The sequence below is a fragment of the Schistocerca gregaria genome, chromosome 9, assembly GCF_023897955.1.
Source record: "Schistocerca gregaria isolate iqSchGreg1 chromosome 9, iqSchGreg1.2, whole genome shotgun sequence".
NCBI classification, from domain to species: Eukaryota; Metazoa; Arthropoda; class Insecta; order Orthoptera; family Acrididae; genus Schistocerca; species Schistocerca gregaria.
Genome location: NC_064928.1, coordinates 191,609,925 through 191,682,013, shown reverse-complemented (window position 1 = coordinate 191,682,013; position 72,089 = coordinate 191,609,925). Strand labels below are relative to the sequence as shown.

Genomic DNA, 72,089 nt, shown 5'->3' with positions numbered 1-72,089 from the left:
ACGTAACCTTTGGCTCGCCTTCCCCACAATATTATCTATGTGGTCTTTCCAACTGAAGTTGTTCGTAATGTTTACACTCTGGTACTTAGTTGAATTGTCAGCCTTGAGGATTGTACTATTTGTAGAGTAATCGAATTCCAACAGATTTCGTTTGGAACTCATGTGGATCACCAAGTGTCCTGCCAATAAAACGTAACCTTTTGCTCGCCTTCCCCACAATATTATCTATGTGGTCTTTCCAACTGAAGTTGTTCGTAATGTTTACACTCTGGTACTTAGTTGAATTGTCAGCCTTGAGGATTGTACTATTTGTCGAGTAATCGAATTCCAACAGATTTCGTTTGGAACTCATGTGGATCACCTCACACTTTCGTTATTTAGCGTCAACTCCCACCTGCCACACCATACAGCAATCTTTTCTAAATCTCTTTGCAACTGATACTGGTCTTCGGATGACCTTACTAGACGGTAAATTACAGCATCACCTGCGAACAACCTAAGAGAACTGCTCAGATTGTCACCTAGGTCATTTATATAGATCAGGAACAGCAGAGGTCCCAGGACGCTTCCCTTCAGTTTTACTCGATGATTTGCCGTCTATTACTACGAACTGCAACTTTCCTGACAGGAAATCATGAATCCAGTCGCACAACTGAGGCGATACCCCATAGGCCCGCAGCTTGATTAGAAGTCGCTTGTGAGGAACGGTGTCAAAAGCTTTCCGGAAATCTAGAAATACGGAATAAACTTGAGATCCCCTGTCGATAGCGGCCATTACTTCGTGCGAATAAAGAGCTAGCTCCGTTGCACAAGAACGATGTTTTCTGAAACCATGCTGATTACGTGTCAATAGATCGATCCCTTTGAGGTGATTCATAATGTTTGAATACAGTATATGCTCCAAAACCCTACTGCAAACCGACGTCAATGATATAGGTCTGTAGTTCGATGGATTACCCCTACTACCCTTGTTAAACACTGGTGCGACCTGTGCAATTTTCCAATCTGTAGGTACAGATCTATCGGTGAGCGAGCGGTTGTATATTAGTGCTAAGTATGGAGCTATTGTATGAGCATAATCTGAAATCTTTGAACAGTTTTGAAAAGTAAATGTGTGAAGCTTGTTTACTTGAAATGAGAATTAGTCAGATACAAGGCACAGACTACAACGAGATTTGTGCTCCTGTTTCAAATTTTTGAAATAACTCGTTTATTGGTAGCAGCGAGTGTTGAGAAAAATTGGCTTAATGATCAGTATGATGGGAAGAATGGAGCGTATATTTGCATAGAAAATACTCTAGCCAGATGGTTTCATCAAGAAGGGCCAACACAGTGAGATTTGATAGTAATACAAGTTAACACATGGTCTCAAGGAAAGTGGTAGATGCTGGAATGGAATGATCATCTAAATAACTTGCTAGGGAGACTGTGATTTTTCCTAAATGACATAGATACATATGTTCTGTGTCGTCCGAGCAAGAGACAGCCAGGGCGAAAGCAGCCCAGTGTTATAGAGACTCGCCACTTGCGCGAATTCCGCAAGCGCCACGGGCGGCCCTAAGGATGAAGATATCGACTTCGCCTCGGCCAATTTCCGGGCGAGTACAATGTGCCAATGACTGGACGACAACAAAGCCTACTCTGAAGACAGAAGAGCAGCTCTCGTCCACTTGGTTATACTAGATCATCACCCAGGGCTGTCCGTCCCGATAGCTCAGTGGTCATATGGGCCTGGGTTCGATTCCCGACTGGGTAGGGGATTTTCTGGGTGTTGTCTTCATCATCATTTCATCCCCACCCGGCGCGCAGGTCGCCCAATGTGGCGTCGAATGTAATAAGACCTGCACCAAGACGGCCGCATCTGCCCTGTAAGGGGCCTCCCGGCCAACGACGCCAAGCGCTCATTTCCATTTCCATCGTCCAGGGCTGACTTGGACAGGGAACATCGTTTAGTGCTTAGAATGGAACAGAGTTGTTCAAATGGCTCTGAGCACTATGGGACTCAACAGCTGTGATCATCAGTCCACTAGAACTTAGAACTACTTAAACCTAACTAACCTAAGGACATCACACACATCCATGCCCGAGGCAGGATTCGAACCTGCGACCGTAGCAGTCGCACGGTTCCGGACTGCGCGCCTAGAACCGCGAGACCACCGCGGCCGGCGAACAGAGTTGTTGTAAATTCCAATTTCTATGTACTGTGAAGCTTACCTGCGATTATTTGCGCTTAGCCATTAGGGCCTTTTTTGTGTTATATTACATGCAGTGTTGCAGACTCGGTTAGTCGAGACGTCATAAAGATATTTAAACCTTTTTAACTCATTTGTGTGACTGTTACTAATTTGTTGGAGTGTTGTAGAGCCTCCATTTCCCTACCGTGTTACCTGACCCTAAGGTATAGCTGTGTACTGCACCAGGACCCGTTTGACGAACTCACCAACTCGCCTTCCGTAAGAACAGAGGCAACTCGGCCTACCGTTACAGCAATAGCGACGAGGCCTTTACAAGACTGACGACGAGGCTTCACAAAATAGTTGCACATATTAAGTGCAAAGGGAAAGATATTCTGGCACTGTTAAGGATGTCGTGATTACATTCGGACAGGATGAAGAGATGAGGTAAAAGGTGAAGGTTACCCAAGAAAGTTACTTTCAAATCAAGCACCTGTGCATTGTGTCGCACACGTTAGGACTGAATTCTGAAAACAGAAAAGATGGAAAAATTAGTGTTTCACAGACAGAACTTCTTGACATATTCTTCCTTGATGGGAAGTACCATGATGAAGTCAAAAATTTTTGATATCATGAGTTTATTGGGGGACTCCTATATATATATATATATATATATATATATATATATATATATATATATATATATATATATATATATATATATATGGTATCTGTTCTTTCGAACATTTCCGAAAGAACAGATACCATCTTCATTTATATGTAGTTAAGGCTCAGTGGCCATTTGACCATCTTCTTCTGTGTGGATACACAAACAGTACCGGAACTCTTGCGAGAATCGGCAGTAAAGCCATGAGTAATGAGTCTAATGGGAAGGGGCACCATGAGTATAGTGCGGGACATTAAGTTGGGAATGTGGGTCTCACGGGAGGCGTGCCAGAGATAAGTCCCTGCAGTCGCACTATCTTCTGTGCTCTCGGTGGCTCAGACGGATAGAGCGTCTGCCATGTAAGCAAGAGATCCAGGGTTCGAGTCGCGGTCGGAGCACACATTTTCAACTGTCCCCGTTATATCGACGCCTGTATGGAGCTGTTGTTATTGTTGTGGTCTTCAGTCCAGAGACTGGTTTGATGCAGCTCTCAATGCTACTCTATCCTGTACAAGCTTCTTCATCTCCCAGTACCTACTGCAACCTACGTCCTTCTGAATCTGCTTAGTGTATTCATCTCTTGGTCTCCCTCTATGATTTTTACTCTCCACACTGCCCTCCAATGCTAAATTTATGATCCCTTGATGCCTCAGAACATGTCCCACCAACCGATCCCTTCTTCTTGTCACGCTGTGCCACAAACTCCTCTTCTCCCCAATTCTATTCAATACCTCCTCATTAGTTATGTGATCTACCCATCTATTCTTCAGAATTCTTCTGTAGCACCACATTTCGAAAGATTCTATTCTCGTATGCAGCTAGGGGTATTCATTTCATTGTAATTCCTTTACCTCTCACGGAGGATTTGACGAGACACAGCATTTTCTATGACAACGTTATCACGGTGTTGTTTAAAACTGAATATGAACAACTGGAATGCTGTAAAACGGATACATGAAGGAAATAGCACATCACTCAGATATTACCCCTCTGGCGAAAAATCTGAAGAATGTGCTGACGCTCATAGAGCTACTTGTATAAGTGATAGCAGACGCATTATTGCATGTGTGTGAATAATAATACTGGGAAGGTCGGCGGTGTACTGGAAGACTACCAAACAAACTGCAGTTGCACTGAGTGCAGTGGAAGCAGAATTCCAGTCAGTGGCACCCTGAGCAAGGGAGCTGGCGTGGGTGAGAAAGCTACTCAGGGGCCGCGACCTGAAGGAACCGACTGGAGAGGGAACGCCCCCGTGCTGCGACAATCAGGCGCGAATTACTCTCTCCAAGAATCATATAGGTAAGTCAAGAACAAAGCACACCAGCACAAAACACAATTTCATCAGGCAGAAAGTAATGAACGGAACAAACTGACCTCCAGTACATTTCGACAGGTGAAAATCAAGCAGACTTGGTAAAAAAAGCCACTTAATCAGAATGTTGGTCAGCGTCACTGTGAGAAAATTTTACATTCGAAGTGATATATATAGTCGACTCGCGATAATTTGAAATTTTAGTGACCCAGGCAGAAAGTTCATATTTCCGGGAGTTCAACATAATATGAGTTCAAGCAATGGAGAGGAACGGAGGAAAAAGCTCAAACAAACCAATGTTTGAAAGTACACTGCGCAACAGAAGTAAAGGATCACTTTTCTTCGAATCCCTTAATTGAGACCCAATGTGACACATGAGTTTGGAATTTGGCCCAATGGTTCCTATAGCTTAACTTGTAACGGAGAAACAGCGTGGCCCCCTGCGATGTCATCCTCGGGCTCTATGACACTTCAACAAGAAGGTGTTGACACGTGTGAAAAAAAAGGCCACAGCTCGGAAGTTCGTGTCACGTGTAAAGTGGGTCAATGACGGGCACCAATTTTCGCCACAATTCTTCCCAATACGATGGGAAAGTCGTAACACTCCGTCCTACCCACACTTCACCGTCGTCTTTTGACGCCTCTGCGATGGAGGTCAGAACTGCAACACCCAGCGCTGAAATCACTCAGATTTCTTACGAGCGGACGACGGCGACATTTCAGACACATCGTCGGTCAGAGTCGACACGAAAAGGCCTCAGCGGTTGGCCGTCGAAAAAAGACAGCAGCAGGAAGACGCTCTTGACACTCTTTTATAGTGCTGTCATCTCCCTGGTGCTTCAACTCTCCTCTGCGGACATCGTGGTCTAGCAACCCCATTGGACGTGGTATCACCCCTTTGGAGTGCAATGTGGCCGTAATTTTTGCTCTGGTGAAAAGGGTGGAATCTCTTGGGACCGTCCAAAACAATTCGACGAAATATGAATGTGATCTGAAGCTCCAAAATGTTCATGCGCTTTTTCAGTACTACAGGTTTACTCCCTCCTGTGGCCTGATCACCGAAAGGTTCTGACGCGACAACATGATTTATTATTTTTTTACACAAATTATGGATTGATAATAATGGAGTATTGTCGTCGTAACGTGGTGGGCTTTGCTCAAAGTCAAAGTTAAGCTTTAGCAAAAATTTTTGTCATGTTACTTACTGTAAGACACGCTGATCTTAGAACATGGACGTATACGTCAAAAAATGAAATAAATTTTTTAGATTATTGCCTCGGCTAGTTAGGATTTTTTAATCAAGTATCATATCTTTAAATATTATTTGCAGTTTGCCCACACACGCGCAAGAGAATTACTTCTTAGCACTTTCAGAGTTTGCATTGTATTCTGGGTCGGGGCTCTGGATCTCGCCTATTGAACTGAAAAATAGAAATCTTAAAACTACCTGCTTTGCTGCAACGTCTGGCGGCTGTGAAAAAAAATTTTATTATAATTGTAGCGGGCGAGTTTTTCGCTTCCGCTAATTTTATAAGTTAAGACTGCCACGTAATGGCGTCGTTGGCTGCAACAGCCGCCGCAATTGTTGCGCTGTGAATTACTTAAAATGCAGGTTATTTCAAGGAAGCGAACATGAGATAGGGCTTATCTCTTACAAATTAAAAGTTAATACTAACATGAAACTAATATATTATCTGACTAAAGATACAGTATTGCTTACATTTCAACGGCACTCGCCAAGATGTCCGTCTACTCGCAACGAAGACAAGAGAAGAAGTGACAACAGCTAAAATAAGACAAATGATAGATCCTTTTCCAGCTATCTGGTCCATTCTTTCAGAATGAGATTTTCACTCTGCAGCGGAGTGTGCGCTCATACGACACTTCCTGGCAGATTAAAACTGTGTGCCGTACCGAGACTCGAACTCGGGACCTTTGCCTTTCGCGGGCAAGTGTTCTACCGAATGAGCTACGCAAACACAACTCACGCCCAGTCCTCACAGCTTCATTTCTGCCAGTACCTCGTCTCCTACCTTCCAAACTCTACAGAAGCTCTCCTGCGAACCTTGCAGAACTAGCACTCCTGAAAGAAAGGATATGACGGAGACATGGCTTAGCCACAGCCCGGAGGATGTTTCCAGAATGAGATTTTCACTCAGCAGCGGAGTGTGCATTGGTCAATTCTTGTTCCGAGAGCATCTTTTTATTCTCCGCACTCGAAAATGATGCACAGAATTTTATATAATAATAATAATACACATGAGAGAAAATTGTATCTCGCCTGAGCGGTTAGTATTCACTTATAATCTAATATTAAAATGTTTTTTTTTCTTCCACTCTCGTTTCCGAGTTATTTGTAATATTTCACTGGGGACGGTACAGGGTGTGACATAGACAAATGAATAAAACGGCACAGGATCTGTCTAAAGCTCTCCAGTTCGGCAATAACCTCGATGATACCTGCCTCCACATTTATTGAGAATTAAAAAAAAATACATTTATAGAGAAAACCTTCAAAGTAGCGCTGAGCGCCAGCGGGGTAGGCAACCACCTGATACACCTCTATCGCCAGTTGCCTTCCTGCTTTGAAGATTTTTCTCTCCACAGGCACATTTTTAAAATTATCCCAACTATATCTGGTTCGAACTTGTTAGATCTGTCTATGTAACGGGTTAGGACAGTTATTCTGTTCTTCATTTTCCACCATGATGCTTTTCGTCTCTGAACGCTAGGGTTCAAACAGGAAGACATTTATAAAAAAATCCCAGTTTAATGTGTTGTGTGGCTCGTAGCCATTTAAAAGTTGGTTTACTTCATCAGTCCGTTCAATACTTTCACACTGTGAACCGTCCACGCTGCCACCTGATGGTGGGATGTTTTTTAGAGATTATAAGGCACCTCTCACTTGCTGAAAATCCTTCAATCCTGAGACACTGAGTAAAACACTTTGCTTTTTCCTTGAACATGAAACTAGCCATAGGAACATTTCGTTTTCTACACTGGTTTATTCATTTGAACAAGCACTCCTCAAGTGGCGGAATTCATCTCACTTTCTTCATATGGCTGAAACAGTTCCGTTGAAATGATCTTTAGTTTTTGAAATTATCAGTAATGCAGATGGTAAATTAGCGAATAGTCCTGTAACACCATTTTTCTAAAATTCACTTTCCACACCTTCATTTTTCATAAATTCAGAGATACTTGTTGTTTGCAGCAATGATGGCATTTCACAGTTTCAAAAAACACATATTAACTGCAGCACATATGGAAGAAGGCTGTAGACTGAATGGAATATAGGTCGCAGTAACAAATGACAGATGGTCAGAGTCTGTACTGGGAATCGCAGAATTTTAAGGGAACTTCAGTTCTGATCACAGAAGTATGGAACTTGAAATTATAGTGTGTGTTGGAGGGCTGAGTAGTGGGGATAATATCGTTCTGGCACAGTCTGCATTGTTGCCAAATTTATCAAGATGCCAGCTCTTTCTGGATGGTCCCCCACCTCCTCTTCGACGTGGGGTAGATGTGTTATCGTCATGTTGTGGATATCCTCAGCTCCACTCCTCCGCTCCCCCACTTCCCCTTCCCTCCCTCACTTTCCTGTCTCATCCCTCACTTTCTCCTCCTGTCCCCTCATTCGTCTCCCTTCCTCCACTTGAGAACTGACTGGAAAATGTTTCAGTTTCTGCTCACCTGCTGGGGGAGTATGTAAGGTACTGTCTTGGGAATTGTATTCATTTATTTATACGTGTATTATCTTGCTGGAAAAATTTCCTAAGTTTTGGAAGGGAAACCAAACTGACAATTCCCCTACAGCTTTACTACTTAAAATTCAAATAAACAAAGATACTTAAAATTGGCAGGATGATATATAAATGCTCTCATGAAGTAACTGTCATCATTCACACATAGAAAAATGTTCCAATATCGGTAACTGAAAAAAACCATAATTGTGGCTACACATCGAATAACGCTTGGTAACTCTTGTAATGGAAAACTTCGAACTATACAAACTTCCGTGAGAAAAACACCTGTTCTAACAGCACATTGCATGCTACAGATGTAGGAACTTCGTCTCCATAGGTATAAAACCATGTGTAAAAAAAGCTCTTAAAACTCTTGCCCATGCTCTAATGCAACAGGAAGCAATAAAAACGAATCTAAACGTTTCAAAACTTGCCCTCTTCTTCTGATCACATGTGTAGAAAAATCATACTTATCGCGAAATTCACAAAAAAAAAAAAAAAAAAATGGTTCAAATGGCTCTGAGCACTATGGGACTCAACTGTTGTGGTCATTAGTCCCCTAGAACTTAGAACTACTTAAACCTAACTAACCTAAGGACATCACACACATCCACGACCGAGGCAGGATTCGAACCTGCGATCTTAGCAGTCGCACGGTTCCGGACTGCGCGCCTAGAACCGCGAGACCACCGCGGCCGGCAATCGCGAAATTCTCGCCTATGTCCTCATGTACTACACACTGTTAAAACCGAAAGTAAACATCGCAAAACTAGACTTTTCCTTCCGACTGCATTCATTGAAAATCATACTTACCGTATTAGACAATACTACAGATTCAAAACCACATTTTTGCAATGTTGCACTGGACATGGATTGTACTGGCAGGAAATATATCCACTGACTGGTCAGTTCTGTAAAAGTTAGTAGGGTCCTCCTTCAAAACCTGTCTTTTTGTGAAACCTAGTAGTCGTCCTATTGAACCTTTCTGGTTAAAGTCAGTCGTTGCATTCGTTGGCTTTATTCCAGATTTAATTGTATTGATATTTACGTGTAGCGCAATCCCTTTCCCATAATGTTTTAAAACATCGTTTAAATCGTCAGTATCGTATGCTCTAGGTTCTATTTCCACAATTTCTTTTCCACCATTATTTTCCAGATGAAGTTTATTGTTAGCCTCGGTGATATTCGTAACGCTGTTGTAGGTCTCCAGCCCTAACAGCACAATACTCTTACTCTCCACTGCTGAAATCAATCGGTGGGAAGTCATTCGCGTGTAATACTAACGATTGTTCTTTTAAAGTGAGGGTATACGACATGGCATGTGAATCTCGACTGACGATTTGATGCATAATGCATTGCCATATATGCTTCTTCGTAAGTATTAGGGAGAACATGATGCACAGATGCCCACACAAGTGAGTATGAAGGTCTTGGTAGCGATGAAAATTGTGAAACATACATCTTCTGTGTGTGAAGAATCTTTGTAACTCTTCTGGTGGTTGCAGGTCTCGAAATGAGATGAAATAGTAGATGTAATTTTTAATTTGCTTAACATACGCCACCCAGTGGGTTCCTGGTCCCACAGCAACATCTAAATTCAAAATTCCACTTTCTCTGGATTTCCACATAGTAATGTGTCCCACATAAAGACACCACAGAAATTTGGAATGCTGAATTTTTTCCTAACAAACTTGAGCAGATCTGTATCCAGTTGGACAGCTATATTCCCTTTTTTTTATTTATGCAGAGAGCTAATGCTTTCTTGTATGGTTTCAGTGATAGTCCTTTCCGATGGCAGCTGCTTCCATCATGCACTTACGTTACCTTGCCTCCTCTAGCTGCTTCTGGGAGTTTTGTGTGTTCTTGACTGTTCACTCAGTAGCCGTAGCACCACCAGTTAGTGAACTCATCGCCAAGAGACCTGCAAGGGCAGTAAGGTGAAAGGGGATAATTCCGCATGACGTCTTGGGTATCCGTAGAACCCTAAGATGTGAGATGTCCGTTATGTGACTGCGAATTTTGTCTTTTAATGTATATTAATTCTGCTGGATATATTGTCTAGAAAGAAACCGAAAGCCGAAACTGGAATATGATGACAAGGTCTGATAGCGTGAATACAAGCGAACTGAACGGTAGAAAAGATAGTGATAATTTCTAACAGTTTTATGTGGCAGCCTAAAATGTGTGTTATATTACCCCACAACCATATTTTATTACATATGAGTGTTGGCGATGGTGGACGAAGAGACTTCTGTCTGAAGGAATAAACGGGCTGTCAACTGAATGTTTGCAACAGTTCTCAGACTGATCGAGACAGCGCAGAATTGAGCAGAGCTGCGTCTTGTTGCAGACACGTGGAGCCCACCCAGAGAGGGGGGTGTTCGAATCACCGGCGGCCAGCCGGCTGGGGTGGGCCAGTTCCCGTACCAGGCCCTCATCGTCTCCGACGACGTCGAGATGTGGGGCGGCTCGCTCATCACCAGGAAGGCCGTCCTCACCTCCTCGGGGTGCACCATTGGGTGAGTTGGAGCAGCGGCTGGCGGGGTGTTGACAAAGTGACACAGCCTTGTGGGGGAACGAGTGAGTGCTGCAGCCGTATAATCGTTTGTGTGTATCATGTCACATGTTACACTTTAACAAATTCTATCCAGTATTTGCAGCTGTGATTTTAATAAATTTGGTCTCTCAGTATTCCCTGTATTCGTCGTGGGAAACGGAAGTGCAGAGTAGACTGTGCTTCGGGGACAGGGTGAGAACGCTGACTGAACAGTTTGTGGTGCGAAATTTAGCTTTGGGTGCAAAGGACGGCCAGACATTCTAACTGTGGAGGCTTAAAACTAATAACCATCTCTAAGTGCAACCAATTACAGACACATAAAAACTATTTGCCGCTCACGAAGCTACACATACGTACAACAACGAGATGCGGAGCCATCCATCTGCATTTAAATCTACGTCTATACTCCGCAAACAACCGAGAGATGCATGGCAGAGGGCACGTCCCACTGTAACAGTTATTAGGATTTCTTCCTGTTCTATTCGCGCATGGAGCCCGGAAATAATGATTGTTTGAATGCCTCTGTGGTGTGCAGTAATTATTCTAATATTATCCTCACGATACCTATGTGAGCGATACGCAGGGAGTTGTAGTATACTCCTAGAGTCATCGTTTAAAGTCGGTTCTTGAAACTTTGTTAGTAGACTTTTTCGAGATGTATGTACTGAACCGGGCACCGAGAAATGACGGAGAGGCTTCGTCCCCGCCTTAGCCCTCAGTGATTCACAACCACACAACAGGCCACAGCAGTCCACCCAACCCATTGCTGCCTCACACCGAAACCAGGGTTAATATGCGGTTCAGCTCCCAGTGGACCCCCGAGATCGTCTCATACCAGACGAGTGTAACCCCAGATGTTTGCGTGGTGGAGTAATGATGGTGTACGCGTACGTGGAAATGGTGTTTGCGCAGCATTCGCCAACACAATGTAACCGAGGCGGAATAAGGGGAACCACCCCACATTCGCCGAGGTAGATGGAAAACCGCCTAAAAACTGTCAACAGGCTGGCCGGCACACCGGTCCTCCACACTAATCCACCGGCCGGATTCGTACCTGGGACCGGCACTCCTTCCCGCTCGGGAAGCAGCGGTTCTTGGGATAGTTTACGTCTATCTTCAAGGGTCCGGCAGTTCAGTTCCTTCAGTATCTCTGTGACACTCTCCCACGGATTAAACAAACCTGTGACCATTCGTGTTGCCATTTTCTGTATACGTTCAATATCCCCTGTTTGACCTACCTCGTACGGGTCCCACACACGTCAGGAACATCCAAGGATATGTCGAATGAGTGATTTGTAAGCATCTCTTTTGTAGACTGATAGCATTTTTCCCAGTATTCTACGAATAAACCAAAGTCTATCACCGGCTTCACCCACGCATTCCATTTCGTATCCCTACAAAGTGATACACCAGGTATTTGTATGAGTTGGCCGATTCCAACAGTGCGTCATTGATACTATAGTCATACGATACTACATTCTTTTCGTTTTGTGAAGTGTGCAGTTTTACATTTTTCAACATTTCAAGCAAATTACCAATCTTTGCACCACTTTGAAATCTTATCAATACACAGAATATTTGTGCAGCTTCTTTCAGAAAGTACTTGGTTACAGATAACCGCATCATCTGCAAAATGCCTGATTTTACTTTTAGTATTTTCTGCAAGGTCATTAATATACCAGATGAACAGCAAGGGTCCCAACATACTTTCCTGGAGCACACACGAAGTTACTTCTACATATGACTCTCCACCCAAGATAACATATTGCCTCCTACCTAGCAAAATGTTCTCATTCCAGACACAAATTTCACTTGGCACCCCGTATGATCGTACTTTTGGCAATAAGCGCAGGTGCGGTACTGAATCAAATGCTTTTCGAAAATCAAGAAACACTGCATATACCTGTTTGCCTCGATCCAAAGCTTTCAGTTATCATGTGAGAAAAGTGCGAGTCGGGTTTCACATGATCGACGTCTGCGAAATCAATGCTGGCCGGCATTGAGATCATTTTGTTAAAGATACCTCATTATGTTTGAGCTCAGAATATGTTATTAGATTCTTTGACGTTGATATGGTTCAAATGGCTCTGAGGTCATCAGTCTCCTAGAACTTAGAACTACTTAAACCTAACTAACCTAAAGACATCACACATATCCATGACCGAGGCAGGATTCGAACCTGTGACGGTAGCGGTCGCGCGGTTCCACACTGTAGCGCCTAGAACCGCTCGGCCACCCTGGCCGGCTGTCAATTGCTCGGCCACCCCGGCCGGCTGTCGTTGATATATTGCACCACAGATATACTGAAAACACTCTTGAGTCGTAAGTGGTCATGATCTCAAACTGACATGTATTCAACTATCACGTGACTACTGCACCATTTGCTACGGAACAAATAATTAATGCCCTTATACCACATTTGATTTCAGTAATTATTGATTTTGGCGCCACATAATTTACGAGATGGTTCCTTTAGTTGTTGTTTACAAACATACTGTTGTCACAGTTCTTATCACAAACCTACTACCCAAATTTTAGTTAAAAACTGGTAGCCATTGTACACTAGTTGCCATTAAAATTGCTACACCGCGAAGATGACGTGCTACAGAAGCGAAATTTAACCTACAGGAAGAAGATGCTGTGATATGCAAATGATTTGCTTTTCAGAGCAGACACACAAGGTTGGCGCCGGTGGCGACACCTACAACGTGCTCACATGAGCAAAGTTTCTAACCGATTTCTCATACACAAACAGCAGTTGACGGGCGCTGCCTGGTGAAACGTTGTTGTAATGCCTCGTGTAAGGAGGAGAAATGCGTACCATCACGTTTCCGCCTTTGATAAAGGTCGGATTGTAGCCTATCGCGATTGCGGTTTATCGTATCGCGACATTGCTGCTCGCGTTGGTCGAGATCCAATGACTGTTAGCAGAATATGGAATCGGTGGGTTCAGGAGGGTAATACAGAACGCATTCTTGGATCCCAACGGCCTCGTATCACTAGCAGTCGAAATGACAGACATCAGCATGGCTGTAACGGATCGTGCAGCCACGTCTCTATCCCTGGGTCAACATATGGGGACGTTTGCAAGACAACAACGATCTGCACGAACAGTTCGACGACGTTTGCAGCAGCATGGACTATCAGCTCGGAGACCATGGATGCGGTTATCCTTGACGCTGCATCACAGGTAGGAGTGCCTGCGATGGTGTACTCAACGACGAACCTGGATGCACGAATGGCAAAACGTCAGTTTTTCGGATGAATCCAGGTTCTGTTTACAGCTTCATGATGGTCGCATCCGTGTCTGGCGACATCGCGGTGAACGCACATTGGAAGCGTGTATTCGTCATCGCCATACTGGCGTACCACCCGGCGTGATGGTATGGGGTGCCATCGGTTACCAGTCTCGGTCACCTCTTGTTCGCATTGACGGCACTTTGAACAGTTGACGTTACATTTCAGATGTGTTACTACCCGTGCCTCTACCCTCCATTCGATCCCTGTGAAATCCTACATTTCAGCAGGATAATGCACGACCGAATGTTGCAGGTCGTGTACGGGCCTTTCTGGATACAGAAAATGTTCGACTGCTGCCCTGGCCAGCACATTCTCCAGATCTCTCACCAATTGAAAACGTCTAGTGAATGGTGGCCGAGCAAGTGGCTCTTCACAATACGCCAGTCACTACTCTTGATGAACTATGGTATCGTGTTGAAGCTTCATGGGCAGCTGTACCTATACACAGCATACAAGCTCTGTTTGACTCAATGGCCAGGCGTATCAAGGCAGTTATTTTGTCCAGAGGTGGTTGTTCTGGGTACTGATTTCTCAGGATCTATGCACCCAAATTGCGTGAAAATATAATCACGTCAGTTCTAGTAGAATATATTTCTTCTTGGTGTAGCAATTTTAATGGGCAGTAGTGTATTTAAGTTGCAAACGCAATTACGGCATCAGTCTCCTCAATGGGCCTTATAAACTAGTACTAAGAGCTTAAGAAGATTCAGTCAAGTGCTAATTTTTTTCACTTGTTCTCGACCTTTTGTGCATCATCGTAAGAAGAATATGCGATGCATTATTATCCGTCGTCGTTTATCGACACCGAACTCGCATTTGATCCACAGTTAAGGTCTGTCCACTTCTGTTAACATTCCGTGCGTAGCAGAGACACGCATAGCGCTGCCTGTGTTGCTGATGGTTGAGCCTATTAATACGCTATGAATTTGTTATCGTACTTCACATCGCTAAGATGTTGATGCGAAGTGTTAATTAACAGTAATCGTAGAGAGTACAGAATAATCTCAGACTCTATGCCCATTTCTTTCAAGATTTCAGTCTATGTATCCCCTAATATTGACTTTATCTTTGAATCATCTGTATGAACATATCACAAGCATATGCAGATTAGAAGGCAGAATCGCAATGTTATACAAATCACACCCAAGTGGGTTTATACTGAACCTGCACAAGGCTTGTAACGCAGTATTATAATGACCTTGATGTAACTCCTACGTGGGGTAGCTAGGCTCTCATATAATTTATTCATTAAAGTCATTGATCAAAATTCCCCTCCAAGGTGACTGTTTAAAAGATAAATGCCGTCAAACATTTATCCTCTAATATTGACTTTGAATCGTCTGTATGAACAAATCACAAGCATATATCAACACATCATTAATTTGAAAAAATAAAATAAAATCAGAGTGTTCATCTGCAAGCAACTGGAAAGTAGCTGAGTGTTTGCTATCTTGGGTCCCTTAACTCATATGCACCCAAGGTTGTTTATACTGCAGCTGCACAAGGCGTGTAACGAAGTATTATAATGACTCTTATCTAATGCCTGTAATCTACTACTTTTCTACTTAGAGTGTCTGCATTTGCAGCTTTACTCAGAGCCTGTGACCCATTTCACTATCAGTTTGTTTCAGTGGGAGTGCCCATCTTATTTGAACTGACCTGAAGGGTCTCTGAGGCCTAAAAACCACTTCAGTGTTGTATGATCTGTTATCACTGTAAATATCTGACCATGCAGATGTCAACAGAAATAAGAAATCCCGTATATTACTGCCAACACTCTTCTTTGGTAGTTGAGCCATTACGTTCAGTCTTGTTCACTTGTCTAAATTTATACGCCACAGCGTGTTCGTTTCCATTGCAATTCTGATTCCGAAAGCAGCCTAACACACTGTTACCAGCAATACAGGAAAGTATGAATTCCTTGTCGAAATCAGGGAATACTAACGCAGGATCTGATATAATTTTATCCTTAGATTTCTGAAAAACTTCCTGCCACTCTGTTGCCCATCGAAACCTAACTGCCTAGTGAAGTAACTGAGTTAATGGTTGTGAAGTTTCAGAAAATCCATTTACAAAATTATAATGGAAGCCAACAAATGATTGCAATTGATATTGCGCTTTCAAATGACCTTTCTTCCCACACCGATGAAATTCTTTTTCGGAAGCAAAGATTCGTCGATCGCTGCGTATGTTCGTGGCAATGTCGATTTCCTGCAGGGTTCATGGCGATTAACCATCGTACAATATGCGTTAGATGAGTATGTGCCAACCAAGATCGTAAGAGATGGAAAAGAGTCACCGTGATACAACAACCGAGTTAGAAAACTGCTGCGGAAGCAAAGGGAACTTCACAGCAAACATAAACATAGCCAAAGCCTTGCAGACAAACAAAAATTACGCGAAGCGAAATGTAGTGTAAGGAGGGCTATGCGAGAGGCGTTCAATGAATCCGAAAGTAAAGTTCTATGTACTGACTTGGCAGAAAATCCTAAGAAATTCTGGTCCTATGTCAAAGCGGTAGGTGGATCAAAACAAAATGTCCAGACACTCTGTGACCAAAATGGTACTGAAACAGAGGATGACAGACTAAAGGCCGAAATACTAAATGTCTTCTTCCAAAGCTGTTTCACAGAGGAAGACTGCTCTGTAGTTCCTTCTCTAGATTGTCGCACATATGACAAAATGGTAGATATCGAAATAGACGACAGAGGGATAGAGAAACAATTAAAACCTCTCAAAATGGGGAAAGGCCGCAGGACCTGATGGGATACCAGTTTGATTTTACACAGAGTACGCGAAGGAACTTGCCCCCCTTCTTGCAGCGGTGTACCGTAGGTCTCTAGAAGAGCGTAGCGTTCCAAAGGATTGGAAAAGGGCACAGGTCATCCCCGTTTTCAAGAAGGGACGTCGAACAGATGTGCAGAACTATAGACCTATATCTCTAACGTCGATCAGTTGTAGAATTTTGGAACACCTATTATGTTTGTATATAGTGACTTTTCTGGAGAGTAGAAATCTGCTCTGTAGGAATCAGCACGAGTTTCGAAAAAGACGGTCGTGTGAAACCCAGCTCGCGCTATTCGTCCACGAGAGTCAGAGGGCCATAGACACGGGTTCTCAAGTAGACGCCGTGTTTCTTGACCTCCGCAAGGCGTTCGATACAGTTCCCCACAGTCGTTTAATGAACAAAGTAAGACCATATGGACTATCATATAAATGGAATGATCATATAAAGTTGATCGTCGGTAAAGCAGATGAGAGACTGAGATTCATTGGAAGAATCCTAAGGAAATGCAATCCGAAAACAAAGGAAGTAGGTTACGATACGCTTGTTCACCCACTGCTTGAATACTGCTCAACAGTGTGGGATCCGTACCAGATAGGGTTGATAGAAGAGATAGAGAAGCTCCAACGGAGAGCAGCGCTCTTCGTTACAGGATCATTTAGTAACCGCGAAAGCGTTACCGAGATGATAGATAAACTCCAGTGGAAGACTCTGCAGGAGAGACGCTCAGTAGCCCGGTACGGGCTTTTGTTAAAGTTTCGAGAACATACCTTCACCGAAGAGTCAAGCAGTATATTGCTCCCTCCTACGTATATCTCGCGAAGCGACCAAGAGGATAAAATCAGAGAGATTAGAGCCCACACAGAAGCATACTGACAACCCTTCTTTCCACGAACAATACGAGACTGGAATAGAAGGGAAAACCGATAGAGGTACTCAAGGTACCCTCCGCCACACGCCGTCAGGTGGTTTGCGGAGTATGGATGTAGATGTAGATGTGAAGCGCTGCAGCTACATCATTCAATTTTCCATAAGGATTCTGCACGAAAATTCCGCGGGACTTCCCCGTAGAAGATGTCTTGAGCTTTATTTTCCGCTTCTTTGGACATTAGTCGACCCACTTCTGGATTTTGTGTCAACTCATAAGGCTGCACGTTCAGTTTTCGCATTCCGTCAGAAGAGAGTACAACAGTTTCGTTATATTTCTTCACGAATCCACTCAACAACTCTCTAAAAAAAATCTAGCGCTGTCTGTTTCATGGTACCTATATTGTAAACCCTCTCCTTTACTCATTACTCATAGACTGGCCTTCCGCATACTCGTTTCATGTGAACAATTGTTTAGTTCGGCTGTGACTATTTATGAATAATGTCACGTCATGTGTTGTATATAAGGGTGTTGTTAGGTTAGCTGCTGAAGGATCTACAGGAGAAGGAAGGAAGATTGCGTTTAGCGTCCCAACACAAGCTCGGATTCTGTGATTTGAACCGTCGTCCTCCCACATGTGAATACATTGTGCTAACCACTGTGCCACCTCACTCGGTGATTTTTGGGGGAGGGGGTTACATTAGCTACTGTCTTAAGCTTATCTGAATCCGACTGTGACTGTTTCACAGATCGCAAATTTTCTTGTTTTTCACTTAACTCCACTTCGATACCTCCTCCATCAGGTTGGCTACTGCATCACTGGGATTAGCCTGTCGTGTTTATAGAATCTTTGTGCTATTTATTACCACTTTTATATTTACAAGACTAAAGAAACGATACACTTTCTCTTTCAAAAGCAACAGAAAAACTCAACATTGGAAATCGTACGCAAAACTTAGATAAGTAATCTTAACTAATCTTTATGTGTAATCATTGCCCAGCGACACTCGACACAATCGTGTGCTGCATCACCATACAGAGCCGGCCGCTGTGGCCGAGCTGTTCTAGGCGCTACAGTCTGGAACCGCACGACCGCTACGATCGCAGGTTCGAATCCTGCCTCGGGCATGGATGTGTGTGATGTCCTTAGGTTAGTTAGGCTTAAGTAGTTCTAAGTTCTAGGGTACTGATGACCTCAGATGTAAAGTCCCATTGTGCTCAGAGCCATTTGAAACATTATTTACCAAAAAGCCTACAAGTTGTAGAAGTTACTGGTGCCATACTATGCCCAGTTAAATTACAGTTCTTACACCTCACAGGTACCAAATAAGTTTCCTTACAATTCCCTCTAAATTGTGACAAACCTACAGGTTATTCGGGTTTGACAAAACTGATTTCCGTGTTGTAACCCGATTTCTACGACCAGATCTGGCCATAACAAAACAGAAAAAAACGAAAAGGCCAGTAGGAAATGAGAGTGGGACTAACCGCGCTGTGGTCATGCCTCAGCCGTGTGGACTCCGATCGAGGCATCAGAAGGCTATTGTTGATACGTTGATCACTATATAAAATTAATGCCATATTAATATCGACAAAGATCCACTTCTGGCGCAAGCTGCAATGATGCCAAGAGAGGACACCTCTATCTTGTCACGATAGTGCTGTGAAACCAGTTGAGTGTCTTTTGGCGATAATAAAGGAAGATTAGCAAGTTAGTACTTATTCATTCAGATTTACAGTTATATGTCTTCTCGGCAGACTCGGATGACGCAGCGTGTTGGTGACAGGCAGAAATTCCACTGATTCCTGTCGTTGGTTCACCTTGCTGAGTGAAATTAGTGAAATCAATGTGGAGTGAAGTAGACATTAGAAAATAAATGAAAAACTTAGTTTAGTTTGGAAGAATTACACACTGGCAAACAGCTGGCAGAGCAGCAGTGACAGAAGAGCCAATGGCCATGAAGTCAGCATGTCAAGAGAAGCCATCGCCCTCCCCATAAGCGGACGCTGTCGATTCAGCCGTCATGGCATCGCCCGACCAGGTCACGTGTTTCTCAGGTGTCACATGTGAGCAAAGGCCCTCGCCTACATTCCAAGAGCCAATGATCGAAGTTAAGAAGATTCTTCGAGAAGCTTTTCAACGTGACAGAAGAAGCAATGACCGTGAAGTCGTTCACCTCCAGTGAACTTACGTGACGCAGTGGACCCGGCATGGAGGAGTAGTTTTCAGTTCAGTTTCGGAACTGAAGACCGTCATGCAGGAAGAGACTACATGGTACACAGAAGCACCAAGTCTGCCGCTGTAATGGAATAGCAAGCAGCAGCGTCGTCGCCAGAAGACAGAAGTTAGAAGGTATTTGAAGACTGATTTTTACGTACCCGAGTGACTCGTGAGGACGGGAAGGAGACTGCCTCACATCAGCAGTCACCTGTGAGCTGGGATGAAGATCTGACAGCCGAAGACTGGCAAGCGGGAGTCCGTTGTTCGAGTCCGGGACACTGGCCTTCCCCCGCAGCGCCGCTCCGCTGGTCGACGCACAACACACGCGGCCGCTTAGAGAAGAGAAACACCGGGACGCCACATCCAAGGTATTACCATCCGATTCACGACTTCGTCCTCAATAATTAAACGGGCCACCTCGCGCTGCGCATCTCCAGTCAACTGGGCGAGACGGCGACACGAGAGACACACTGCCAGCGGTAATCAGACCCCGCCGCTGCCGCAGCAGAAGGCTTCGCAAACGACACAGCTGCCGTTCTCCCAGCCACAACATCCAGTGAAGAAACAGTTTGAAACGTCCCCTTAGAAAAACTATACACGACTGTGCTTAAACTGACACACAATATTTTTAGCGCAACGCAATCTGACTTTCAAAAATCCCTACAAAAGAATGGCTCTGACTAACATTAACCTATACCTTTCACAAATCACTTACCTCACAAAAATCTTCGTTACTCGAACTACAGCAATACAGCGAGCGCCACTACTGCCAGCTAAATAAAAGATTCAAACTACGGAAGGCACTAACTACTGATAGGTATAGTTAGCAAATGAAAGATTTTAATAGAGAACAAACAGTGTATTTACCTTTATGGTCATAATATATATATCAGTTCATGACACCAATTCTTACAAATTTCAAAACTCCGCCATCTCTCTCCCCACGTCCACCACTGCTGGCGACTTACCTCCAACTGCCCAACGCTACGCGCTGTTAGCATCCAGCTGCCGCTGCCCAACACTACAATGGCGAGTATTACAACAATGCCAACCAGCTACAGACTGCACACGGTACAGCCAGTGATTTTCATACAGAGCGCTACGTGGCGGCGGCGTTACCAATAAAAAAACCTAAACAGCCTACTTACAAGTTGTACAAAACTTTCAATAAAAGTTATGTAAAAATACTGTTTCATTCTACCTCATACCCGAGTCATGGAAGAACCCAGCCTGCCCACATGTTGTTAAGAGAGAAAAAGTAATTTATTTAGTGTTTTTCACCCTGACATAAAGCCTTAGAATCAAAAGCCCCTTACAGTAATGCTAATCCTGACAAATGACTAGCATCAAAAACAGAAAACCCAGTTACAATCTTTACTAGTAGCCAAGGTTGCTACAACTGCTGTCTGGTCCAAGTGTTGCTGGCTGCTGTCCGGCAGGTGAAGCCGTAATGTGACATTATGAACCCACTCCACAAGATGGCAGTGAACCACTGTTACCCATTGGGATGTACAGTGCTGTCGGGAATCAGGCAGTCACTGATCTTGGCCCCACGGGAAACGTAGGCCTTGGCACCCAGAAGTGCCTGCAGCCATGACCAGGAACAGGGGCACTGGGTGGCCCACTCACCCAGTAGTGACGATGATGTTAATGCAACAAGCAATATGAGATATGCTGGTGTTGGAAGATGCTCAATCTATCATCATTGTAGTAGGTACTCAATGGGATCTCCCACGAGCGATGAGTGCTGGCTACTTGGGTGTTGTCATCTCTGGAATGGCAAGCAGCATATTCACGAGAAGTGCTACAGGATCTAATACACAGATGTCACTACATCGTGATAATCACTGTATCGGGTGTATCGGTATGAACGCCGTCGATCCAGTTGTCCAAGTGAACTCAAGAGCTGAACAACTACGGTATTTATGGAGATGGGCAGGAGGCAATGGCCCGAGGCTCTGTTCATTATGCGTAAGTATGGCCTGCTTCTTTGCTGTTGGTCAGCGGTCCTCATTCCTCTGTGTTTGCTTAACAATTTGTTACAGGCTATTAACTGCACTGTCAAGTCCTAGATGTTATTGTATCTGAGGTGACACTCGTTGCTTCACGTAACAAGAGCAAAGGAATATGTCTTCCTCTGTCTGTCTGTCTGTCTCTCTATCTCTCTCTCTCTCTCTCTCTCTCTCTCTCTCTCTCTGTCTGTTTCCCTCTCTGTCTGCTGTCTCTCTCTCTCTCTCTCTCTCTCTCTCTCTCTCTCTCTCTCTCTCTCTCTCTCTTTCTCAGTGGGTGTTCCATTCAATGGACATGTGCCTGGCGATTGGTGCCGAGATAGCAACGTGCGCTCATGTCCATCATTACCTTGCAGTGTTGATTCTTCCTTTCTGCTGCATAGTTAGGTTATCACAACTACCTGAGGTTCCATGTGACTGTGCTGACGCGAAATTAAGGACAATTTTAATTTATGCCCCTTTTCTACATTTTTTTAACATTAAAAAGTCATCAAATAGTCTTAGCATGACACAGACGTTATTGAACAATTGATCAGAGACATTCAGTTATTTATGTATAAAGATTATAAAATTTAATTTAGACACGCAAATAATCCTTAAACTTTAGCATAAAATAGACAACATTAACTATACATTAAATAATTGTCAAATAGACGGAAATGTTGACATTAAGTAAATACACTCCAGGAAATGGAAAAAAGAACACATTGACACCGGTGTGTCAGACCCACCATACCTGCTCCGGACACTGCGAGAGGGCTGTACAAGCAATGATCACACGCACGGCACAGCGGACACACCAGGAACCGCGGTGTTGGCCGTCGAATGGCGCTAGCTGCGCAGCATTTGTGCACCGCCGCCGTCAGTGTCAGCCAGTTTGGCGTGGCATACGGAGCTCCATCGCAGTCTTTAACACTGGTAGCATGCCGCGACAGCGTGGACGTGAACCGTATGTGCAGTTGACGGACTTTGAGCGAGGGCGTATAGTGGGCATGCGGGAGGCCGGGTGAACGTACCACCGAATTGCTCAACACGTGGGGCGTGAGGTCTCCACAGTACATCGATGTTGTCGCCAGTGGTCGGCGGAAGGTGCACGTGCCCGTCGACCTGGGACCGGACCGCAGCGACGCACGGATGCACGCCAAGACCGTAGGATCCTACGCATTGCCGTAGGGGACCGCACCGCCACTTCCCAATAAATTAGGGACACTGTTGCTCCTGGGGTATCGGCGAGGACCATTCGCAACCATCTCCATGAAGCTGGGCTACGGTCCCGCACACCGTTAGGCCGTCTTCCGCTCACGCCCCAACATCGTGCAGCCCGCCTCCAGTGGTGTCGCGACAGGCGTGAATGGAGGGACGAATGGAGACGTGTCGTCTTCAGCGATGAGAGTCGCTTCTGCCTTGGTGCCAATGATGGTCGTATGCGTGTTTGGCGCCGTGCAGGTGAGCGCCACAATCAGGACTGCATACGACCGAGGCACACAGGGCCAACACCCGGCATCATGGTGTGGGGAGCGATCTCATACACTGGCCGTACACCTGTGGTGATCGTCGAGGGGACACTGAATAGTGCACGGTACATCCAAACCGTCATCGAACCCATCGTTCTACCATTCCTAGACCGGCAAGGGAACTTGGTGTTCCAACAGGACAATGCACGTCCGCATGCATCCCGTGTCACCCAACGTGCTCTAGAAGGTGTAAGTCAACTACCCTTGCCAGCAAGATCTCCGGATCTGTCCCCCATTGAGCATGTTTGGGACTGGATGTAGCGTCGTCTCATGCGGTCTGCACGTCCAGCACGAACGCTGGTCCAACTGAGGCGCCAGGTGGAAATGGTATGGCAAGCCGTTCCACAGGACTACATCGAGCATCTCTACGATCGTCTCCATGGGAGAATAGCAGCCTGCATTGCTGCGAAAGGTGGATATACACTGTACTAGTGCCGACATTATGCATGCTCTGTTGCCTGTGTCTATGTGCCTGTGGTTCTGCCAGTGTGATCATGTGGTGTATCTGACCCCAGGAATGTGTCAATAACGTTTCCCCTTCCTGGGACAATGAATTCACGGTGTTCTTATTTCAATTTCCAGGAGTGTAACTCGGAATTCCGTTAGGTGTTCCAAAAGGTTATGTCTTATGGCCCTTAATATTATGTGTATATCGACGACCTCTCATCAGTTACGTTACTGAATGCCAAGTTTGTTTTGTTTTCAGAGATACCAACATTTCAATAAATAGCAAATGAGGCCTGGGAGGCATCCATAAGACAGAGACGGAGAGCACCGCGTGGATCGTGGAGTCCAGCTGGGCCCTGACGCACCCCGACTACAGCCTGTTCGCGTACTACAGCCATAGCGTGGCTGTCGTGTACCTGCCCGAGGAAGCTCCTCTGAACAGTGAGTGCCCCAAAAATCACGCACCGTTCTTGTCTAAGAGAGGGAGAGGGAGAGGGAGAGGGAGAGGGAGAGGGAGAGGGAGAGGGAGAGGGAGAGGGAGAGGGAGAGGGAGAGGGAGAGGGAGAGGGAGAGGGAGAGGGAGAGGGAGAGGGAGAGGGAGAGGGAGAGGGAGAGGGAGAGGGAGAGGGAGAGGGAGAGGGAGAGGGAGAGGGAGAGGGAGAGGGAGAGGGAGAGGGAGAGGGAGAGGGAGAGGGAGAGGGAGAGGGAGAGGGAGAGGGAGAGGGAGAGGGAGAGGGAGAGGGAGAGGGAGAGGGAGAGGGAGAGGGAGAGGGAGAGGGAGAGGGAGAGGGAGAGGGAGAGGGAGAGGGAGAGGGAGAGGGAGAGGGAGAGGGAGAGGGAGAGGGAGAGGGAGAGGGAGAGGGAGAGGGAGAGGGGAGAGGGAGAGGGAGAGGGAGAGGAAGAGGAAGAGGGAGAGGGGGAGAGCGGGAGGGAGAGGGAGAGGGAGAGGGAGAGGGAGAGGGAGAGGGAGAGGGAGAGGGGAGAGGGAGAGGGAGAGGGAGAGGGAGAGGGAGAGGGAGAGGGAGAGGGAGAGGGAGAGCAGTGACAGAGTAGAAGTCACGTGATGGCTGTCTGGGAAGCAACAGTTTGTGAAGATAGTATGCCTCTCACATGGAAGTGAGTCGTTCTTATTCCCAATGATTGCACTGATATTTGTGTACCTGTGTCCTTCCTATACCCTTCTCCTCTTATTTATTCCGCTGCATGTGACTGGAACGAGGGAATGTGAGTTTTCTTAAGAGTAGTCGGTATCTGTTTCGATAGTTGTGGCAGCAGTGGTAGCTATTGCGGAAAGACAAAGAGGTTTAACGTTGCTGTAGGTCAGATATCTGAGCAGGTACACAGTACGCTGACAAGAGGGACCCTGATAATCTGGGGCTATCACTCTTCACTGGAAAATGGAAAACTCTTGGACCTATATTGCACTGCAATAGTTCCTTAATATATGTTTTTTAAAAGCTAGGACCATGCTCTAACTTTTATAAAAGATGTGATAAAAGTACCGTAGTACTTTTATATTTTATGAAACGTATTTTATAAAAGATATTTGACATAAATGTTACTGTTTCTTGCCATGCAGCATTATGCTGCTGTGTGTTGGTAAGAACAATTGTCCATCTGACAGTCTGTAGATAGAGGTATTGGACTGTGCTAGTGAGTAATAATCTACCATTTTTACTTCAGCCTTTGAGTTTTAGGACGAAATCATATTATGGTTGGAGAAATTTTGGAGTTGCATTTATCATTCTTTTTCGGCTTTTGGAAGAAAATAGTAGGTAACCATGTGCTGTGCAGCACAAAAGAACACCATCCCCCTACATACCTAGCTAAGGAAATAACTGTTCTCAGTATCCAAAATAAATGTAATCTGCAAGAAGTGCAGGATTGAATTTCATGTTTTTCATAAGTTTTTGGAGTTGGGAATAGCTTTGTTCAGCTACTGTGTCACGTGGTTAGTGATGGTATCTGAGTCTATTTCCTATTTAGTTTTCAGTAGACACTTGCACAAATGGTGCTCAAGTGAATTTTGGCGAGATTATCAAATTTAAGCTGATTTTTTTCACGAAATGGATGAATTGTCTTCGTATCAGCACGATGTCACTCAAGATATATCAAAGCTTAATTCTCTCTATATCATTTTGTACATGTAAATCTGCATAGTAGAGTGAATACCTGTACAGGTGTATTATTTTTTGTCGTCGTGAAGTTGTGTAACTTATTGGGTTCCTCGAGGTTTGAGGACTTATTGAGATCCCTTAACTAATTACTTGTAAAGTAGCTGCACTTCAGTATTCTCATAATTTATGTGTAGTATTCCAATTTTAAGTTGAATTTTCTTGAGGACGAGACAGGGTTCGCTTTGTATGTGGAGCAGCGTCTTCAACCACATGTCACTCAGAGTGCATCTAAATTCACTTCTTTGGTATTCATTGATTAGATTTGTACTGCAGAATAAAACACTGTGGCGATTATTTTTCTTTATTTTTACGCTGTGGAATGTAATAGATTTTTCGTGTTTTGTCAGTTGCTCAGGGCTGGGGTAGGACTTCTCTGCTTACTGTGCAACAGCGTTCATAGTGGCCCTCAGCAGTGAAAATCTACTTCCACACGTATTTCTTGATGCATGAACGAGAATGTGAATGCGTTTATCCTAAATTACTTGTTCTTTTGTGAACATATCTAAGCTCTCTCTTATCACTTTCAGTGTTGACAACTAATAAATTTAACTTTACTATATGCCGATATAGTACGATGAAAAGTTCATTTTTACTGTGCACATTTTATCTATATTTAGCATTCTTGATCAGTAACCTCATTCTGATCAGGGTCTCAGCTTACATAGTACAACCCCAATGTACATGTGAGGTAATGATATAAACTTACACAAGAATTGAATTGAAAGTTATCTGTTCCGTTTTGGAGAATCTTTATCAGATTTATATCAGTTTTATCAGATTTATATCAATTAACAAATTGAATAAGATTAATGAAATTTAAGTAAGAAATGCATTCATAAACAGACAGGAAAGTAGATGTGCTTAACACCCGACAGTTACCAAAATTATAAGATGACCCTGCAAAGATAAACTTTTGTGTTCTGCTATAGTCTGTGTGCATTAGTTAGTCTCTCAGGAACTACCCTCTTATTTTCCTGTAATTTATCCCTTGTGTCAGCAGATACTATAACTAGCTGATCATCTGCGTTGGTGATGTAGCTTCTAGTGCCTGTTGTACTCTGAAGCTGGTTCAGCTATACCTCTATGGCAGCAGCCCAGAACTTTGGACCACAAACAGAGCCTGTGTGCAGCCTTAGGTAACGTCTTTCACAATTTTCTACACAGGGCATTCTAACTGCGCCGTACAATAATCTCGTAGACTGTTATAGAGGCCACTGTGACAGTCCATCAGTTACAGTCTGTTGAACCACCACAATTATCAAACCCTCCAGCTGTGTCAGTTAGTATGGCTATAACATACTTCTCGTCTGAGATGTTCACAATATTCATCGCGCGGTTTGTTGCATCCTCAGTGGATGTCCCTTTTCTGAAACCGTACTGCAGGGGGCTCCTGTCTAAAACCTGTCTGTGGTCCTTCTGGGGGCGGCACAGAATCTGTTCTGTAGTGGGTGACGAAAAAGTCAGTATAAATTTGAAAAGTGAATAAATCACGGAATAATATAGATAGATAGGTACAAACTGACACACATGCTTGGAATGACATGGGGTTCCATTAGAACCAAAAAAATATAAAAGTTCAAGAAATTTCCGACAGATGGCGCTTCATCTAATCAGAATAGCAATAATTAGCAACAATTTGATGATGGCACAGTGGTTCCGAAACATGCTTGGGTACTGAGAAAAACGGTGTTTTGCATAACTGGCGGACCTCACATCCAAAAATTAATGATATTCTTAACTAGCTCACTGAGGTCCAGTGTGCCTTTTCTTTTAGCCAGTTCTGTTCTTGAATTTGTTTTCCTGACCCGTTTCTAATGTTCGTTGCTTTTAAGACGGACTTATTCTTAAATTACTTTTATAATTCATTTCCTTTCAGGCAACCATATTCACAAAAGACCTGCTTAGGTTCATCATCTCCCGTTCTAAAAGACACAGTCTATAATACATATTCATATTAGAATTTTTCATTATTTGGTGTGATTCTATCAGAGAGTCTGTAAGTGGTATGTACCGTTCCTGGACCGGTAGCTGGGCTCTCTCGGCAAAGATTGTAATCGATTTCTAGACTTTGTTTCCTCTCAGAATTAACGAAAATTACCTCACCTCATCTCATTCATACTAGAAAAAAAGACTACAGACTCTTATTTCGTATGTTAATATTTATTAGTAATCAGTTCTCTTCCTTTGCTACTAACACGGTAAAAGAGTGAGATGAAAAGGGAAGGGAAAGAAATACGTAACAACTGCAGTTGTCAGGTCACAGTATGGCCTGACAGTGAGTGTGGTATTTAGTGGCCGTAGTGTATTCCAGAGTTTATCACTAAATAAAAATGGGTTATTTTCTAGTAGCCTTTCGTGGAACAATTGGCATCTGCTCTGAAGCGACTGCCGCTATTATTCTGGAGCCGCCTGTGTTATACCATCTCACAGCTCCACTGATTAGCGACTGTTCAGTAAAACAGAAATGATATCAGGCGTTCCCCAAGGTAGTGTTCTAGGCCTTTTGCTGTTCCTTATTTATATAAACGATTTTGGAGACAATCTGAGCAGCCGTCTAAGCTTGTTTGCAGATGACGCTGTCGTTTATCGACTAATAAAGACATCAGAAGACTAAAACAAACTGCAAAACGATTTAGAAATGTTATCAGAATGGTGCGAAAAGTGGCAGTTGCACCTAAATAACGAAAAGTGTAAGGTCATCCACATGAGTGCTAAAAGGAACTCGTTAAACTTCAGTTACACGACAAATCAGTCTAATCTAAAAGCCGTAAATTCAACTAAATACCTAGGTATTACAATTACGAACACCTTAAATTGGAAGGAACACATAGAAAATGTTGTGGGGAAGGCTAAACAAAGACTGCGTTTTATTGGCAGGACACTTAGAAAATGTAACAGACCTATCAAGGAGACTGCGTACACTATGCTTGTCCGTCCTCTTTAAGAATACTGCTGTGCTGTGTGGGATCCTTACCAGCTAGGACTGACGGAGTACATCGAAAAAGTTCAAAGAAAGGCAGCACGTTTTGTATTATCGCGAAATATGGGAGAGAGTGTCACAGAAATGATACAGGATTTGGGATGGACATCACTAAAAGTAAGGCGTTTTTCGTAGCGACGGAATCTTCTCACGAAATTCCAGTCACCAACTTTCTACATCTACATCTACATCCATACTCCGCAAGCCACCTGACGGTATGTGGCGGAGGGTATCCTGAGTACCTCTATCGGTTCTCCCTTCTATTCCAGTCTCGTATTGTACGTGGAAAGAAGGATTGTCGGTATGCTTCTGTATGGGCTCTAATCTCTCTGATTTTATCCTCATGGTCTCTTCGCGAGATATACGTAGGAGGGAGCAATATACTGCTTGACTCTTCGGTGAAGGTATGTTCTTGAAACTTTAACAAAAGCCCGTACCGAGCTAATGAGCGTCTCTCCTGCAGTCTTCCACTGGAGTTTATCTATCATCTCCGTAACGCTTTCGCGATTACTAAATGATCCTGTAACGAAGCGCGCTGCTCTCCGTTGGATCTTCTCTATCTCTTCTATCAACCCTATCTGGTGCGGATCCCACACTGCTGAGCAGTATTCAAGCAGTGGGCGAACAAGCGTACTGTAACCTACTTCCTTTGTTGTCGGATTGCATTTCCTTAGGATTCTTCCAATGAATCTCAGTCTGGCATCTGCTTTACCGACGATCAACTTTATATGATCATTCCATTTTAAATCACTCCTAATGCGTACTCCAAGATAATTTATGGAATTAACTGCTTCTAGTTGCTGACCTGCTATTTTGTAGCTAAATGATAAGGGACCTATCTTTCTATGTATTCGCATCACATTACACTTGTCTACATTGAGATTCAATTGCCATTCCGTGCACCATGCGTCAATTCGCTGCAGATCCTCCTGCATTTCAATACAATTTTCCATTGTTGCAACCTCTCGATACATCACAGCATCATCTGCAAAAAGCCTCAGTGAACTTCTGATGTCATCCACAAGGTCATTTATGTATATTGTGAATAGCAACGGTTCTATGACACTCCCCTGCGGCACACCTGAAATCACTCTTACTTCGGAAAACTTCTCCTCCGAATGCGAAAATATTTTGTTGACACCGACTTACATAGGGAGGAACGATCACAAAGATACAATAAGGGAAATCAGAGCTCGTACGGAAAGATATAGGTGTTCATTCTTCCCGCGCGCTAAACGAGATTGGAATAATAGAGAACTATGAAAGTGGTTCGATGAACCCTCTGCCAGGCACTTAAATGTGATTTGCACAGTATCCTTGTAGATGTTAACCTAACATGCTGATTTCATAACTGTAGTATTTCATGTAATGTATTTAGTTAGTGCATTGTACATTAAGAGACTGCAAATATGACGTACCTTCAATGTGATTTGATAGTTTGTGGCATTTTGTCCTCAAGGTTTCATCGGCCTGGTTGCACTACCTTCTGCTCTCGAGGTCAACGACACCTTCGTGGGAGAAAACGCGATCATCGCCGGCTGGGGACGGCCTTCTCAATGTAAGTGCGCAGACCTGATTCACACTGAGGCACAGTGTCGTACATAGAGGACAGTCTACCTAGAAACTTCAGATTTTTTTCTCTCTTCTTTAGAATAGTGAACGACTTCAGGATCAAGGATTGTCACGAGCAGTTTCCGCCTTTTTCTGAAGTTCTTGTTTTTGATAGACACGAGGTTGCGTTTTCTGCAGCATTTGCAAATATTTCGAGCGCTACGTATGTAAATGCTGATGTATTCACTAAAGCTACACTCCCGGAAATTGAAATAAGAACACCATGAATTCATTGTCCCAGGAAGGGGAAACTTTATTGACACATTCCTGGGGTCAGATACATCACATGATCACACTGACAGAACCACAGGCACATAGACACAGGCAACAGAGCATGCACAATGTCGGCACTAGTACAGTGTATATCCACCTTTCGCAGCAATGCAGGCTGCTATTCTCCCATGGAGACGATCGTAGAGATGCTGGATGTAGTCCTGTGGAACGGCTTGCCATGCCATTTCCACCTGGCGCCTCAGTTGGACCAGCGTTCGTGCTGGACGTGCAGACCGCTTGAGACGACGCTTCATCCAGTCCCAAACATGCTCAATGGGGGACAGATCCGGAGATCTTGCTGGCCAGGGTAGTTGACTTACACCTTCTAGAGCACGTTGAATGGCACGGGATACATGCTGACGTGCAATGTCTTGTTGGAACAGCAAGTTCCCTTGCCGGTCTAGGAATGGTAGATCGATGGGTTCGATGACGGTTTGGATGTACCGTGCACTATTCAGTGTCCTCTCGACGATCACCAGAGGTGTACGGCCAGTGTATGAGATCGCTCCCCACACCATGATGCCGGGTGTTGGGCCTGTGTGCCTCGGTCGTATGCAGTCCTGATTGTGGCGCTCACCTGCAGGGCGCCAAACACGCATACGACCATCACTGGCACCAAGGCAGAAGCGACTCTCATCGCTGAAGACGACACATCTCCATTCGTCCCTCCATTCACGCCTGTCGCGACACCACTGGAGGCGGGCTGCACGATGTTGGGGCGTGAGCGGAAGACGGCCTAACGGTGTGCGGGACCGTAGCCCAGCTTCATCGAGACGGTTGCGAATGGTCCTCGCCGATACCCCAGGAGCAACAGTGTCCCTAATTTGCTGGGAAGTGGCGGTGCGGTCCCCTACGGCACTGCGTAGGATCCTACGGTCTTGGCGTGCATCCGTGCGTCGCTGCGGTCCGGTCCTAGGTCGACGGGCACGTGCACTTTCCGCCGACCACTGGCGACAACGTCGATGTTCTGTGGAGACCTCACGCCCCACGTGTTGAGCAATTCGGCGGTACGTCCACCCGGCCTCCCGCATGCCCACTATACGCCCTCGCTCAAAGTCCGTCAACTGCACATACGGTTCACGTCCACGTTGTCGCGGCATGCTACCAGTGTTAAAGACTGCGATGGAGCTCCGTATGCCACGGCAATCTGGCTGACACCGACGGCGGCGGTGCACAAATGCTGCGCAGCTAGCGCAATTCGACGGCCAACACCGCGGTTCCTGGTGTGTCCGCTGTGCTGTGCGTGTGATCATTGCTTGTACAGCCCTCTCGCACTGTCCGGAGCAAGTATGGTGGGTCTGACACACCGGTGTCAATGTGTTCTTTTTTCCATTTCCAGGAGTGTATTTGGAAAGTACCGTTAATTCTCCAGTTACAGAATTTTGTGGCAAGTAAAATACTATGTATTTCAAAAACTACTTATGTAACGTGTGGACGCTTGAGCTAACTTTGTCGTTCGTGCACTGGCTTGCTCCTTGCAACAAAATACGTAATATTTGCAAATTAACGCACTTTCGTTAATGTTTTTACACTTCTACCTCTGTTCCAAATGGAAATTTGCAACACTTTCAAAATAGCTCCAGTTTAAAATGTATTTAATTTGTAACTGACTTCTGAGAATACATTCGCTTAGTTTGATTACACTTACTGATTATAATCAATAATTATTGATATGTAGCAGAGTAATAATGTGGCAGACAGACGACCAAATACAAAACTGACGCCGGCCGGTGTGGCCGAGCGGTTCTAGGCGGTACAGTCTGGAACCGCGCGACCGCTACGGTCGCATGATCGAATCCTGCCTCGGGCATGGATGTGTGTGATGTTCTTAGGTTACTTAGGTTTAAGTAGTTCTAGGTTCTAGGGGACTGATGACCTCAGAAGTTAAGTCCCATAGTGCTCAGAGCAATTTGAACCATTTGAACCATTTGAACAAAATTGACAATAGTTTCTCTATTTCAAAGTTTTTACAATTCAATCGATTTTTTTTTCTAGGCGCATGATCACGATGTATCTGGGAACATGATTCACACCTGGAAAGAAACCCAATTTTGAGTAGTATTCTGTTTTTTTAATTTCACGAAAAGACTGCAGCACAAACGAACTGAATGCCAACACTTAGAAATGGGCAACAAAAATTGTATTCAACTTCTGTATTAGGACTACTTAGTGTGAAAAGTGTAGCGCGCTGCAATAACTCTGCCCTGCATGATTCGTTCTGTTTTCAATGCTTAGAATCACTTGTGTTCCATGCCAGAGTGAAAGTTTTCATTGGGTATCATCACATGCTGGAAGTATGGCACTGGCTTTCATGGCAAAATGTAGCTGGCAAACTCTACAAGTTCAGTAACGACCATCTGCACATCAATAAAAATATTTACACTACTGGCCATTAAAATTGCTATACCAAGAATAAATGCAGATAATAAACTGGTATTCATTGGACAAATATATTATACTGCAACTGACATGTGATGACATTTTCACGCAATTTGGGTGCATAGATCCTGAGAAATCAGTACACAGAACAACCACCTCAGGCCGTAATAACGGCCTTGATACGCGTGAGCATTGAGTCAAACAGAGCTTGGATGGCGTGTACAGGTACAGCTGCCCATGCACCTTCAACAAGATACCACAGTTCATCAAGAGTAGTGACTTGCGTATTGTGACGAGCCAGTTGCTGGAGAATGTGCTGGCCAGGGCAGCAGTTGAACATTTTCTGTATCCACAAAGGCCCGTATAGGGCCTGCATCATGCGGTCGTGCATTATCTTGCTGAAACGTAGGGTTTCGCAGGGATCGAATGAACGGTAGAGCCACCTGTCGTAACACATCTGAAATGTAACGCCCATGTTCAAAGTGCCGTCAATGCGAACAAAAGGTGACCGAGACGTGTAACCAATGACACCCCATACCGTCACGACGGGTGATACGCCAGTATGGCGATAACGAATACACGCTTCCAATGTGCGTTCACCGTGATGTCGCCAAACACGGATGCGACCATCATGATGCTGTAAACAGAACCTGGATTCATCCGAAAAAATGACGTCAAGGGTAACCACAGCCATGGTCTCCGAGCTGATAGTCCATGCTGCTGCAAACGTCGTCAAACTTTTCGTGCAGATGGTTGTTGTCTTCCAAACGTCCCCATCTGTTGACTCAGGGATCGAGAGGTGCCTGTACGATCCGTTACGGCCATGCAGATAAGATGCCTGTCATCTCGACTGCTAGTGATACGAGGCCGTTGGGATCCAGCACGGCATTACGTATTACCCTGCTGAACCCACCTATTCCATATTCTGCTAACAGTCATTGGATCTCGAACAACACGAGGAGCAATGTCGCGATACGATAAACCGCAATCTCAATAGGCTACAATCCGACCTTTATCAAAGTCGGAAACGTGATGGTGCGCATTTCTCCTCGTTACGCGAGGCATCACAACAACGTTTCACCAGGCAACGCCGGTCAGCTGCTGTTTGTGTATGAGAAATCGGCTGGAAACTTTCCTCACGTCAGCACGTTGTAGGTGTTGCCACCGGCACCAACCTTGTGTGAATGCTCTGAAAAAGTAATCATTTGCATATCACAGCATGTTCTTCCTGTCGGTTACATTTCGCGTCTGTAGCACGTCATATTCGTGGTGTAGGATTTTTAATGGCCTGTAGTGTACATTTCGATCTGTAGCTTTATCCAGCATTGTACCCTCTAGAGTTCACTTTTTGTCGAATTACTATGGTTTTGGATGTTATGTAACTTGTGTAATGAAACATTATCGATTTCATAAGTATATAATATTTCATAAAAAAAGCATCGCCTAAATTTACGGCATATTACCGAGCTGAAAATATAGAAAAAAAATCTGCTTGCGCTCGTCTGGTTTCTTTCGAGAGCTTAGAGTTAACTTCCACTACCGTCCAAAACGTTTCTATTTCAAGTTAACGGGGTCTACAAAAATCAGTCAGGAGTCAAAAGTTATTCCGAATAACGTTAATTTTCGCTGAAAATCAGACTCAGACATAAATTTATTAAAAAAATGTTAGTTTTATTACTTTATTATCACTAATGGACTGTTGATAAAATATAGCTATATCGTTATATCGATATTATATCGAAAAACTATCGGTATGCATGGGCGATACTTCTTACGTTGTATATCGATAGAGAAATGGCAGTTTAGAGTGACGTAATTTTTATTTTATATTATATTTCTTCACAATTTTCGGTAAATATTTGAGGTTGTTCATTTGAAATTGTAGTGGAACATAGCTTTACTTTAACTGTGTAAAAGAGTTTTACTAATTTTTGAACTTTCATCAAGTCCAGTCTTTCACTTTTGACTGTGTCAAACAAACATGTTCACTAAAGTAGTAGTCCGACTGCATTGGGTAGGGGGTAGGGGGGGGGGGGGGGTGAACTGAATAACAAGATTTCCGATGTGAAGAAATTGTATACCAATAGCGTTGAAATTTTGTTTTAACACAACTAATGAGCTATTTCTGCAAATCGGCATTTTTCAAAAATAGTCGCTGAAAATAATGAACAAAATCCAAATGACAAGTTGTTCTTTGCAGTGGGCGGACACGTGTGAGAGGAAATGCTGACGTAATCGGCGCTCGGCGCTCCCAACAGAAAGTGCAATGTTAGGTTCACCACGCAGTCTTGATGTTACAATTACTAGGTCATTGGTGTTGGCGGAAATGTAAAAATAAGGAAGTCGACATCAGGTGTTCCGGACAAATCCGATACGTGACGAAACAGAATGACGGATCCAAGGGACACCTTTTTTGTGCCACTTACACACTGTTACCATTTTTACCAAAGTGGTTACCGCCATGTGTGAACGTGCATTATTTTGTTTTAAGTTCTTGTACTAATGGGGATATGCAAGCTGCTAGATTGTTGATGTACAGACTATCTAATAATAAATCGATACTTAAGTATACAGCTGCAGAACTGATAGTATATTTACAATGTGCAGCCTAACTTTTTATGTGTAGGTACGTCAACTTTTTATTCCATGAAATATAGACATATCGATCGTTTCTTTCAATATATTTGGGTTCAAAATGGTTCAAATGGCTCTGAGCACTATGCGACTTACCTTCTGAGGTCATCAGTCGCCTAGAACTTAGAACTAACCTAAGGACATCACACACATCCATGCCCGAGGCAGGCTTCGAACCTGCGACCGTAGCGGTCGCTCGGTTCCAGACTGTAGCGCCTAGAACCGCACGTCCACTCCGGCTAACCATATATTTGGGGCCATAATATTTTTCAAATGTTGATATATCGGATTCCCGATATTTTTAACAATGTCAACACACCTAATCACTATTTACAGAAATGTGATCGAGCCAGCTTGGCAAATTGAAAGTGTGGCGCTTTGTCTCCAGTCCGCGGACTGGTCTGCTATTGCTCTGCAAACCTGCGTGCCCTGTGCAAGTCTGTCCACCTCAGTGTAGCTCCTGCAGCCCACATCCGTTTCATACTGACTACAGTAGTCAAGCTGTGGTGTCTATCTCCAATTCTTACCCCACACTTCCTTAAATAGCCATATTCAAAATTCCTTGATGCCTCAGGACGTTTGCTGCTACCTGATGTCTACGTTCAGTGAAGTTGCGCCATAAAATTCTTTCCTGCCCGAATCGATTTAATACGCCTTCATCAGTTGTCATATCCAATCACCTGACCTTCAGCATTCTTCTGCAGCACTACATTTCAAAAGCTTCTATTCTCATCTTGCCTGAAATGTTTCTCGTGCACATTTCAGTTCCACGTAGGACAACACTCCAGGCTAATGTCTTCAGAATGACCTCCTAATGCTTAAATTCACTCATATTTACGATCAAAAACAGTCTTGATCACAATTTATTTACTACAGTGACCGGTTTCGACTACTACTGTGGTCATTTTCAGATCATTGAATAAAGACATCCTTCTGCTGGATCACTGTTCACTTCAACAATGTATTTAAAAGTGCTTACATTTACATTCAGTGCAAACAGGTGCAAGTAATCTTTAGCATAGGCTGATTTAATTCCATCATATTCCATAACCTTTGTCCAAGGCTTTATGCGATCTGACCATTTCATGTTCTGAGTCCTTCGTCGTACCTCACAGAATTAAAATAAGGTTACGATGTTGATGACAAATATAACAATAACCGCCTTTTCCATAGAACATAGAACTGTGAAAATCATTTTGTGGTACATTCTCAATAATTTTAAGCATAATGATTAATTTCTTTCTGTAAAACCTTCATTGCAATGTCTCTTTGGGGTACTTGATGATTTAATGTTAAGTATTGATAATTTAATATTAATTACAATATAGCTTTACACAAGCATTCTATCGCCTGTACGCGGGTGGTCAGACAATCTGTGATGTCTACACTCGAACAATAACTACGGTATGTGCTGTAATAAAAATTAAGCAAATCATCACATATCAAGTGGGAGGGATTTGTAGAATTAAAATATTTTATGCCACTACGAACTGTGTGTCTTGCAGACTTCCTGTTAGCGATAGAGTGATGTGGTCCATCCGCAAAAGTGAGAACTGGATGTATAAACTGGATTCATTAACCGATATCCATCTACATAAATGCGTTTAATATGTTTCGCACGAAATAAAACAAAAAATTATGATGAAAAGTAAGATTTTATTGTAAGTATTTGTGTGCCATGAAACATAATTGACACGTTACGTGAATTTACCTAATGCCCCAAAGATATTCCAGTATAGAGGAGGCAACCTTTGTACATTGAACTGATCTACTTAATGCGGCAGACAGCAGATAACTGGAATTATATCACATACAAATCATTTTGGACACCCACCGACACTATACTGTCTTGCTTTTCTACAAACGATGAATAAATAACAAAAAATCGTCCATGGTTGACTGAAACGATTTATACTTCGAAACCATCTTATTTTGTAAGCCAATGTGCGCAAATCAGACGCTGATAGCAGCAATACTGCAGTAATATTTATTGGACTTTTCTTGTTGGCTAACAAAAGCTATGGTTTCCTCGTAATGTACTGGTACAGCACATACCCTTTGCACGTCGTATCGAGCATCTACAAAAGTGTAACTGATATGGAATTAAAAAAAACCTCAACTATTCCGTTAACAAGAAGAATAAAGCGTAAGGTCCGAATGGACCTGGAATTGCTTTATCACCCGCATTCTAACTGACATAACACCACTATTTTTACTATACAATGGGCTACCACGTTGCTGAATCGTAAGATGACAGAAAATACTGACACCCAGTGTCTTCCAACTTTTACTGATGTCTACCGATACAAAACTAGGAACCACAGTGGTTAAGAAAACTTTGACAAGTAGTGTCACTCTAAGAATTTTTCCATCACTCATCTGTAATGTACTGACGTGGGATTTTGTTATTGACTAACGTGTAACATACTGATGTAGTTTCTTCATCCTTATGCCACAATATTTAAAAAAGTATTTTCTCCCATCTTTATTCCAAAATATAATTTTTTTCGGCCCCAATACCAATTATTGAATCTAAACACCGTCCTCAAACGTGACAAAAGAGCCATTCCCGCTGCGCAAAAGCGAAGGAAAAAGATTACTGTTTATTGTTCATCGAAATGAGTTTTCTACCCTACTTAGAGTAGAGAGAACACAGTTCCTGATCTTTCGCGGTGGCTGTGTTGCAGAGACTTTTAGAAGTTACAGAGTGAAGGAACGGCTAGCCGGAAGCAAACTCTACAGCAGTGGTTCCCATCAGGTGGTCCGTGGATGCCGGCGTCCGCAAGATGCTATTAGAATAAAAAATATATTAAATATATTTCGTATGGTAACAGATTATTTTGTTGTGGCCGCTTCCTGCTTGAGCAGAGCTTTGCGAACGCTAGCTTCTGCGTCTAGCTTCTTCCTAGAGCAAACTGACACTAGCACACTCTAACGCAAAATCGGAAATAGATAGAGGCAAATAGTTCCGCTATATGCCGTTAGACTGCGCGCGCTGCGTCTTTGCAGCTGACAACTAAGAACTGAAAGTTATAACTAACTGTATACTGATGGAGTACTATGTTGAAACTATATTTTTTCAGATAAATAATTCCTTCCATGAAATTAGTGCTTTCTTATTTTTCACACATGTCTACTCAATGCACTCTCAAGTGTAGCAGACTTGAAAGACCAATACACTCAGTTTTCATTTTTTCCTGTCATTTTCAGTTCATACTCAATTTTTATTTTTTTAAGGAGTTTTTTATACAAAACACCCAGATTTTAAGACAAAGATTGTGTGCCAGAATAAAAAATTTAACAATAACAATGATGGCTAAATTGGAAAAGTTTTAAGCTCAATATTTTTTCGATAGTGAATATTTCAATGTTTTTTCTAAGTACCAAAAATAGAAAAAGTATAGAAAGACCCTTAATTTGGCTTTTTTAGGTACTTGATATTGTGATATGACAACGTACCAATCATGCTCGATGAGGGTGTGCTCGAGAAAATTTTGTTGGGATAACCTGCTCTACAGAATAGCTGGCGTGTCGCAAAAGCCGTAAGCAGCGATGCCACACTGCAACACACCGCTGTCGGGCTGGTTGCCAGCTCAGCCCCTGCGATTACTCGATGTGCCGACTGCGTCACTTGCAGCGCGACGTGTGGCGCGTACACCGGACCAAAGAACAGAGGGCACGTAAATCAATGTCACGGGCAGCCAATGAGGAGGACGGGTACCTCCATCTTGCGGGTATTTAGGACCGCGTCCGCGACGATCACAGTAGCTATGACGCAGGCAGCCAAGAGAGGAACTCTGCTGTGGATCCAGCGCCAAATACCTACGCCGCCGTCGATTCTAAGTGACCTCGGAACCTGCTGACGGGCCTATTGGTATTCTGTCAGACTCACCTGGCAAGACAGTAGAAACTGTAAACTCGTACAGACCATACATCCGCCACATCATAAATAGAAGTTAATAACAAACATATACTTCGTTATGTTGGAAACAAACAGGTAAACATACCAAACAAGATGACAAACGTAATGGAGTCGCAATATTTACGCTGTGAAAAGCAGTGTACGACGAAATAATTGTATCGAGTGACAAAAGAACAATATTCCACCACAAAACAGAGTGAGAAACATGGTGAACAATGAGTGGAAGGCGAGCACACAAAGATGTGATTATACGGCAATGATAAAAGGGGTAGTGCGACCTCCAGACCAGATGTGAGGAGACGCAGATCAGCAAATCATAAGTAATTACTTCTTTTACAAAAAATCGCGAAGTGGTTTGATAATCTGTGACTAAGAAAACTGTATCGTTATAGATCCCACTGATGATACCTTAGAACAGGAGAAGGCGAAACGCGTGCGCGATAAATAAAGTAACTAGCAGCAGGAAAACGCAGTTTTATTTACAAAACAAATATTTATATGCTTGCTGCGGAGGACAGCCACCCAAAAAAACTTGTCATAACTTACTTGTTAATTTGTTCCCATGTGCTCCGCTCACGGAGAGTGTAGAAATAAACATTTGATAGTCTGGTAGAAAAAAACTCTGAATGTGAAAGCTTTCCTTTTGTTGTTCTAAGTACTTTTGTGTAGTTGTGAATTTCTTCCCTGCTAGGGAACAGTTACAAAGTTGAAACTTCCTGGCAGATTAAAACTGTGTGCCGGACCGAGACTCGAACTCGGGACCTTTGCCTTCGCGGGCAAGTGCTCTGCCAACTCAGCTACCAAAGCACAACTCATGTCTCATCCTCACAGCTTTACTTCTTCCAGTAACTCGCCTCCTACCTTCCAAACTTCACACAAGCTCTACTGCGAACCTTGCAGAACTAGCACTCCTGAAAGAACCTGGGTGCACGAATGACAAAACGTCATTTTTTCGGATGAATCCAGGTTCTGTTTACAGCATCATGATAGCCGCATACGTGTTTGGGGACATCGTGGTGATCGCACATTGGAGGCGTGTATTCGTCATCGCCTTACTAGGGTATCACCCGGCGTGATGGTATGAGGTGTCATTGGTTACACGTCTCGGTCACCTCTTGTTGGCATTGACGGAACTTTGAACAGTGGACGTTACATTTCACATGTGTTACGACTCATGACTGTACCCTTAATTCGATCCATGCGAAACCCTACATTTCAGCAGGATAATGCACGACCGCATGTTTCAGGTCCTGTACGGGCCTTGCTGGATACAGAAAACGTTCGACTGCTGCCCTGGCAAGCACATTCTCTAGATCTCTCACCAATTGAAAACGTCCGGTCAATGGTGGCCGAGCAACTGGCTCGTCACAATACGCCAGTCACTACTCTTGATGAACTGTGCTATCTTGTTAAAGCTGCATGGATAGCTGTACCTGTACACGGCATCCAAGCTCTATTTGACTCAATGCCCAGGCGTATCCGGGCCGTTATTACGGCCAGAGGTGGTTGTTCTGGGTACTGATTTCTCAGGATCTATGTACCGAAATTGCGTGAAAATGTAATGACATGTCAGTTCTAGTATAATATATTTGTCCAATCAATACCCGTTTATCATCTGCATTTCTTCTTGGTGTAGCAGTTTTAATGGCCAGTAGTGTACATGCACTCTCGCATGTCTGTGGCTGCGACAGTGCCATCCCCGGGAGCAAGCTGAGTCCGTGGTATGAATCCCGAGTCTCTCTGACCCTCCCTCCGTATTAATACTGAGGCTGGGTGGGGAACCTGAATGGAAAGTAAACCCCCTTTAATAAGCATGTAGGGTGTAAAATGGCCCGGCCTGTGCCAACTTCTGTAGAGGAAATGGAGAGAGGTGCTGGAATCCGTGTCAAAGGCTCCCCACAGCATTTCCTTGCCACGATCGTCCAGGTCGGATGCGGCACTGCCTGAAGTGCGTATTACACGACCATCCGCCACGAAAGGTACTTGTCTAGCACAACAGCCATCTATCGGTAGAAAGGATGAAACTACGGAAATTAGCAGACACATTATTCGCGCGCCAGAGCAGAGAGAAGTTCTAAACTGCCATCAGTCCGTGAATGCACACTAGGAACGATAACTCGGGCATATGCAGAAGGGGGTAGCGCAGAGCTTTCCGCTTATTATTTGGCTATTGTTAGGTGGCTAGTGGCTAATTTAGGATTTTCGCGTTGAGAATTTTTCCACATTTTTTTCAGTAAGCAGGTTTCATAAATGCATAACGAAAATATTATTGCCAGTAGACTCTTTTAGACAAAGCATTTTTTCTATTGTTTGCTTCGAATTCTAGAAATGAAATTGTGGATAGTATATAGCGAGGAAAGGTGTATGTATGACACGTTGTATCATAATAAGATATGTCGGCATTCGTTGCTTTCTGAGTAATATGCAGATAACGTCACACGGTGATTTTCGATTTGTATCGTAATGCCTTATTTATGAAAATTCAAGTTTGACCTGATTGCATCTCTTGCGTTATTTCAGCATGGCAGAAAAGAGAAACGGGCAGCGAAGGGGAAAAAAGTCGGCAGGAAACATAATGTCAGAACCAGCCTGCAACATAACAGGGCTTTTACCGGTACTTTATTCGTGACCTGGGCTGGTATGAGCACAAAACCTATAAACATATGATTCAATTCTTCCTTCCGAGAATGTGAGACAGTCTCTTGCATGACTGTATCACACCTGTTACTTCCATCTTCTATCATAGACAGCAGATTCTCGAAACAGGTCATCTCCATCCTCACGAAGTTTCGAAATTCTTGCGGATCTAAGAGCCTCTGTTCTTTCATAAGGCGCGAATATAATCCCTTCCCTTCATCCCTCTTTTTCAGCCATGGTCGAACTCAGCAAAATCAAGCTTTTCGTCGTCAGTGTCCCCTAAACTAAATTTTTACTGCCACTGCCAGGGCAATAGGTCCAAAAAAAAGTGGGTCCTCGATGTGCAAAATTCTGTATAAATACATGTACCTTAAAACTAACTGTTGAGTCTGTAATTAAGAACAGTGGTAAACGTCATACGCACTCCGTCTTCAGGCCACGAATGGCCTACCGGGACCATCCGACCACCGTGTCACCCTCAGTGGAGGATGCAGATAGGAGGGGCGTGTGGTCAGCACACCGCTTTCATGGTCGTTATGATAGTATTCTTGGCCGAAGCCGCTACTATTCGGTCGTTTAGCTCCTCAATTGGCGCCCCGAAAAATGGCAACAGCGCATAGCAGCCTGGCTGGTCAACCATCCAAGTGCCTACCACGCCCGATAGCGCTTACCTTCGGTGATCTCTCGGGAACTGGTGTATCCACTGCGGCATGACCGTTGCCCAACCTACATAAGATGATAAGTAATGATAAAAAAAATTCCTTATTGAATAGGAACTTTGAGCTCACATAAATAATTTGAACGAATGACGTTCCAATATGTCACCCAGTCCCTCTTACGTTTTGCGCGATGAAACGAACGACTTTAGAAGTGACAGTTCTATCTGCGTTTCGCGCGTTTGCGCCAGGTATATCCCGCGATGATGGTGTAATACGTCCTCGTGAACCAGCCTGTAGTTACAGATATGCACGCTTGGAGCGCTGGTGCATAGGTGTACGGTTTAGGCGCATCGTGTAGGTTGGGGCTTAGAGAATTGGTGGCCGATCGATGGTTTCTAGGTTGCTATACGGTCCTGCCTGCAGGGCACTGCATTCTGCCTGCAGCACAGTTGTGGGCAATGATTCAATCTCCATTGGCGGCTCAGGAGATTATTTGATGAGGGGACGCTAGTGTTGGTGAGAGCTGAAAGTGGCAGAGGTTGGAAGTGATTCCACATCGGTTGGCTTGCACTGCTGGACAATTTTGATCCCACGATACCACCTGCAATGGTGGCAGAAGTTGTAGCGATGGCCGGCTGGCGGGCAAGTCTGGCATGGGCATCAGCTACGCCAAATCGTCTGCTGCAGGGAAGGGGGAACGTCATTTAAGAATGTTAACAAACGTTTGCGTACACTCGAAACTGTCCTAAACAGAAACTTCGCTTTTCCTATTCAGACGCAAATAAAAACTGAAAACTTCAATTGATCAAGTCTGTCTGACACTAATGCACGTAAATACCATAGAACATACAGCAAAAACAATTAAATTACTAGCTAAATTACTTATCGAGTAACACAGCAAGCGAGAAGCGCTCGTAGCCGGCGTCAGGGCAGCCAACGTGTTACGATGATAGTGGAACAAACGGCAACAGCTTTATCCTCTATTGGCCCTGAAACTAATCATACACTGCTCTGCTCTTATAGATGGGGCTATGGTTCCGTAAATAAATTAATATCTCGTTTATATTTAAATAACGTATTTCTGATAAGCACACTGTATTAGTATTTTACATAGTGTTTAAAAATTCACGCCCTGTCATAGAGAAGTGATCTAGATTCAGCAGTCCGGTTAGGAATGTGGTTTACCGAAACTATCAAATGATGAGAGTCGTAGTCGGAAATCCACAGTAAGACTGACTAGCTGAGTCCGATTACAACGATCTGGTATCGAACTGAAAATGCAGAAATCTGATGATTTGAAAGTCTGTATCACAAAAATGCTGCACACGTAAATTCCCTTGATGGAGTAACGGTTAGCAACTATCTAAGAAAAAGTGAGGAATGTGTCTACTTGCAGCAATTTAACGTAATTATTATCTATATTTATGTGATACAAATACTTAACAGAACATCACACATTCATTTCAGTGGTGGCAAGATACACCATATCGTATTTTATGATGACATAATGGAACCCGTGTAGGCCCGGAAAAGAATAGGCCTCCGGTAGGTTCTGCCAGTCGTAAAAGACGACGAAAAGAACAAACCAGTAATAGGGCTAACCCCGCTTTTAGTGTGATTAGTTGGTTCAGGACAGAACTAATGAAGCCTCGGACAAGCGCTGTCATGGTGGGGGACGACGCTTGAACCCTATGCCCGTCCACAAAGGTAACGGCAGTGCTAGCCACACGGAAAATGATTTAAATCGAAATAGAGGTGTTTTGCAGGATATGCTTACTGCAACCACTCTAGAAAGGAAACAAAGACAGAGGATGAGATGGTCAGATGAAGTTTACCGACACCTCATGTTCTGTTATTACCAAGCAACAAACATAGGAACCAACACAACTGGATACAGATCACAAGTATACACAACAGTTATTATCAGATACCCAGAATTAAAATTTTTAACAGAACAACGAGTAGATGATCAGTTCTGTGTAATAATCAAAAATAACGGGATACCCCAGTCAGAATTAGAAAACATCAAACAACAAGTACAACAAATACTGGAATAAAATAATGTGCAATCAGAAGAAGAAGCTGGTTTTGATGCCTGAGTATGATCTCCTGGCTGAAGGTAACCTTAAACATTTTCCACCACCTTCTGCCGACGACGGCACCTTGTGTTCAGTTGGGGTTGCGAGACAACATCCCAAAGATGTTCGGGCTATCAGGTGATTCCTCTTCATCGAAATGTCATGTTGCTTCTGGAGCAACTCAAGCCGAACCCTAGCAAAACATAAGTTTGCGCCTTCCAACTCTATAACAAGCAGGCATCCCGTAAGCTGTGTGTCTTCTGGAAGGACACACTCCTCGAACAATGTGTTAACCCCAAATACCTAGGAGTAACCCTAGACAGGGCTCTGACGTATAAACAGCACTGTATTAACACCAAAATGAAGGTGAGCGGCAGAAATAATATTCTTCGGAAAATTACGAACTCCTCCTGGGGCGTAAAGCCAGAGGTAGTGAGGACCACAGCACTAGCAGTTTGCTTCCCAGCAGGCGAATATGCAAGCAGTGTCTGGTACAACTCTACCCAAACTAAACAGGTCGACATTGCTCTGAACGAGACCTGCAGGCTCGTCACTGGATGTCTGAAACCGACGCCAACAGACAAGCTCTACCATCATGCTGGGATTGCACCTTCTGCAGTGCGAAGAGAAGCTGCAGCCTATAGTGAAAGAGCGAGGGCTGAGATGGCAGAGAGCCACCTCCTCCACAAAACTCAGCCAGCCACCAAACGCTTGAAATCTAGACGCAGTTTTCTCAGAGCAACCGAAGATTTTAGCGACCAACCTGGATCTAGGGTGGAGAGATGGAAGCGGTCGGGAGAAGGGCACTGGATGGAACCAAAGGAAGAATTGGCACCAGGTTACGATGAGGACTGGGTGGCATGGAGATCACTAAACAGGCTACGCACCAACACTGCACGGTCAAGAGATAACCTTCTGAGGTGGGGAGATTCTACTACATCTAATCTCTGCGACTGTGGAGAGGTGCAGACGACCCAGCACATGTATAACTGCCCTGAATGTCCTTCACACTGCACTTTAGAGGATCTGATGTTGGCAACCCCAAATGCTGTCGACGTAGCCCGCTTATGGGCCAAATGCCTAAAACATTTTGTTTCTGTGCACACATATTTGTATATATACACTCCTGGAAATGGAAAAAAGAAAACATTGACACCGGTATGTCAGACCCACCATACTTGCTCAGGACACTGCGAGAGGGCTGTACAAGTAATGATCACACGCACGGCACAGCGGACCCACCAGGAACCGCAGTGTTGGCCGTCGAATGGCGCTAGCTGCGCAGCATTTGTGCACCGCCGCCGTCGGTGTCAGCCAGTTTGCCGTGGCGTACGGAGCTCCATCGCAGTCTTTAACACTGGTAGCATGCCGCGACAGCGTGGACGTGAACCGTATGTGCAGTTGACGGACTTTGAGCGAGGGCGTATAGTGGGCATGCAGGAGGCCGGGTGGACGTACCGCCGAATTGCTCAACACGTGGGGCGTGAGGTCTCCACAGTACATCGATGTTGTCGCCAGTGGTCGGCGGAAGGTGCACGTGCCCGTCGACCTGGGACCGAACCGCAGCGACGCACGGATGCACGCCAAGACCGTAAGATCCTACGCAGTGCCGTAGGGGACCGCACCGCCACTTCCCAGCAAATTAGGGACACTGTTGCTCCTGGGGTATCGGCGAGGACCATTCGCAACCGTCCCCATGAAGCTGGGCTACGGTCTCGCACACCGTTATGCCGTCTTCCGCTCACGCCCCAACATCGTGCAGCCCGCCTCCAGTGGTGTCGCGACAGGCGTGAATGGAGGGACGAATGGAGACGTGTCGTCTTCAGCGATGAGAGTCGCTTCTGCCTTGGTGCCAATGATGGTCGTATGCGTGTTTGGCGCCGTGCAGGTGAGCGCCACAATCAGGACTGCATACGACCGAGGCACACAGGGCCAACACCCGGCATCATGGTATGGGGAGCGATCTCCTGCACTGGCCGTACACCTCTGGTGATCGTCGAAGGGACATTGAAATAGTACACGGTACATCCAAACCGTCATCGAAGCCATCGTTCTACCATTCCTAGACCGGCAAGGGAACTTGCTGTTCCAACAGGACAATGCACGTCCGCATGTATCCCGTGCCACCCTACGTGCTCTAGAAGGTGTAAGTCAACTATCCTGGCCAGCAAGCTATCCGGATCTGTCCCCCATTGAGCATGTTTGGGACTGGATGAAGCGTCTTCTCACGCGGTCTGTACGTCTAGCACGAACGCTGGTCCAACTGAGGCGCCAGGTGGAAATGGCATGGTAACCGTTCCACAGGACTACATCCAGCATCTCTACGATCGTCTCCATGGGAGAATAGCAGCCTGCATTGCTGCGAAAGGTGGATATACACTGTACTAGTGCCGACATTGTGCATTCTCTGTTGCCTGTGTCTATGTGCCTGTGGTTCTGTCAGTGTGATCATGCGATGTATCTGACCCCAGGAATGTGTCAATAAAGTTTCCCCTTCCTAGGACAATGAATTCACGGTGTTCTTATTTCAATTTCCAGGAGTGTATTATAGATATGTTCAATACTCAAGCTGTATTGGGATCACCATGACAATTTATGGAGAATGGCAGACTAAAATGACTGCGGCTTGATTCTCCTCCATTACTACGGAATTACATCTACATTTATATCTGCATCTACATGGGTACTCTGGAAATCACATTTGAGTGCCTGGCAGAAGGTTCATCGAACCACTTTCACAGTTCTCTATTATTCCAATCTCGTATAGCGCGCGGAAAGAATGAACACCTGTATCTTTCCTTAGGAGCTCTGATTTCACTTATTTTATTGTGGTGATCTTTTCTCCCTCTGTAGGTCGGTGTCAGCAAAAGATTTTCGCATTCGGAGGAGAAAGTTGGTGAGGGGAATTTCGTGACAAGATTCCGTCGCAACGAAAAAAGCCTTTCTTTTAATGATGTCCATCCCAAATCCTGTATCATTTCTGTGACACTCTCTCCCATATTTCGCGATAATACAAAAGTGCTGCTTTTCTTTGAACTTTTTAGATGTACTCCATCAGTCATATCTGATAAGGATCCGACACCGCGCAGTAGTATTCAAAAAGAGGATGGACAAGAGTAGTGTAGGCAGTCTCCTTAGCAGGTCTGTTACATTTTTTAAGTGTCCTGCCAATAAAACGCAGTCTTTGGATAGCATTCTCCACAACATTTTCTATGTGTTCCTTCCAATTTAAGTCGTTCGTTACTGTAACACCTAGGTATTTAGTTGAATTTACGGCTTTTAGATTAGACTGATTTATCGTGTAACTGAAGTTTAACGAGTTCCTTTTAGCACTCATGTGGATGACCTTACACTTTTCGTTATTTAGGTGCAACTGCCACTTTTCGCACCATTCTGATAACATTTCTAAATCGTTTTGCAGTTTGTTTTAGTCTTCTGATGACTTTATTAGTCGATAAACGACAGCGTCATCTGCAAACAACCGAAGACGGCTGCCCAGATTGTCCCCAAAATCGTTTATATAGATAAGGAACAACAAAGGGCCTATAACGCTACCTTGGGGAAAGCCAGAAATCACTTCTGTTTTACTCGATAACTTTCCGTCAATTACTAAAAACTGTGACCTCTCTGACACGAAGTCACACATCCAGTCACATAACTGAGACGATATTCCATAAGCGCACAATTTCACAACGAGCCGCTTGTGTGGTACAGTGTCAAAAGCCTTCCGGAAATGCAGGAATACGGAATCGATCTGAAATCCCTTGTCAGTAGCACTCAACACTTCATGCGAATAAAGAGGTAGTTGTGTTTCACAAGAACGATGTTTTCTAAACCCATGTTGACTGTGTGTTAATGGACCGTTTTCTTTGAGGTAATTCATAATGTTAGAACGTAATATATGTTCTAAAATCCGGCTGTATATCGACGTTAACGATTTGGGCCTGTAATTTAGTGGATTACTCCTACTACCTTTCTTTAATACTGATGCGAGCTGCGCAACTTTCCAGTCTTTGGGTATGGATCTTTCGTCGAGCGAACGGTTGTGTATGATTGTTAAGTATGGAGATAATGCATCAGCATACTCCGAACCTAGAACTACTTAAACCTAACTAACCTAAGAACATCACACACATCCATGCCCGAGGCAGGATTCCAACCTGCGACCGCAACGGTCGCGCAGTTCCAGACTGAAGCGCCTAGAACCGCTCCGCCACCGCGGCCGGCTGTTTCACTACTCCTAGGATATTTACTTCCGCGATACTCATGTTGGTACTTGTTCTCGTTTTGAATTCTTGAATATTTACTTCGTCTTGTGTTGCCTCCTTTTGTGAAGGCATTTCGAAAGGCTATGTTTAGTAACTCTGCTTTGGCAGTACTGTCTTCGATAGTATGTGCATTGCTATTGTGCAATTAAATAGTTTTCATAAATGTCTCCCTTCATGGCAGACCTTAGGTCCACCATATTTTAACACTGCTACGTCTCCTTGGCCACAAAAGCCTTCCACTGTGTTTCCCTATGACGTAGGTTCTCGTCTCTCTCTCTCGCACATTATAGCGCTTAGGCCTCAATAGGCAATAGACGCCTGTGAGTTTCCCCATCTCGTGGTGAATCTGCGCCGTTTGTGGCATCCCGTCCTGGAGGACAGGATTTCGGCCATATACTTAAATGAGAGCGAAATGCTCGGTAACTCACAGAGTACTGTCAATACGTCAAGCCCATACATGGGAAACCGCTGTGTGATAAGTGTACGTGTGTGTGGGAAGAGGACTTGCTGAGTCGGTGCAGCATGTGGAAACGTTTGCGTGGTGTAAACTCGTGTAAACTTTCCGCCGGCTGGAAGACAGTGTCGGAAGTTCCATGCGGCTTTTCGCGGATGATCCTGTAGTATACAGAGAAGTTGCAGCATTAGAAAATTGCAGCGAAATGCAGGAAGATCTGCAGCGGATAGGCACTTGGTGCAGGGAGTGGCAACTGACCCTTAACATAGGCAAATGTAATGTATTGCGAATACATAGAAAGAAGGATTCTTTATTGTATGATTATATGATAGCGGAACTACCACTGGCAGCAGTAACTTCTGTAAAATACCTGGGAGTATGCGTGCGGAACGATTTGAAATGGAATGATCATATAAAATTAATTGTTGGTAAGGCGGGTACCAGGTTGAGATTTATTATGAGAGTCCTTATAAAATGTAGATCATCAACAAAGGAGGTGTCTTACAAAACACTCGTCCGACCTATACTTGAGTATTGCTCGTCAGTGTGGGATCCGTACCAGGTCGGGGTGACGGAGGAGATAGAAAAGATCCAAAGAAGAGCGGCACGTTTCGTCACAGGGTTATTTGGTAAACGTAATAGTGTTACGGAGATGTTTAGCAAACTCGAGTGGTAAAGTCTGCAAGAGAGGCGCTCTGCATCGCGGTGTAGCTTGCTCGCCAGGTTTCGAGAGGGTGCGTTTCTGCGTGAGGTATCGAATATATTGCTTCCCCCTACTTATACCTCCCGAGGAGACCACGAATGTAAAATTAGAGAGATTCGAGCGCGCACGGAGGCTTTCCAGCAGTCTTTCTTCCCGCGAACCATATGCGACTGGAACCAGAAGAGGGAGGTAATGACAGTGGCACGTTAAGTACCCTCCGCCACACACCTTTTGGGGGTATAAATGTAGATGTAGATGTAGAAGGAAGCTGGCGATTGCTTGCATAGTGTCCGCTGCCATCGTTATCTTGCCCAACTGCATTTTGAAGGTCCTGACTACCAACTCGGCTTCCGAACTGGACACTGTATGGAAAGGAATGGTGATCGAGTGATGAGATTATTGGACTTGTCGCTCAAACGAAGTAGGCGAGTGTCAGCAGTATGTCTCGTGGTCTTATCGTGACGTGTTTATCTTCTGCCGTTAGGTCAGACGATAGAAATGCCACTTGCACGCTCAGAGTAGCAGATTGACGGTGACCAACTTTAAACAGAACTTGATAAATTTTCACACAAATTTATTAAAATAATAACAAGCATAAAAATTACTTAACTTGGTTCTGGATGCTATTTACAATTGACAATCTGAAGTTCCTTTGGTATTGGTACGTTAATCTTATTCTCACATATCTCTGATACTTGACAAAGTGTCTATTCATTTATCTTCATGGCTATGTACAGGAATATGGTAATCTTATTAGGTGCAGACTTAAACTTGACTACAGACTAATGCAGACTGATGCAGACTAATGAAGACTGACTAATTGGAGGTCTGTACACCCGTTATAATACCACGAGCGTTCAGGTATCACTGCGCGAGTGTGATCCGCGAGGAGAAAAGATTCTACATTAGCAGCAATCTCATTGGCTGCGTTACATATTAATACGCGGATCGGCGGAAGCAGAATTTGGTCCGTCTCTATGGCAGCGCCATCTCGTAGTGCGGAGACAGATGAGCGCTGCCCCTGCGCTGTTGTGCTTAGTGGGGCGCGCTCTATTGGGAAAGTTGTGTACGCGCTGACTACACGGAATTATGTACACAACAAGTGGTCAATACCACTGAATCACAGATGCTGTGGATTAAGAACTGTTGGCGAAAACTGGGCGGAAGTTCCTCCCTCTATTTGAAGCGTGATGGAGAAGGCGAAGATTCAATGGTGGTAGCTGCTGTAATGGTGGTGGCCACCTGTGCCACATGTGGAAATTTAGAAGGGGCACCAGCATCTAGCAACCGTCTTGTTCCTCTGAATGGTCCGGCTAAATCAACATGCACTCTTTCTCAGAGGTGGTCAGAGCACAGCCAAGAGCTAAAACGCTACAGCATGGCTGGTTGACTGTGGTCACAGGCCTGCCAGTTGTGGACAGTGTGTTCTGTGGTGTCAACGTGAGGCTAGGACACATGACTCCGCGCTATTGTCTTTATTCAGCATATCCGTCAGTGTGCATTGTAGAGGAGCTCCAGTATGACAGGCTGGAGCGCAGGTGCAATCACCACTCGCGTTAACATTCGTCCGTGGCTAACCACAAGGCAGCATCGGATGTGTAAAGCTGGAGTCGTAACGAAAAACCTGTGCGCCACGCCGGGTTTGCACCTAAGAGCAGGTGCTCTAGCCAGTCCCGTCACACGGCAGACAGCGCTGCATTGCGTGGTGTTCCTGCTGCTCCTGCAACTGCCTTAATTGGCAGTTCGTGCAGTCGCTGATTCATGTAAGACGCAAGGCACAGTACATTGTGACCATCAAACTTAGCATCTGGGCTGCAAGGAAACTGATTCTAAACTGTTACAAAGCGGTCTCTACTCTGATATCTTGAAAAGACTGGAATAGTCTCATAATACTTTTGATTCCAAATTTAGTAATACTCTCGTAGTTATGAACCAGCTAACTGATTGTCATCACGTATTTTCTTTCAGAAGGATGTTCACAATAAAAATGTAAAATGTAGTCCCATTCATGCACTACTGGCCATTAAAATTGCTACACCATGAAGATGACGTGCTACAGACGCGAAATTTAACCGACACGAAGAAGATTCTGTGATATGCAAGTGATTAGCTTTTCACAGCATTTACACAAGGTTCGCACCGGTGGCGACACCTACAAAGTTCTCCCATGAGGAAAGTTTCGAACCGATTTCTCATACACAAACAGCACTTGACCGGCGTTGCCTGGCAAAACGCTGTTGTGATGCCTCGTGTAAGGAGGCGAAATGCGTACCATCACGTTTCCGACTTTGATAAGCGTCGGATTGTAGACTATCGCGATTGCGGTTTATCGTATCGCGACATTGCTGCTCGCGTTTGTCGAATCCAATGATTGTTAGCAGAATATGGAATCGGTGGGTCCAGGAGGCTAATACGGAAAGCCGTGCTGGATCCCAACGGCCTCGTATCACTAGCAGTCGAGATGACAGGCATCTTATCCGCATTGCTGTAACGGATCGTGCAGCCCCATCTCGATCCCTGTGTCAACAGATGGGGACGTCTGCAAGACAACAACCATCTGCACGAACAGTTCGACGACGTTTGCAGCAGCGTAGACTATCAGCTGGGAGACCATGGCTGCGGTTACCCTGGACGCTGCATCAGAGACAGGAGCGCCTGCGATGGTGTACTCAACGACGAACCTGGGTGCACGAATGACAAAACGTCATTTTTTTGGATGAATCCAGGTTCTGTTTACAGCATCATGATGGTCGCATCCGTGTTTGGCGACATCGCGGTGAACGCACATTGGAGGCTTGCCTTTGTCATCACCATACTGGCGTATCATCCGGCGTGATGGTATGGGGTACCATTGGTTACACGTCTCGGTCACCTCTTGTTCGTATTGCCGGCACTTTGAACAATGGACATGACATTTTAGATGTGTTACAATCCGCGGCTCTACCCTTTATTCGACCCCTGCGAAACCCTACATTTCAGTAGGGAAATCCACGACCGCATGTTGCAGCTCCTGTACGGGCATTTCTTGATCCAGAAAATGTTCGACTGCTGCCCTGGCCAGCACATTCCCCTCTCACCAACTGAAAACGTCTAGTCAATGGTGGGCGAGCAACTGGCTCGTCATAATACGCCAGTCACTAATCTTGACGAACTGTGGTATCGTGTTAAAGCTCCATGGGCAGCTGAACCTGTACACGCCATCCAAGCTCTGTTTGACTCAATGCCGAGCTGTATCAAGGTTGTTATTACGGCGAGAGTGGTTGTTCTGGGTACTGATTTCTCAGGATGTATACACCGAAATGGCGTGAAAATGTAATCACATGTCAGTTCTAGCATAATATATTTGTCCAATGAATTCCCGTTTGTCATCTGCATTTCTTCTTGGTGTAGTAATTTTTTGATTCCAAATTTAGTAATACTCTCATAGTTATGACTATGAAGCAGCTAACTGATTCTCGTCACATATTTTCTTTCAGAAGGGAGTTCACAATAAAAATGTAAAATGTAGTCCCATTTATATTTTGACGTGCAGTGCCAACTATACTCAAGTATATCTGTTAGGAATAATAAGGAATCTATTAATCAACGATACAGTTGTGTGAAGAGTTGACCCCCGCCCGCAAAATTAATGTCTCTCACAAAAAGAAACAGCGAGAATAGTTTGATAAATCACTGATAGTCCTTGTATAGTTACCACCATGATTAGGCAACAGTTTTTACCAAATTTTAATAAGTTGATATTGCACAAGATCAGTTAGGATCTTTACCAGATAGGACTGACGGAGTACATAGACAAAGTTCAAAGAAAGGCAGCACCTTTTGAATTATCGCGAAGTACGGGAGTGTGTGTCACAGAAATGATACAGGACTTGGGCTGGACATCATTAAAAGAAAGGCGTTTTTCGCTGCGACGGAATCTTCTGACGAAATTCCAATCACCAACTTTCTCCTCCGAATGCGAAAATATTTTGTTGACATCGACCTACATAGGGAGGAACGATCACCACGATAAAATAAGGGAAATGAGAGCACGTACGGAAAGATATAGGTGTTCATTCATTCCGTGCGCTATACGAGATTGGAATAATAGAGAATTGTGAAGGTGGTTCGATGAACCCTCTGCCAGGCACTTAAATCTCATTTGCAGAGTATCCATGTAGTTGTAGATGTAGATGTAGAATTATGTGCCAAGAAGTATCCATTCGAACATTTCATACACAGCACCCAGAAATAGAGCGGTAAGCTTCATTCAACCCTAAAAGGAACATTAGCAATAAAACTCGGAATAACATGTTGTTGTGGTCTTCAGTCTTGAGACTGGTTTGATGCAGCTCTCCATGCTACTCTGTTCTTAGCAAGCTTCGTCATCTCCCAGTACCTACTGCTGCCTACTTTCTTCTGAATCTGCTTAGTGTATTCATCTCTTGGCCTCCTTCTACGAATTTTACCCTCCACGCTGCCCTCCAATACTAAATTGGTGATTCCTTGATGCCTCAGAACATGTCCTACCAACCGATCCCTTCTTCTAGTCAAGTTGTGCCACAAACTCCTATTCTCCCCAATTCTATTCAGTACCTCCTCATTAGTTATGTGATCTACCCATCTAATCTTCAGCATTCTTCTGTACCACCACATTTCGAAAGATTCTATTCTCTTCTTGTCCAAACTATTTATCGTCCATGCTTCACTTCCATACATGGCTACACTCCATACAAATCCTTTCAGAAACGACCTTCTGACACTTAAATCTACTCTGAATGTTAACAAATTTCTCTTCTTCAGAAACGCTTACCTTGCCATTGCCAGTCTACATTTTATATCTCTCTACTTCGACTATCATCAGTTATTTTGCTCCCGAAATAGCAAAACTCCTTTACTACTTTAAGTGTCTCATTTCCTAATCTAATTCCCTCAGCATCACTCGACTGAATCCACTACATTCCATTATCCTTGTTTTGCTTTTGTTGATGTTCATCTTATACGTTCCTTTCAAGACACTGCCCATTCCGTTCAACTGCTCTTCCAAGTCCTTAGCTGTCTCTGGCAGAATTACAATGTCATCGGCGAACCTCAAAGTTTTTAAACGTATAGTTGTGACGACCACGGCGGACAGAGCCATCACACCGACGTCATCTGAGACGCCGTCGCAATCTGTTCCACCGCGCGACCGTAGCGCGGGGCGCGGACGGCGGAAGGAGCGCGCCGCGGGCGGAGGGTATTTAAATCGGCCGCCGCCGCGACCGAACCCAGTTCCCCCTGAGCAGCCATAGCGTACGGATCTCCGTGCCGGCACGTTCACAGGAGCTCTGTCCGTCAGTTCACCTGATGATGACGACATGTTTGATCGTCGAAATATTGTGCCCGTTGGACACAATAGACCGGCAGTACACCCATGGATATTTTGATTATCAAATACGCCGGGAGAAACTTTTTATTTCTTCTCCATGGATTTTAATACCTACTCCGAACTTTTCTTTGGTTTCCTTTACTGCTTGCTCTGTATACAGATTGAATAGCATCGGGGAGAATCTACAACCCTCTCTCACTCCCTTCCCAACCGCATCTTCCCTTTCATGGCCCTCGACTCTTATAACTGCCATCTGGTTTCTGTACAAATTGTAAATAGCTTTTCGCTCCCTGTATTATACCCCTGCCACCTTCAGAATTTGAAAGAGAGTATTCCAGTCAATTTCCTTAATCTTTCTTTTAAGATAAGTCGTAGGGTCAGTATTGCCTCACGTTTTCCAACATTTCTACGGAATCCAAACTGATCTTCCCCGAGGTCGGTTTCTACAAGTTTTTCCATTCGTCTGTAAAGAATTCGCGTTAGTATTTTGCAGCTGTGACTTATTAAACTGATAGTTCGGTAATTTTCACATCTGTCAACACCTGCTTTCTTTGGGATTGGAATTATTATATTCTTCTCGAAATCTGAGGGAATTTCGCCTGTCTCATACATCTTGCTCACCAGATGGTAGAGTTTTGTCAGGACTGGCTCTCCCGAGGCTGTCAGTAGTTCTAATGGAATGTTGTCTACTCCCGGGGCCTTGTTCCGACTTAGGTCTTTCAGTGCACTGTCAAACTCTTCACGCAGTATCGTATCTCCCATTTCATCTTCATCTACATTCTCTTCCATTTCAATAATATTGTCCTCAAGTACATCGCCCTTGTATAGACCCTCTATATGCTCCTTCCATCTTTCTGCTTTCCCTTCTCTGGTTAGAACTGGGTTTCCATCTGAGCTCTTGATATTCATACAAGTGGTTCTCTTTTCTCCAAAGTTCTCTTTAATTTTCCTGTAGGCAGTATCTATCCTACCCCTCGTGAGATAAGCCTCTACATTCTTACATTTGTCCTCTAGCCATCCCTGCTTAGCCATTCTGCACTTCCTGTCGATCTCATTTTTGAGACGTTTGTATTCCTTTTTGCCTGCTTCATTTACTGCATTTTTATGTTTTCTCCTTTCATCAATTAAATTCAATATCTCTTCTGTTACCCAAGGATTGCTACTAGCCCTCGTCTTTTTACCTTCTTTATCCTTTGCTGCCTTCACTATTTCATTCCTCAAAGCTACCCATTTTTCTTCTACTGTATTTCTTTCTCCCATTCCTGTCAATTGTTCCCTTATGCTCTCCCTGAAACTATGTACAACCTCTGGTTCTTTCAGTTTATCCAGGTCCCATCTCCTTGCAGTTTCTTCAGTTTTAATCTACAGTTCATAACCAATAGACTGTAGTCAGAGTCCACATCTGCCCCTGGAAATGTCTTTCAATTTAAAATCTGGTTTCTGAATCTCTGTCTCACCATTATACAATCTATCTGAAACCTTTTAGTATCTCCAGGGTTCCTCCATGTATATAAACTTCTTTCATGATTCTTGAACCAGGTGTTAGCTATGATTTAGTTATGCTCTATACAAAATTCTACCAGGCGGCTTCCTCTCATTTCTTAGCCCCAATCCATATTCGCCTACTCCGTTTCCTTCTCTTCCTTTTCCTGCTGTCGAATTCCAGCCACCTATGACTATTAAATTTTCGTCTCCCTTCACTACCTGAATAATTTCTTTTATCTCATCATACATTTCATCAATTTATTCATCATCTGCAATAACATATTCACTGCAATATCGTATTTATCCGCCGACAACGGGCAAGCGACTTTCAAGAAAAAATGTCTCCCGTGTAAGGGAATGTGCATAATGCACGTACGGGCACAGGTTGTGAACACGTAGATGACGAAGTATGGAAGTTTTGTTCTGGCTACGAATCGCGATCCGATAACCAAGTAATAAGGCGCCCGCTCGATATAAGTGAGGAACCAGGATCGAGATCCACTCCAGAACAAATTTTCATTATCAGCATTCCATTACACAGCTGATGGTTGTCTGTGTTCGCAAAAGCTAACACAATTCATACGTTTCATTTGGGACTGACTGAAGCTTTCCGCTCTATTTCTGGGTGGTGCCTGTAAAATAGTCGAATGGGTCCTTCTTCGCACTTAATGACTGATGTTACGCAATATCAAAAGCTATTAAAATCTCAGGAAAATTGTTTCCCAATCATGGCGGAAACTTTACTAGGACTATCAGTGATTCATCAAACTTTTCTCGCAACTTCTTTTCCATCATCTCATTTCTACACTACTGGCCATAGAAAACTGCTACACCAAGAAGAAATGCAGATGATATACGGGTATTCATTGGACAAATGTATTATACTGGAACTGACATGTGATTAAGTTTACACGCAATTTGGATGCATAGATCCTGAAAAATCAGTACCCAGAACAAGCACCTCTCGCCATAATAACGGCCTTGATACGCCTGGTCATAGAGTCAAACAGAGCTTGGATGGCGTGTCAGGTACAGCTGCCCATGCAGCTTCATCACGATACCACAGTTCATCACGAGTAGTGACTGGCGTATTGCGACGAGCCAGTTGCTCGGCCACCATTGACCAGACGATTTCAGTTGGTGAGAGATCTGGAGAATGTGCTGACCAGAGCACCAGTCCAACATTTTCTGTATCAAGAAAGGCTCGTACAGGAGCTGCAACATGCGGTAGTGCATTATCCTGCTGAAATGTATGGATTCGCAGGGATCGATTGAAGGGTAGAGCCACGGGTCGTAACACATCTGAAATGTAACGTCCAATGTTTAAAGTGCCGTCAATGCGAACAAGAGGTGACCGAGACGTATAACCAATGATACCCCATACCATCACGCCGGGTGATACGGCAGTATGGCGATGACGAATACACGCTTCCAATGTGCGTTCACCGCGATGTCGCCAAACACGGATGCGACCATCATGATGCTGTAAACAGAACCTGGATTCATCCACAAAAATGACGTTTTGTCATTCGTGCACCCAGGTTCGTCGTTGAGTACACTATCGCAGGCGCTCCTGTCTGTGATGTAGAATCAAGGGTAACCGCAACCATGCTCTCCGAGCTGATAGTCCATGCTGCTGCAAACGTCGTCGAACTGTTCGTGCAGATGGTTGTTGTCTTGCAAACGTCCCCATCTGTTGACTCAGGGATCGAGACGTGGCTGCACGATCCGTTACAGCCATGCAGATAAAATGCCTGTTATCTCGACTGCTTGTGATACGAGGCCGTTGGAATCCAGCACGGCGTTCCGCATTACCCTCCTGAACCCACCGATTCCATATTCTGCCAACAGTCATTGGATCGCGACCAACGCGAGCAGCAATGTCGCGATACGATAAACCGCAATCGCGATAGGCTATAATCCGACTTTAATCAAAGGCGGAAACTCGATGCTACGCATTTCTCCTCCTTACACGAAGCATCACAACAACGTTTCACCAGGCAACGCCGGTCAACTGCTGTTTGTGTATGAGAAATCGGTTGGAAACTTTCCTCATGACAGAACTTTGTAGGTGTCGCCCACAGCGCCAACCTTGTGTGAATGCTCTGAAAAGCTAATCATTTGCATATCACAGTATCTTCTTCCTGTCGGTTAAATTTCGCGTCTGTAGCACCTCACCTTCGTGGTGTAGCAGCTGTGTACCTACTTTCTCTTCTCATTCAATAGCTTTCCATATATCGTCCACTACCTTCAGGCTTTTCTTCGCTTAGCACTGGCTTGCTAACTGACAGGGAGCTCTACATGTATTTACAGCACCTTCGCTTTCGTCCAAGTGTTTATTTAAATCTCTTGTACGCTACATTTACACTGAAGATCTAAGCAAAGTGGTACACCTGCTAATATCGTGTAGGCCCTCCCTGTGAACGAGCAGAAGTGCTGCAGCATGACGTGACATGGACTCAACTAATGTCTGAAGTAGTGCTGGTGGTAAACTGACAGCATGACGCAAATCCGTAGGAGTACGAAGGGGTGGAAATCTCCTCTGAAGAGCACGTTTCAAGGCATCCCAGATATGCTCAGTAATGATCATGACTGGGAAGTCTGGTGGCTAAGTGAAGTCTTTATACTCAGAAGTGTGTTTCTGGAGCCACTCTGTAGGAATTCTGGGCGTGTGGGGTGTCGCATTGTCCTGCTGAAATTGTCCAAGTCCGTCGGAATGCGCAATGGACATGAATGGATGCAGGTGATCAGACAGGATGCTTACGACGTGTCACCTATCAGAGTCGTATCTAGACGTATTAGGGGTCGCATAAGCCCCACACCATTATAGAGCCTCCACCATCTTGGAAAGTCCCCTGCTGACATGCAGGGTCCATCGATTTACGAAGTTGCCTCCATACCAATACACGTCCGTCCGCTCAATACAGTTTGAAACTAGACTCGTACGATCAGGCAACATGTTTCCAGTCACCAACACTCCAGTGCCGGTGTTGACGGGTCCAGGCGAGGCGTAAGACTTTGTGACGTGCAGTCATCAAGAGTAGACGAGTGGGTCTTCGGCTCCGAAACCCCATATCGATGATGTTTCGTTGAATGGTTCGCACGCTGACACTTGTTGCTGGCCCAGCATTGAAATCTGTAGCAATTTCGAAAGGGTTGCACTTCTGTCACGTTGAACGACTCTTTTGAGTCGTCGTTGGTGCCGTTCTTGCAGGATTTTTTCGGGCTGCAGCGATGTCGGAGATGTGATGTTTTAACGGATTCCTGATATTCACAGCACACTCATAAAATAGTTGTATGGGAAAAATCCACACTTCTCCACTACCTAGGAGATGCTGTGTTCTATCGCTCGTGCGCTGGCTATAACACCACTTTCAAACTCAATTAAATCTTGATAACCTGCCATTATTACTGCAGTAAGCTGTCTAACAACTGCGACTCTTGTCGTCTTATATTGGCGTTTCCGACCGCAGCGTCGTATTCTGCCTCTTCTATTTGACTATGCATCCCTGAACCAGTTTCTTTGGCGCTACAATGTGTTTTCCCTATAGGAATGCATGATTACAAATTTTTGTATCTCTCCTGCTGCCAATCCTACTTTGCCCTTCTGCAGTTTGTAAGTAGGTAGTAATAATATCAAATATTACTACTGCAGATGAAGAGCAGTCTGTGAATAAGACACTGTAAGACTTTTTTTTAAATACATATCGATCTTGCTTTGTGTAATGTCAAAATTAGTTGCAAATAATTTTATTGTGCATTTGAAAAATGGTAATATTCACAAACGTAACATACACAACCTGTTTACTTTATACCTCTACTTAGATACTTAGCAATGCATGGAGCACATCACCCCGTCACAGTAATCCAGCCCAAAAGAAAGAGGCATCGAGTGAAACCTTTCATTTAGCGTGCAACTCCTGGTTGTGGACAACTTATGTTATATGAATGATTAATTTTCGATAAAAACAGTTTATGTAGACAATGAACAGGATTAACATCTTTATTTGTTCAATTTAAATCTCACCAGCGTCATGTCATTTGCTGAAGACTAATAAGTATACAGTTGATACTGATGTTTAGTACCTTTCTCTATGGTGTTCATTCATTTGATAATAGTCCGCCCATGGTAGCTGAGTGGTCAGCGCGACGGAATGTCATACCTAACGGCCCGGGTTCGATTTCCGTCTGGGCCGGAGATTTTCACCACTCAGGGACTGGGTGTTGTGTTATCCTTACCATCACTCCCCAAGGAAGTGTTATAAGCCCTCTATTGTTCCTGATATATATTAGCGACATAAGAGACAATGTGAGTAGCCGTCTTAGATTGTTTGCAGATGATGCTGTCATTTACCGCCTGGTAAAGTCATCAGATGATCAAAACGACTTGCAAAATGATTTAGATATCTGTATGGTGCGAAGAGTGGCAATTGACCCTGAATAGAGAAAAGTGAGAAGTTATTCTCATGAACACTAAAAGAAATCCGTTAAATTTCTATCACGCGATGAGTCACACAAATCCGAGGGCTGTAAATTCAACTAAATACTTAGGGATTACAATTACAAATAACCTCAATTGGAACGATCACGTAGATAATATTGAGGGTAGAGCATACCAAAGACTGCGATTCATTAGCAGAACACTTAGAAGGTGCAGCAGGTCTACTAAAGAGACTGCTTACACCACGCTTGTCCGCCCTATTCTGGAGTATTGCTGTGCGGTGTGGGATCCGCATCAGGTGGGACTGACGGATGACATCAGAAAAGTACAAAGAAGAGCAGCTCGTTCTGTATTATCGCGAAAGAGGGGTGATCGTGTCACAGACATGATACGTGAATCGGAGTGGCAATCATTAAAACAAAGGCGTTTTTCGATGCGACGGGATCTTCTCATGAAATTTCAATCACCAGTTTTCTCCTCCGATTGCGATAACATTTTGCTAGCACCCACCTACATAGGGAGAAATGCTGATCACGATAAAATCAGAGAAATCATGGCTCCCACGGAAAAATTTAAGTGCTCGTTTTTCCCGCGTGCCGTTCGAGAGTGGAACAGTAGAGAGGCAGCTCGAAGGTGGTTCATTGAACCCTCTACCAGGCACTTTATTGTGAATAGCAGAGTAATCACGTAGATGTAGATCATCACTTCAACCCCATCGACACGCAACTCGTCGACGTGGCGTCAGGTGATCGCTCTACCCCACGGGAAGCCCCAGCCACACGGCACTTGCATTTCCAACTGACAGTAGTCAGTACGTAACTATGCACACAAACATAAAATTTATTCGCGACATGGAAACTGAATCAGTCTGTACCATAACGAAAAATTTCGGCGAATAGAGTTCGGTAACTAATCCAACAGCGTTCACTAATCGTAGTGAATATTATTACAGTGATTTTAATAGTTCATTACTCAAAGATTCTCACTTATTTATTTTTATTGTACTGCTACTGATGTTCATGCTGAATGTGCATGCTGGTAAAGTGGCACAAAGGTGATATGATTTGATTATTTTTATTATAGCTGTAGACGGTTCAGAGACTCTTCAGTGGACTGATGTGACGGTTGTTCCCAACCAAGTATGCGAGCAGTTCTACGAATCAGGCGCCGTTATTGAAAGCACGCTGTGTGCCGGAAACGAGTACACTGGCTCTTGCTGGGTGAGTAGAAAGTGTGGTTCAACTTGACCACTAACTTCTAAAAAAAACTTCCTGTTCTGTGGTGTTTTAAACTCTGCAAAATTGTGGAAGTGTAAATGCTTTTGGCAATACACACTTGTAATTAATTAATGTTGCACTATTTATGTATTCGAACTAACAGAATTTGATGTGCCTGAGCTTAGAGGGAGCTGAATATGTTGATACCACACCAGTAATTAATTTAGATGGTGATGGAGTTATTTATAGCTAGACGTTGTGAAGCTATCAAATATTATTAATTATATAAAAATTACTCTTGAATATGACATTTTCAATCTAGAACGTAAATAAGGACTAAGAGCACATGTCTGTGAGACGTAAGCAGACCGTAACACAGCTATTTTACTTCCATAAAATGGCTCGCATCTCGTGGTCGTGCGGTAGCGTTCTCGCTTCCCGCGCCCGGGTTCCCGGGTTCAATTCCCGGCGGGGTCAGAGATTTTCTCTGCCTCGTGATGGCTGGGTGTTGTGTGTTGTCCTTAGGTTAGTTAGGTTTAAGTAGTTCTAAGTTCTAGGGGACTGGTGGCCATAGATGTAAAGTCCCATAGTGCTCAGAGCCATTTGAACCATCCATAAAATGGCTAAGCAGGTATGGTTAGAGGACAGATGTAAAGGTGTAGAATCATACATCACTAGGGGTAAGATAGATACTGCCTCCAGAAAAATTAGAGAGACCTTCGGAGAAAAGAGAACTACCTGTACGAATATCAAGTAAGATAGGAAACCAGTCTTACCCAAAGAAGGGAAAGCAGAAAGGTGGAAGGAGTACACAGGGGGGGGGGGGGGGGGGGGATGTACTTGAGGACAATATTATGCAAATGGAGGAGGACGTAGAAGAAGATTAGGAGCAAGATATGATACTGCGTGAAGAATTTGACAGAGCACTGAAAGACCTGAGTCGAAACAATGCCCCATGAGTAGACAACATTCCATTAGAACTACTGATAGCCTTAGGAGAGCCAGCCGCGACAAAACTCTTCCATCTGGTGAGCAAGTTGTATGAGACAGGCGAAATACCCTCAGACTTCGAGAAGAATATAATAATCCCAATTCCAAAGAGATCATGTGTTCACAGGCATGAAAATTACCGAACTATCAGTTTAATAAGTAACGAATGCAAAATACTAACACGAATCCTTTACAGAAGAATGGAGAAACAAGCATAAGCCGACCTCGGGCAAGATAAGTTCGGATTCTGGAGGAGTGTTGGAACAGGCGAGGCAATATTGACCCTACGATTTCTCATAGAAGATAAATTAGAAAAAGGCAAATCTACGTTTATAGCATTTGTAGAGTTATAGAAAGCTTTTGACAATATTGACGGGAAGAATCTTTTTCAAATTCTTAAGGTGGCAGGGGTAAAATACAGGGAGCGATGGCTATTTACAATTTGTACAGAAATCAGATGGCAGTTATAAGAGTCGAGGGGCACGAAAGGGAAGCAGCAGTTGAGAAGGGAATGAGACAGTGTTGTAGCATACCCTTGATGTTACTCAATCTGTATATTGAGCAAGCAGTAAAAGAAACAAAAGAAAAATTCGGAGTAGGAATTGAAATCCATGGAGAAGAAATAAAAACTTTGTTGTTCGCCGATGACATTGTAATTCTGTCAGAGACAGCAAAGGACTTGGAAAAGCAGTTGTGAACGGAATGGACAGTGTCTTGAAAGGAGGGTATAAGATAAACATCAACAGAACCAAAACGAGGATAATGGAATATAGTCGAATTAAACCGGGCGATGCTGCGGGAATTAGATTAGGAAGTGAGACAAAGTAGTAGAGGAGTTCTGCTGTTTGGACAGCAAAATAACTGATGGTGGTAGAAATATGCAGTACAATTAGCAAGACAGTATTTGTTCATTCGTGTTTACAGTTGTGTGTCCTCTCACGAGCCTCAGCTGACGCTGTGTGCCAGTGACACGGAGGAATTCCGCTGACTCCTGCTGCTGGCTCACCTGTCCTGGTAGGCAGAGCCGCTACAGCAGTAGTCTGGCCCGAGGCTCACGATGTGCTGTCTGACAGGCGAACAACATGATGCCCCCACATGATCTTAGAGCGTCCTCGATCTCGCTCTGGAAGATGATGACCCACAGTGAACCATTGGGGTGTATAACGCTGCTGGAAGTCGTGATGTCGGCTCGGGAATGAGAAGCAGCGTGTTCGCGTGAGGTGCTGGAATACCTACCACGGGGATGTCTCTGCACCGTAATAATCACTGAAACGAGTGATTAGCTGGAAACGCCATTATTCTTAATGACCAGCTGTATTCAGAGCTGGAGAACTGCAGTGTTAATGGACATGGGCGTGATGCAACAATTTGGGCTCTGTTCGTTATCACAAAATGTGTCGTGCTTCTTCACCAGTGATCAGTCGTCCTCGTTTCACTTTGTTTACTTAACGATTCGTTGCAGGCTATTAATTGCACTGTCAAGTCTTTGAGTGCTGTTATTATGTTGGAGGAACCGGTTGTTTCTCCACTTAACATGAGCTTAGGAATTTTTTCCCATCTATCTCACTCTCTCTTTCTCACTCTCTCTCTCTCTCTGAATGTTTAGCTTGTGCCTGGCAATTGGTGAGAATGTAGCAACGTGTGCTCATACCTGCGGCTGACCTGGTGTTGGTCGTATCCTTCTGATCCATGGCTACGTCACCACCTCTGCCTGGTGTTGCTGTGGCTATACTGTGCCACAAAATCCGAGGGATCGCTGCATTAAATTACATGGCCGCTTAGCATAGGAAAAATCCAGCGTTGCTGAAAACCACAGAAATCTTTATGGAAGTGGGGCGGAACCAGAGAAGAAATCCAGTTAATAAATGGAATTTTGTGTGAGAGAATCTATGATCCGATGGGAGAAAAATGGTAGCTGGTAATCTCAGCTCATCTACAGCCAGCTATCTTGCATATTTTTCCACGACACGCCAACACATGGTAACATGGAACTCGTGAAGACTCTAGACAGAATCAGACGTACCTATCGCTGGACATGTCTCTACGGATCGGTTAGAGAGTATTTGAGCCACTGTAAGGAAAGCCAGCGACGGAAGAATGTGCCACAATCACCTCCGGGACATTTGGTACCAACTCCGCTTGCAGCAGCGTCATTTCACCAAACTGAAACCAACACTTTCAACAGGTTCCTGGAGTCTACATATGGGGAATGCAAGATACGATTCTACAATGATTACCTCGCCCGTTAGCTTTCATCATAGGTGTGCCATTGTCGAAGAATTCGCATAAAAAACACAGTGAAGCAAGAGAGTTCCTACTTCACACCATTGTTTTTGCCCCACTGTCGCGACGTCGAAACACAATGGGCATAACGTTCCCGAGTCAGCTGGATGGTACTCAGGATGACTATAAGGAACAGCTGATCACCAGGACTAAAGAAAAGGCAGTTGGCTCGCCGATGGACCCTGGGCGCCAAGAAGAAACGAGAGCACTATAATAACACCAAGCACCCTGTAGTGCTAGACAAGCTTGGGAGACTTGGTGAGGAAGCTGAGACTATCAGAAGAGTTTCTAAACTGTTACTTTAAACCGTATCGTATCCTTCGTCGTATTTTGGGTGTCACATACGTAGTCGACGGTTTGACTCTTTATAAAGAAGACGAAAAGTCACAGACTTCGTCTGCATTCTCCATATGAGGCCTTACCAAGTGTTGAGGCGCATTTACATATCTGGGACTTCTCTTTCAAGGAAACTGAAGAACCACTCGTCGATCGTGAGATTCGTTGGGATGCTCCTCACACTGAAAACAATGTGACAATACGACCAGAGGGCAATGTTCCACTAGCACTTTCATGCAGAGAGCTGTTGACGAGATCTAGATTTAGAGTTGGTGGCTCAGTGGTAAAGTGCCAGGCTACTAATTCAGTGCTAGAATTTTTGTCTCTTACATATAAGTAGGTTAGAAGCATAACTCACATGCTCCAAAAACATAAATTTTCACAAATGACTAAAAACGTGTTTTACATGCGTCGTACACATGTCGATATATTGACATCAGTATGTGCAATAGCAATGGCTATAAATCATTATGTATATTTCAGATTATGTTTGCTTATTAAGAAATTACAATAATTTAGGGTTGTATCATGGATCACGTGAGTTTTGTTAATGAGCTATGGAACATGTAAGTTTTGACAATCCCCATTTTGGATCTTGTAAGTTTTGGTACTGAGCTGTTTGGACGATGTTGGTTCGCGGGAACTATCGTGTTGCGACTCGATATGCAACACTTTTTCTTCCATGACTTGTGTCTCAAATCAGTTTTATTCCAACCACTAAATCCAATTATATTCCCCAAAGTAACTGAACAGAACAGAAAACACACTCCACCGGAATCAATATTTACTACTACACAAGAAAGTGGCGCCGAGTGAGCTAATCGATGATTGGTCAAGATGAGGTACGGGACAAAACTCACAAGATCCAGCGGATCATGAGACTTGTGAAACTAACCATGAAGTTTAACGCCGGTCTTCTCAAGGAGCCTGTGCCAAATGTGAATAACTGTTTCGTGAATTATGTTCTATGCATGAAGCTATATGAGAATATGTCGGCATCTCAATGTTCACTATTTTGGAGCATGTGAATTATGACTCTAACCTACACATATGACTTCTTCCATCTAACACAATGTAAACTGATGTAAAAAAATGCCGAGTTGCTAAACGGTTCGGAGTCCTTGCTATGCTGTACGTCCCCTAGAACTGGTTGTGTAAGTAAGTTCAACGGCCAGAGGAAGGGAACGCCATACCACCTCCAACAGGACCACGCCCATAAAGAGCTGTAGTGTTTAAAACAATCTTCGGATTGATGGATGGTTTATTTTTTAGCTTCAGGGTGCTGTAGTCGACTCCAGTGGGAACTTCTGAAACAGTGGTTAGCGTTTCTGGCTGGCGTCTGTGGGTCGCCACTTCAAGCCCAATAGTCGGCTGTTATTCATTGCTTCTTCAAGGCGAAGAAAGCCCATGTGCACTCCGTGTGCACACCGGGCGGAGTCATTTCAGACGTGGAACGGAGCACAGGGTGCAACCAACCGCAGGTGGTGGTTGAAGTCGGTAATAATGATGTCCGTCACTTTGGATCAGAAGAGATTCCCTCTGGTTTCGAGCGGCTAACAGAAGTGTTAAAGGCTGCCAGTCTTGCTTGGGAGATGAAAGCTGACTATTTGCAGTTTAGTCGACAGGACCGTTTGCAGACCTCCGGTACGGAGCTGAGTGGAGGGTCTGAATCAGAGGTTCGGTCGGTTTTGCTAGCGTGTATGGTTGGGTTTCGGGTTCCGCACGGGTAGCGGGGGCTGTGTGGCGTGGACTGGGCGGTTTTTTTAGGTTAGAGGGTCTCGGGAAAACACAAGAAGCGCTTCAGCCACAAACGGTGCAGGCCGAACACAGGAAGAACGTAGATACAGGAACGATCGGTATAACAGCTGTAAATTGTCGTAGCAGTGTAGGGAAAGTACCATAGCTCCTAGCGCTAACGGAAAGCACTGATGCTCAAATCGTTATAGGCACTGAAAGATGGCTAAAACCGTAGATAAGCTCAGCCGAAATTTTTACGAACGGTGTTCGAAAGGATATGCTAAACACGGTTGGCGGTGGCGTGTTTGTTGCTGTTAGATGTAGTTCATCTTGTCGGGAAATTGAAGTAGATAGTGCCTGTGAGTTGGTATGGGCAGACGTCATTGTTGGCAACTGGAAAAAAATTATTATTTGAATCTTTTACCTACCTCCCAATTCAGATCATTTGTGTAGATTAAGGCGTAATTATTGTTCGTAAGCTTTCTTAATATTTGCAGCAGAAGTGTAAGGAAATAACTGTCTGTGCTGCAGGGGGACCTCGGTAGCGCGCTTGTTGTCAAGAGCGCCGGCGGCTACAAGCAGATTGGGGTGTCCAGCTTCCTTCCGGAGGAGGGCTGTGACGTAGCCGGGGCAGCCGCTGCCTACGTCAGGATCACCTCCGTGCTCGACTGGATCACCAGCAACGCCATCAGCGTTTAGCCACAACCTGGTGTTGCCTACGATGGACTTCCGTCGTTGCGCCTTCTCTGAGCTTAGCTGAATTCAATAGCATTTCCTTCTAATGTACTTCTGTTTCTGTTTTAATTCAAATATGGTGGAGTAGGTACTGTATCGAACTGTATAAAGGTCTTAATTCATATTTAAAAAAAATATGACATAAGATCCAGTGATTTCCAAACATATGGTCTTGAACTCCTGTCCATGTAGCATGTATGTTACTTCCATCTTTTACGTTTTTCTAGGTAAGGAAATAAACTCACAGTGCTCAATTACCGCGTGTCCTTCCTGTGCATCATTTGTTTTCGTTTCCGCATCCTCCCAACAGGTGGCAGCATCTGCTTGAAGAGAGCTACTTAGCTCTGTGTAGGAATTTCTTCCGTTTGTTTTTAGTAACTTTTCAGTAAAATGTGTTTAGGATATGTTGTAATATGCTAACATAACCTATTCTATGGAATAAGTGGGTCTTCACTTGATCACAACATTACAGATATATTCCTTTGTATCTAGCACTATGTCAACATCCAGGAACGACCTGTACTTTTACATTAAGGTCGCATTTTTTCATAGTTTTAGATGTTTGACGTAAGTTTTTCTGAACACTGCAAATATATCAGTTACTTTCTATCATGAATAGTATTCACTTCAAACATGTCCTAACACTTGATGAATCACGCCGATTTTTTCAAATTTAGTATTTTAGTCTAATTTTGCCCCAGAACGATGCAGTGACTACAAATATAAACATTTCATTAATAAACTGTAAGATCAGGACTGAGAAAGTTATAAAGGCTATGGGTACATAATTTGGATTAAGATGTTCCACAGCTCATAGTAATTTAAATTTCCTTAATAGTTGTTTCATATACATAACCCATAGGAATGGACATCAGGAATCTTCCTTCTACTCACCCTATGAGTTCAAAACAGATAAAAATGGAACAGTATAATAGCAGTAAGGCATTGTCAATTTTGGGCAGAAAAGTGCTGACATCAGCATCAGCAACTTTTTCCAGTGTCATATTACGACCGACACAATAGCTCGTGTCATATTTCGCTGACATCAGCCATTACAGGTGTTATCACATCCTGCCACATGTAAAGGCCAAGGGCGGCATGGGAGGGGAGACAGCTCGATATTTTGATGAAGCACCCCCATAGTGGGCGCCCCCTCTCTGTCGCCAAATACAGTGAAGTTTCTGAACTGTTAAAAATTTGTCAAATCTGTTTGCATTACTGACTTCCAAAAAGTCGTTTAAAACTGGCTCACCAGTCACATTGGTAACTTTGATTTAAAAATTTATATCATTTGCCGTGGAATAATGGAAATAGTGGACAATAAATTTCTCTATTAATTACTAAAAACCAACATTTACTTATAAAATAGGAATAGTGAAATAAGAATTTGAATTGGTTGAAAATGAGTTTTACCTCAAATACGGTCCCACAAGCCCACAAAATGTGAAATAAAAGCAAGTCCTATGTAACACTCAGTTCCTCCTGTCACCAGCAGTTGGCTATACTGAAACATTGAGTGTACGCCGATATCTGTACTACATCAATAAATGAATCCACTGTTTGCATCGCCCTTCGTTCGTTGGAAGTACCATAAGTAAGTAGTTATCTTTTTACCAATAGGTGGCTCTACATTACAAAAACAAATGAATGGTAAATTAAACATTTTCCATGGCTAAGAAGTTGGAATATTGTAAAATGTCAGCAAACCACGTCGTCAGAGCAAAAACTGCTATGTTCACACCGAGTATGCAGAACTTAGTTGAATACATAAGAAAACATTGTAAGGCTCAAATCAATTAATGAGACGTCAAAATATTTCAAACACACGTCTGCAATATAACCAAAAGTGTGAGATAATTTCCGCATATGCACATATTCCCTTGACTCGTGCCAAAAATTCTTAAGTGTGTACCCCTATGTTTAATTATATGTCTAATAACAGATGACATTTTAGAAGTTAGACTTAATAATTACATGTAATAAAACTGATCTAACCATGTTTGTAATTGTAGAAAAAAAACGTGTTGCCTAAAATACTACGCTAAGCAAGCGGATAGATTGACTGACTGTAAATAATTAAACCTACTATTGTTGTAAGTCACAGCACACCCTCAAATTAAATATTTCCACATTTAAATTGTCCTCAAGCATAATTTTAGGAAGGAGAAACTCCTCATGTTTTTCACTAAATGACACAACACGATTAAACAGATTGAAAATTACTATTATTGTTACAAATGACACAGGCGTAGTGAAGGCTATGTATAATAACAGAAGTTTGCAAACATAACACCCTCTAGGAACCTTATATACTGCAAGCGTTCTACATTATTGCTTACAGTATTCTAAAATAAGTCAGCAACGTAAAAAGTGCGATGTGCAGTAGTATGTCAGTACATAAAGTGTGTATTCAGTCTGTGCAATTGCATTTCTGAAACTGTAGCTCGCATAGATTACGTTACATTACATTTAGTTTTCGTTCCACAGATCCTAAAAATGAGATGATTCTCGTGGGTGTGGAACATGTCAGAAATATAACAAAAAATATAAAACAATTGAATATAATACTACCCTGATCATTTCTCAGGAGAGTGTCAAAACAGGTGAATACATTAAAAGGGAACAGCTAATACCTACAGAATTAATACACTTTCAGAATAAGTGTTGTTATGCACTTTTAACAAATTTGTCACACACAAAACACCTAGTGTTACTGTTGCGACCAAATGCTGTCAAAATTAAAATCTAAGAGACATTTTTACTTAAGTTGGTCTAATAGGCCCTGTTAAGATATTCATCTATAGAGTTGAAGGGGTTGTCTATAAAAAAGTCTCTCAAACTCTGTTTAAGCTGTGCTTTACCTCAAAGCAAGTTTTTAGTGATTGCTGGCTATTTATTGAAAATGGGTGTTTCTGAATACTGGATCCCTTTTGGACTAAAGTAAGTGATTTTAGATCTTTATAGATCGTTCTTATTCCTAATATTGATACTATGTATTGAGCTATTGGTTGGAAGTAGAGATTTACTACTTGCAACAAATTTTATTAAGGAATAATACACTGAGAAGCAGCGGTTAGATTACAAAGTTCCTTGAACAGGTTCCTACGTAATGTTCTCCAATTTACACTACAAATAATTCTTAT

The 72,089-nt window shown here is 43.9% G+C and overlaps 1 long non-coding RNA gene across 1 annotated transcript; it reads left to right on the top strand.

The window, feature by feature from the left end:
* The first annotated feature begins 23,897 nt into the window (after window positions 1-23,897).
* LOC126291906 (uncharacterized) lies at window positions 23,898-69,031 on the top strand. The gene is made up of 4 exons (XR_007551912.1): window positions 23,898-24,041; window positions 30,217-30,315; window positions 62,732-62,868; window positions 68,743-69,031. It is a non-coding gene; the product is annotated as an uncharacterized LOC126291906 (long non-coding RNA).
* Window positions 69,032-72,089: the final 3,058 nt, after the last annotated feature.